The 72,089-nt window shown below is 37.9% G+C and overlaps 3 protein-coding genes across 3 annotated transcripts; 1 reads left to right on the top strand and 2 right to left on the bottom strand.

The window, feature by feature from the left end:
* Positions 1–6,100: 6,100 nt before the first annotated feature.
* On the bottom strand, positions 6,101–11,984 carry LOC139728042 (ras-related protein Rab-20-like). The gene is made up of 5 exons (XM_071639008.1): positions 11,841–11,984; positions 9,049–9,142; positions 8,264–8,323; positions 7,187–7,392; positions 6,101–6,380 (listed from the first exon to the last, which is right to left on the bottom strand). Exons 1-5 carry the CDS (start codon positions 11,867–11,869, stop codon positions 6,101–6,103), a joined length of 669 nt encoding a protein of 222 aa, XP_071495109.1. The 5' UTR covers positions 11,870–11,984.
* Positions 11,985–24,962: 12,978 nt separating this feature from the next.
* Positions 24,963–51,513, top strand: LOC139728054 (uncharacterized). The gene is made up of 4 exons (XM_071639017.1): positions 24,963–25,181; positions 45,200–46,874; positions 47,261–47,326; positions 49,925–51,513. Exons 1-4 carry the CDS (start codon positions 25,143–25,145, stop codon positions 50,047–50,049), a joined length of 1,905 nt encoding a protein of 634 aa, XP_071495118.1. The 5' UTR covers positions 24,963–25,142; the 3' UTR covers positions 50,050–51,513.
* Positions 32,832–42,933, bottom strand: LOC139728030 (uncharacterized). The gene is made up of 8 exons (XM_071638996.1): positions 42,920–42,933; positions 42,100–42,304; positions 39,314–39,503; positions 38,477–38,673; positions 37,537–37,699; positions 36,417–36,535; positions 34,349–34,621; positions 32,832–32,981 (listed from the first exon to the last, which is right to left on the bottom strand). Exons 1-8 carry the CDS (start codon positions 42,931–42,933, stop codon positions 32,832–32,834), a joined length of 1,311 nt encoding a protein of 436 aa, XP_071495097.1.
* Positions 51,514–72,089: the final 20,576 nt, after the last annotated feature.

The raw sequence follows: 72,089 nt of genomic DNA, 5'->3' as shown, positions 1-72,089 counted from the left end.
TCACGTATTTAGAACCAGCATCTGTAATATGTCCATATTTTGTGATTTCTCTTGGAGATTTCGATTTTTGAACTTGGGGAGAGAAACCAAGCAAACACACAAACTGGGTATAGTAATCAAATCGTATTTATGGTTCAAAGCATAGCAGATTGTAATTATTTTGAAGATAAATATTTCAAATGAAATAATGTGCTGTATAAAAAGCAAATGCACATTGCTACTATGAACCTTTTTTTTCCCCAGCTTTCTCCCCCATTCTTTCTCTCTCCATTCTTTCTTTCTCTTTTGATCTGTGTCATCATTTCACTCCCATTATTTCATTTTTATTTTTTGTCAAGATGGTAAGCAGAGTGGTACCTCAATTTGTCTGTTCTTGTTTGCACATTGAATGTCTACTCTTCAGGAGAAAGTGGCTACCAGTCTCTTTTCCTTTGTATCTCTCTGAACTCTCACAAGGGTTTGTGTGTAAATAAGATGTTGATTTGTTTTTCCTTCCCCCAATGTGATGTACAATATTCTATACATACACTCACCATCTATTGCTGATAATGTTCCATTAGTTGCAATGGAGAAAATGGTAACTAGAGAAATTATACATTTAAAACTTATCATGAATAATGAATAAAAAAAATATCAAAAGCTATGTGTGTTTGTATAAGTCCATTATTGAGTGCAACATTGCATGGCTATGTTTGATGTTGGATGAGAATAATGATTCAAATGTTTGCTGATTTATTTATTTATTCATTACCCAGCTCCGCCAAGGGAGGAGGTTATGTGTTCGTTACCATTGGTTTGTGTGTTCATTCGTTCGTTCATTCGTTAGTTAGTTAGTTTGTCCTTGTGCAAAATAACTCAAAAAGTAGTTAACAGATTGGGATGAAACTTGCAGGAAAGGTTGAGAATAACACAAGTAACAAACGATTAACTTTTGGTAATGATCCGAGAATTTTGGGGGAATTTATGAAGGATTTTTGATATTTTGGCAGGTAGGGTCAATGAACTTGGGAGTTCAGGCTGCGCGTATTTGAGGTTTGCATGCGCACACTAAAGTGCGTGTTCTAGTTTCTGCGCGCCGTGCAGCTGAGGGTTTATGACGTAACAAAGGCTTCTATATTGGGAAATCAGGCGGCTTTCAGCACACGTACGTATAGGTGGAAATCACTGATATCTCTATGGAAGAACAAGATCAGTGGTGGAAATGAGCTGCATGCTTGGCGGAGGTCTGCGCTCTCAGAGTGCTTCTCTAGTTCATTTATTTATTCATTTATGTATTTATTTGTTTGTTTGTTAAGTTATTTATTTGTTCATTCATTCATTCATTCATTCATTTATTCATTTATTTATGTATTTCTTTATTTATACTTTATGGTCCTGCTGCTGTAGTATGTCAGTACAGAATTAGTGTCTGAACAGTCTCTCTCATAGTATTAAAGTACAGTCTCAAGGGAGAAATTATTAACCTGTCATGGAGTGGGCACTTAGTAAGATATTCTCAGCATAAATTACATTCATCTAAAATTCATTATACTGTATCTGTACTGACTCAGAAAAAAGGGCAAGAAATTTACCAAACTGAGAGAAACATACATATTTGTAAACTCTACTCGAGCCAATGTACGTAGGCGGCATATTGCACAGAAAGCTCATCAGCAGAGGAAGTGCATGCACATACAGAGCAACAATAAAAACAATCCTGTGAGAACGCACACTTTTCAATCTAGAGTCACTTTTAATATTTCGGCATTTCTCTGTCAGATGTATGTAGAATACAATGTACTTCATATCAAATCAGTACATGGTACAACATTTAGGCCCCTGTACGTCATTCATTTCTGCATCCATCAGTTGGTTAATAGCACTTGCTATTTTTTTTAGGTCACATCATAAAGAAGTACTAACACAATACTGGCCTAATGGCAAATGCAGAGACAGCAAAATCTTGCTGTACTGTAAGTACAATACCGTAATAATTCATCTAACACAAGATGACTGTTTAAAAGCTAAGGTGTAACTGGAATTTTGTGATAACCATGTTTGATATAATGGGAGTGCACTGTAACATTAGAGTTTGTGAGCCGAGCAGTGTACGCTCTAATCATGCCTTGCGCCCAATCAACGTTTCCATTGTTTTGTGGCACATGTAATTGGCCGTGTAAAGGGGATACATGTACCGCTTGACTGCTTTCAACCTGTCCATTCCCTGTCGACTTGCGAAAAGAATCTCGTTTGGGGGGCATTGATAGCTCTCGGAGAATTGAGGAACGGGATAATGCTCCTCGCTAGCGATGAATGGATGAAATGTTGCTTATGGACCATGATGATTCAGCATGCCACTTTGTTTTTGTTGTTTTTAATCCATGCTCAATCACAAATTTCCTCTCCCAGAGGAAAAACAACAACAACTACAACAAAAAAGACCAATGCTGGAAAGGTCTTAAAGCCCATCTGATCTTCATAGTAGATTTGTCATGAGGCAACAATTCCCTGCCCAGAATGTCGCGACAATTCATGGAGTGCTAGAAACACGATAACACCACCCTAATTATCACCCTCATCACAAGCATACAAATTGCTTTAGTTTACAGGCAGTGACACACTGTCAATTGATGCAATGTCCATACAGTGCTATTTGATGATGTCATCAACTAAATTAATATACAGTGTAGTGGGACCTTGCTATCAAAAAAAAGGTCAGATATCACAAAATCATTGTTTGAACAAATTTGTATGAACCTGCCTCTAAAATGAGATCCTGCCAAGTGAGGTTAAAAACTGGCCAATGGCATTATAATACATTTTGAGATGATGCACTATGGACAGGGGATGACTGAGATAATGTGATCACAAAACTTAATTACATGTATACTCCTGTTGAACTAGAATATGATAAACTTTGCCACTAATCATTAAAAAAATCTGAATGCAGAAACCTTGACATGCATAGAATCAATCAGTGATTTTGAGGAAACGTCTTCTACTACCGTAATGGTAAGTAATGCTACTAGCAAGATTTATGCATACATCCATTTACCTGAGTTGAACTTGCATATCAAACATGATTTGTTTTAAAAAGCATCATACTTCTTTATTCACTTTCAATATCAAATTATTGCAAGGACATGATCTGAACACAGACTACTTTCAAAGTGTTCACATACTTGTACATATTGTACTAGAGTAGGAGTGGTTCAATGACATACATAAAAAATTAATATCAGCTCTTGGAAAATTTCACTTACATGCTGAAGTGGAAAAAGCAATCTACAAATCATTTCATCATTGATATCCATAAACATACTTCACTCTATCCCACTTCATCTCAGTCATGTTGTGCCTAATCACAGATGTCTTGCATCCGTTCATAAAAGACTTGTGCATAGGTGCACAGTGCACTGGTGTCTATGTAAACAAGATGAAAGTAATATTATGCCTGTTGATAAACAAGGAAAAAGGAAACTTAAAATGTATCTATACAATTGCAGCTGCCGTCATACAGGCAAAAATTCTTGCAGTTCAACTTCTCAAAGTTTGGCCAGTCTGAACGGGAACTTCCCAAAAACTTCTCCGAAACTTTGTCTTGAGACTTCCCACTAAAACTAGAAAAATTTCCCAAGCACCTTTATCTTGCCCATGCGCACCACATACCTAACCTTAAATTCAGAAATGAGTAAAACCTTGGGAAGCTTGGCCACCAGTGTGAATGGATAAACGGACTTCGCAAAGTGTTCCTCAAAAGTTTAACCTCTTGAAGTTTTGGCCGTTAGACCATGGTTAGTATCTCTCACTGAGATCAATTTCTTTTGTCTCACATTTTGCATAATTTGACTTCATGCACTTCTATACAACTGCATCTTTTTGCTTCATTTGGTCCACAGGGAATACAACAACTTTATACAAATCTGTGGAAAAGACAGAATGCTGGCTTTAAAGAAAAAAAAAATGTTAAAGACACAAATCTAAAATCTTCACGATCAGGCTTTATCTTACTATTCAATTGGAAATGAAACTAAAATACTAACAAACAAGCAAAAATGTTGAGCAGTTCCAAAAGTATATCCCCTGTATGACAACTTCATTACCTTGGGTAGATTTCAAATTTCAGGCTTGCATGATTACACAATAAATCAAACTCATAATCAGCACATCAACAATGAGAACATGGGAATATGAGATGTATTAAACTGCTGTTTGGTACAGAAACTAGCACCATACATGGAACAGCTCCCACACACTAAGACCTGCACACAAAGTTCACTTAAGTGAACACTATGTCAGTTAAACAGCCATCCCTCCAGCACTCCCAACAACTGAAAACAACACCAAACGTGACAGTTTCCTTTGACATTTTACAATGTACACCTGTACATTGAAAACTACCAGGCATGAATAGTATCTTCAACATTAATCATAATACACATAAATGTATGTGTAACCCGTCACAACACAAGGATCCAAAAGTCGGGGAGGACGATCTTCTGAAAATGACATGACATTATTCCCTTCCTCTTCCGCTTCAATTTCACACATGACACGACTCATAGAACTACAAAACTGTACTCAGTTGCAGAGATATCAATGATTTTATGAGACCATATCGAGTGGTCTAGGAATTCCGCTTCTCAAGAAAACCGCCTTTTCTTTTCAATGCAATCATGATCAAGGGGAGGTATGACAGCTTTCATTTCTTGACAACAGAAGGTGTACTTATGGCAACCTCTGCGATGTTCATTCAAGCTTAGAGCCAGCAGTCTACACACGACCAATCAGTAACCAGGCTGCCACGCACTGACCAATAACATCACTCCCTCGTTGCTAGGGGTGGAGTCCATCTGCCATGCTAAATCCAAATCTTCAGACACAATTATGTTCCGTTGAAAGTCGGAAAATCACGGCCCAGAAAAAAACATTGATTTCTTGCCTTTCCTTTGCTCTTTCTGCTTTAAAATTTTGGCAAATGAGAGATGAAACATTAGACAACAACATTATGCAAAAAACAGAAATTCAATGTTTTTGACCGATTTTGATGATCTGACTTGACACTTGATTTTCTGAGCTCAGCCGTCAGCAACTTTCGGATCCTTTGTTGTGCCAGGTTACAAATATTTGGTCACATAATTGGTTACATAATTGGTCACACAGAACATCAACAGTCATGGATAAAAAATATGAAGACAGATGTCCAAAACAAGAGTCTAAATTACCCTCACGTCCCTAGCATTTAGACTGTTACCAACAGCTACATGTATTTAAAAGGTACAGCTGTACAATGTCACAGGAATGATTTTCATGATTAATATGAAAGACTTGTGTTACAAATGGACGTCAGACTTCTTGGCAAACTTCAATATAACAATCAGCATAAAATACCATTCGCTTCATTCGCTTATGATGACATATCAATTCAATTTTAGCAAGGGCGAGGGGGAAAAAAGTGTTTAATCTATACTCGAGACTCCTAGCTGCAGGAACATGTATAAATTCTTTATCCAACGCAAGATTTATAAACAAAAATATAGTGCAGCAATAACTATTAAGACGAAAAATTCAATGCGATATCACACTACCAACACTTACAAAACATTGACATTTCAACATACAATGTACAATATGTACTGCCTGAAGGTGACATTCGCATAGTGCTTTGATATCGCAGAGAAAAAAGAATATTCAAAAAATAGGAAATATCAACAGGAATTTCTTTCATGGTCAGATAGAAGGTCATACAGTATGTCACATTGACTGTTCCCGATGGGTTTGTGCTGGATCTGTTCATACACAAATCATAAAACATTTCAGCAATAGTTTTGTATCCTGCATGCATATACACAGGACTAATAATCCATTACATTCAAATGTGAGCACATGTATCATGAACAAGAAGATAAAATCATGGTACATGGGCATAAATATCAAATTTGTGTTGTAATCTGATTCTATACAAAAAAATATGAAAGCACTGTCTTCATTGTGACAGCGACATAAAGATAATTGGCGAAATATAGAAAATATTCTGTAATATTCTATATTATTTACATACATGACAGTCAGTAAAAGGCATGATTCAAGGGGCACAGTCTCTGCCCCGTCAGAGCTGGGGTCAGTTACAGCACCCTCTGCTCTTTGGCGTCTCTATCGACGGTTGTCTGTCTCGGTCCAACTGCAGAGTGTCTGGCCGCTTGGCCTCCAACGTCCCGTCGCTGGGCAGCAGGCTTGTGAAGATGTACTGGAAAACTTTGTCCACGTTCTCCCCGCTCTTGGAGCTGGTCTCGAAGAAGGGCTCCTTGATCTTCTTTTGGGGATCTCGTCGCTTGATGGCCTGGAAGCGGCTGGCGTTGAGTCGAAAGGCGAACTCCTTGGCCTCCTCTTGTGTCACCTCTCTGGAACAAAGTAAAGCGGAGACGGAGAGAGAAGAGTGCTAAGGCTTTACATAGCAATGAGAATGAAAGAGGTATCAGAAAAAAAAAATACCATCTCCTTTCTTTTACTGGAAGAACTCTTGAATGCAATCACTAGTTGATGACTACATCTATGAAACAAATAATTATAATCTTCTCATGTGGGAGTCAATGCTTCTGTATGCACAAATTTTACTGTTTGCAAATCCACATGCAGTCTGACCATGGCCTATTTTGAAAAAGGTGTTAGTATGAATGGTAATGGCAAACATAGGATGCCTCGGTTTATACTGTAATGTGGTAGACTCTTCCCATTCAATTTTTCCTTCTTCCTGTGAAAGCATGTAACCATATACATTGCCATACACAAACACACACACAAGAATTGTAATGTTTGCCATCATCATATGAAATTCATACTTTGCCCTCATGTGTGTACAATAATTAACTGTACAACAGAAAATTCTTACATGCATGAAACTTACACAAATTTTGTGAGGGGCCAAGATTCCTGACATTAAAATGTATGTGAAAGGCTTTTGTCTGCACAAGGCATTGAATGCCGATGGCAATTCGCAAATGTTTCATGTTGCCAAAAAAGGCTGTTGGCCCCAATTCGTGCAAATTTTATGGTCAAAATGTTTCTGGTTTTATAGTAGAGTATGCAGATGCCAACAAATCAAAATGAAAAATAAGATTTTACAAATATATTTGTATAACACTCTATGTCACGCAAACTACAAACATGCCATGAGAAGACAGTGCTGGATGCACAAGACAACCGGTACCTGGAACGTTCCGACAAGAGATCTTTCTTCATCCCCGTCATACACAGCAGGCAGTCTTCCTTGGCCGCCTCCAGGAGGGGGATGTAGCGCTCCTGCAGGAGCTCAAAGGAGTTCCTCGTCGTGATGTCGTATGCGATGATGGCGGCCGAAGCGTCGCGGCAGTAGAAGGAGCTCAGGCCGGAGAATCTCTCCTCTCCTGCCGTGTCCTGTGCGAGGGTTCGTAAACGGGCTGGTTAACTCTTTGTACTCAAATTTATGGACATTTTTCTGAGGAGGTCCTCGTTAATGAGCTATTTCGTTAACCTGTTCCTAATGTAACTTTGATAATGTGGATTCCAGTTTGCATGCACCAGTTGCTGCTATGGCAGGCAAATCCCAGCTATGCCTTTTTGTTCACCAGGAACAAAGCATGTTTAAACTGGTACGAATTTAGATTGTAACACATTTTCAAACCTGTCTGAACACATAAAAATTCACATCTTGGGCATGACCGCTTAAAATTGAGTCCCAGCCCCAACCTATAAAGGTACAGTATGTGCAAACATAAATAGTTGGCTGAAAGTACAACAGATGGCAATCATCAAAAAACAAAAAAAAACCTCTGAGAACAAGGCACGTGGGTTGTCGTTTGCAGAAATCCAAACGTCAATATTGTCCAGCAAAAAATTCTTTCCAAAATTAACACTCCCCATATTTCTTCTACATGTACTCACTGTTTCATATTTCTTCCTCTCTGTAGTTTCCTTTTCTAACTCAACTGTGGAAGTATCTGATAAAATTCTTAGAAGGTAGGTGATGATTTGTCCTTAAAATGCAATGAGTAGGTTTGAAAATTATCTAATTTTATCAAATTATCTAGAATCAATCTATTGTACATGTACATGAAATGAGTTGATATACTACTGTACATGCACTTTGGTTGTGATTTGTTGCAAAACTGTCCGCTAGCTTTATGAAAAGTAGAAGAATGAAAACTCAGCCTTGAAGCACAACTACACTGTACCTACACAATGGTGAAACAAGAAAACGATGAAATGTCTGTGAAAGTAAAACTTCTGATACGAAGATATGACTTACCCATAATGCAATGTTGTATTTTCCCCACTGTTTCAGAAAGAAGCATGCACCAACTGTTTGCTGTTGAAAGAAAAAACAAAGTGTAAATTGAATGCATGTATGTGAGCAGAGACTGCAAGGCAAAGAAAAAGGAGATGGATGCAGAAATGTTTGGACACTTGCTATAACATTTCTACTTAGCTTTCGTAGTGCTCACATTACTTGCAAGCATACCAGTAGTAGGTCATAAAATATCCTATTCTTACACCATTCCCCAAGCTTTTCCACACTGAATCAAAGACATTAAATTTGTCTGTCAATTGTCAAAAATGTAGGAATTTATTGGACTTGAACACATTAATCACATTTAAAGCTTTATCCTATTAACTAGTTCCACATTTAGCAACATGGTTAATATACAATAGCATATGTTGAGTAATGAACATGACAGCTTCTGTAATGTGAAGAAATGAAGATATACATGTCATTGTAATTATGTTACAATGTAGTTCTAATGTCCTCCTAACTATAAATATAACTATAAAGCATATATATGTGACAGTATTTTTCTCTGTCTGAAGGCATTTTTTTTACTTCAATTTCCAGTCAGTTCTACAATTCTCTATTGTAATTTAAACAGTCTTCGATGGTGCAGCCAGACGAAATGAGAATGACAGTAAATGTGCATTCTCACATACATGTACGATGTGATTTGAAAAATGCTCTAAATGCCCAGTTGTGGTCCACAGGGTTGTTATTCCATGCAGTGAGCCTGAACATGCAAATCTCTGAAGTATGTAACTTACGCCGGGATTTTCTGTAAATGTGCCGTCCATGTAGCGTCTGATGAAACTTGTCTTCCCAACGCAGGCATCTCCTACTATGACAATCTTTATGTCTCTGGAGGTGCAATATGGTGGAAGAAACAGAATTTGAGATCAGTTGGACAACTACTCCACTCAATGTCATATTCTGTACATGCAATCGAGGTCTTGAAAGGTACATGAATTCGGTGATTAAAAACTCTCTAGTACAATGTCAGGGCCTTACATGTAAAAACATTATGGTATTTCACCTGCCAGCCATACAGTCAGAAGTCAATGATGTGACAGAATGCATCAGTGTATTGAACAAACTTTAAAAATACTGTATTCAAATGCTTTAACCCTATCTAAACCAGGCTGGGCTTTTGGGTGTTCTGTGTGTGTGTGTGTGTGTGTGTAGGGGGGGGGGGAGGTGATTCAAACCCCCCCCCCCCCCCACCCCCCCCCCGAGATCTCGGCCGTCGATCGCGAAAAATATCAAGGGAGGGTGATTCAACTCCCCAGCCTTTTTAGGATTTTTTTTTAAAAATCTAATTTAAGATGGACGTCAGGTCCTTATATCATGAAGTTATAATGAAAATAAAGCTTATTTTTGTCTGTACAAACTGGCTACGGTAAATTGTGATACATGTACTGTATATGAAAAACTTAACATTTCAGTTGTTCTACTTTCTAGCTTTGAACATGTATAGAACCGAAACAAGCATACACTGTATCTATGTTGTATGAGCAAAGCAAACCCTATGAAGCATTGTGAAGAACAAGCCTTTTAAAACCTGTTGAAAAAAAAAAAGCTGCATTGTTTTATCTCTGTAAGTTTTAATGGCCCTGTATTTTTTCTTTTCTCAGAGAGAGATGCATTCTCTTCTCCATTTTTTTCTCTCCTTTTTTTTTTCTCTCTCTCTCTCTCTGTCTTTTGGGAGATACTACAATACTCTGTGCCATTGCAGATGTTTTTAAAATCTATGATCAAAGGGAATGGTATATATGGATGCAGATGGAAAGAAACTGAGATGGCATCACACAAAAGTGCCAAAAAATTATCCTATCATACAATCAACATAGTACAATGTAACATCAGATGAACAGCGACAAATCGTAATTCATTCATCAAATTGCAAAGAAAAAATACGTACAAAAAATGTTACAAACTGAAGATGATGATGGCTCTTCTGTGTCAAAAAAAAAAAAAAACAGTTATAGATCTAGTTTTCTGTGAAGAATGGGCTTCCCATGAAAACAAGAATTGCACATGCTCAGACAAACTAAAAGATTAAACTTCATGCTGCTATTTTTTTTTTACCATAACCAAGACTCAAGTTATACAGGGACTAACAGAGCAACATCGCGCACTCCCCCTTTCCTCCTCGTTTGGTTCCAGATGGAATGTTGAGGAGTATTTTGAAGAAGAAGGAGAAGAAGAAGAAGAAGAAGAAGAAGAAAGAGAAGAAGAAGACATACGAAGCATAAATGCTGACCTGATAACTTCTGATATTGGCTCATTGAGAGTTGACAAGTGCAGCAGAATTGTTCACGGAATAAGACATCTAGACCTAACCTTAGGAGGCTGAGGCTATAGGCCCTTAGGCCTTGATCTACAGTTGTAGGCTATTTATTACTACAGTACTATTATGCATTTCCACATGTTCCATGCCTTTTTTCTTTGTCAGGTTTCCTTTTTGTTGTTGTCGTTGTTATTGCACTACAGTCTACAAATCTCATTTGATTCAACATTTGACCAGCATATGACCAGGGACGTCTTTCGTATCACTCAGGCCTGAACATTTTAAAAAAACATTTTAAAAAAAGGAAAAAAAAAGTGAAGCCAAAGAGTTGGGGGGGGGGGGGGGAACTTAAGTTAGAATATAAATTTGCCACACGTTTTAGATGTAAACATTAAGTTTGCCAATCTTACAACATTTGAGTAATGTCATGACTAATGTTACACTCAGACTAAGAGGCTATCCTGGGTTTACTTTTAGGGGGCTAGAATTTGATATTTCATTTTCAGGCTTCTAACTTCAGCACAGCCCCTTCCCTAACCCTTTCGAACCCTATTACCTTTCGAACCCTATTAAACTCTAACCCTAACCCTAGATAAAACCTAGAAACCTCAACCATATCATAAAATGGTTCGCTAAAGGCGGGCCACCTAAATCTAATACACCTGTAATACTTTGACTCATTGCATTTAATTATATAACTTTTTTTTTCTTTTTTTTTAATATTCATTTAATTTCATTTATCTTTTTAGCGGAGGTAGACTCTAAATTTTATGGCTGTGCTGGATTTCAGATTGACCCAAAATTGGTCTGTATCTGGTAGTTGGTAATATTATCACTGATATCATTACTGAGTGATAATAGGCTCTGCATGCCACGGAGACTGCATCTACAGTAGCTTCACAGAATTCCCTTCAGGAGAGCTGATAAAGTTACATTAAAAACAAATAATATAATAATAAAACTCCTCCGGACAGATGGTTTTTTTTTTTTCTGTGTTCAACTCGCACAAGTTCAGAAGCCTGCAATAATTTAGCCCCTAACAAAGCCCTTTCGTAACTCGTTAGAAACTAACAGTTGCTATTAAACACTAGTATAGAAAACACTCACTCTCGTCTCTGGCTCTGCTGTCTGTGCGTGCTGTGCAAACTGAAGGTGCGATGTGAATCACTTACGCAGATCGAGAGATGTGGGACTAAGCAAATTTATGAAGTCACAGATTGTTTACATCGCCCACAGGCGAATAAAATCTACCCTGCGTCTCACACTTACGCTTTTTTCTTGTCAGTCGACGCTGCCATCTTGCTCCAGTGAATTAGAAAAATGCCAATTATCCGTAAGTCATGCTGAAGGAAACTGTTGGTGTCAAAATATCGCTTTTTGTAGCGGGTTGCCTGTAGCTGCGCCGTGCTACATGTTACGGTACGGACGTGGGTGATGATGCTCCCTGCAATAATACACTACATGTATCTTCATTTTGCAGTACAGCCACAGTAGTACCACAATGACCGTCACTCTGATCCGATTGGAGTGATCTGAACAGTGACTTCACTGCGCTCACGTGTAAACCGGTAGTTGATCGATTTGGAAGCCTGTGAATGATGTAGACGAAGATGGGTCTCGATCATGGTTTCGATATAGGCCTGACGTCACATCCGAAAATAGAGGAAATCACATTGTATCAAGCCTCCTTCCCAATCTTTCCGCACAAAGGAAGAAGAAGAAAAAAAAAAAATTCCCATTCGTGAAGTACGGCCTTGCATCTCCTTGCGCTAAGAGTTTGTCGAAAAAAGAAAAAAAAAATCGACACCATTGACAATTCAATCCCTTTTAGCAAATTTGAACATTGCGGGTGTTCATGGAACAGCTTCTTAAAAATTAGGCCTCCCTGGAAAATCAGTCGAAATTTGATGTGGTAATGAATGGTGGCAAATCAGAGTTTGATGAGTGTCAAATGTGGCGTTCCACAATTTCGGACCATTTGCCTCTTATTAGCTTAAGTCCATAGTTGTAGATAACAAAAACACAATCAACAATCGACATGATAATCTTTCGTAACAATGGTAATCATGGTAATAATGATAATCACCATTGATATTATAGTAATCATTAATTGATGGTTATAGTAATGACAATATCATTAAATGTGTATCATTAGAATTAACTTTGCTCATCCAAATTACTGTACTATATTTATGTTACTATAATAGTAACAATGATTTTATCCATAACGAATTCAGAGCAAGTTGTAACCCACCAGCTTAAAGTAGAATTAATCCCCCCGATGTGATGCCCTTCGGCCACTTAGAACTGGCAGAATAATGTACATCTTTTTGAGAAAGTCACAGTAAATTTTGATTTGTCGTCATCTAGGCACCTTATGGTAGGGATAGCAGTCTTGAATTGAGTTTGAATGAATTTGAATGAATGAATGAATTTATTATCCAATGCAATAATTACAATCATTGTACATGTTTATAGTCGTGTCAGTTACATAAAAAAGCGAGGATAATAGGAACCAGAAAATAGCATGAATGCTAGTCAAGTCTGGCCCCTTACAATTTATGCAGTTATAAAATATAATTATTACTTAGTTTATTACCGTTCAGTAATGTCTTGTACATATAGGCCTAATAATTATCCGGTAGTTTCATTTTTGTTGATAAAGTATTTTTTTCAACTTCCATATCGAGACTAAAGTAACAGACAAATAACATTTTAGCATTGTTTTGAAATCCTTATGAATAACATGCTATACAGCCCCGATGTACACGACATTTGCAGTGGCATGCAGTTATATAGAGACTTAACATGTATAATCTTATGATTATGTAATTCATTGCAATTATAATACCCCAATGCTCTGCATGCAGAAAGTAATTTTGATAACAACATATTGAATCATATTCCAATACCGGCAGCACAGCACCTCAAAAAGAAGAGAACTCACCAAAAATACAGGCAAACAGACAAATAAACAATTAATGCCACCTTTCCGGTTGCTTCTGCATTATATAGTTCCCGAAAATGGTGTATAATCCTGTAAATTCTTACGATATTAAGTTTTTGTCAATCTTATTCGTTCTATTGGAGTTGTCACCGTCCATACTGGGTCACGCTTGAGACAATAAACTGACTGATTTTTTTTTCTTCGAAATCAGTCAACTGATGACTGGTTTTTGTTATTTATAACTTCTGGGAACAGCTAAATGGCAATTTTGAGAAGCATGGGCGTGTATACTATATACAGCCCATTTGGATTATTACCAGTGACTGAATCTTACACACGAAGCAGTATATTAATTTCTTTTTAATGCTCTTCAAGGCCAGTCAATATGATATTAAAGCCAATGATTCTTCTCCTGATGCAAAATTCTAATGGTATACTATACGTCGTCGATCAAACCGATAGATAGGGGGTGTTTCAAAGATGATGATCAGTTCTTGAGAAGAATTATTGAAATTCTGATAAGACATAGCACATCAGAACGTGTTCAAGTGGTTCTTAAAGTCTTTCTTAGCCTAAGAACAGCTGTGAAAAACATCCCAGGGGTCATAATGATCTAAAATATAATTATGAGCCCGTCATATTTTTTATGTATGTGTGTATGATTATATATTTATTATATATGAGATTATATATATAATATATATATATCATATATAACACGAAGAATCAAGAAATAAACTAGTAATGCATTATTTTACCAATAGAGAATGAGTTTATTGTCCTCATATAATATATGGGGAGGGGTCGGCGGTGTAAAATTGTTAGAAACAAATTCTTTCCAAGAATCCGAAAGAAAAAAAAAACATAAGGAAAAACAGAGACAAAGAACGAGAGGAGTCGTACGACTTGAAATATTAATACAGAGCAAAACAAAAAACAAACAAACAAAACAATGAAAGTGTTCGTGCCTTGGGTTTTGGACAGTGTCATGATTGTGTACAACGATATAGGGTTTGTCTGTTCTATGGGCACTATTCTCACAACATATATTAATAGGCACACAATGGAATATTGCGATTATACTGGGGCTTGGGCGTTCCATCTACGTATAAGTGGTATACTATACAATATAAAACAAGTATTTGCCAATATGAAACGACCATGAGGTATATTACATTGCACTTGCATCATTCAAGATCAGTTATCGTTATTTATTTGGGATTTTTTTTTTTTTTTTTGTACACTGGATTTTTTTTTTCTTTTTTACGGTACGGGGTGGAATGAATACCCATTCGCCACAATGATATTTTTAGTTTGTATGTAAAATAATCCACCTGGTGTACACGCTTAATTCAAAATTGTACTGTTTCTTTTCTTTTATGTTCAAATACTCCCTGATGTGTTCCTTAAGTTGGTTGGAGAGGCCCAAGGATCACGGTGATTTTGATTGCTTTTATCCAACCTGGCTCCTTAGGGAAGCTCAACAGGGAAAGCCTGAAACTTTGTTTTCTTGTGTTTTGTTTGTTTATTTTCTTTCTCTGTTATCACTTGTATTGTTTTGCAAATGCCGAATAAACAATAATAATAATAATAATAATAATAATAATAATAATAATAATAATAATAATAATGATAATAACAATATACATGTTATAGGCATTTTGTTATCCTTATAGTGATGAGCACTTTTCGGTAGAATTTTTTTTCACTCTTTTCCGTCGCTTGGTTATACAGCTTATCCATCATAATTATTGGAAAGTAATATGCGCTGTTTCTCTTATTACTTACTATATTCATTCGTACATAATATTTTGTATTATACTTTGTGATTGCATATACTATGAATACACACAAGTTGTTATACGCTATAATCCTTCAATGAATGTATACTTTGCATTTTGTATGCTATGTATTACCTTTCGTTTGATTGAAATAAGTGATTGAATTAAAGTAAGATTGAATTGAATGGTGTTGCACAATGAATTTAATGAATTTAATGACTTGCCATGCTACCAGTGTTTCTCATAATTGTTGTGTTGGGTTAAAAAATGATGAAGCTATGTAGAGAATTGTGCTCGAAAAATTATTATATAGCACTGATTACATTTCAACAAAGTAAACATATATACGTGCACGAATGGCAGGATTTACCAGGATCTATTATTCAGACGCATGTATTAACATAGACGACAATACCTATAGTGCTAGTATACAATAAATGGGTTGTAACTACAATGTAATTCATTGTCATAGAGATATTTCCTATTATGCATAATTGTAATAGAGATGAATGATTTTTCAAATATTTGAGTGCTTCCTCATATTTTCAATGCTTTCAACATCGTTTTACAACTTAATGAGCAAAGTTTATTTATCTTTATTGAGACACCATGGTGTCGAGTAGTGCATGACGTCGATACGGGTGTAGTCCCCAGCAAGTATAAGTATGGTGGAGTTATTTGAACGTTTACGCTCCGTCGCACCTTTTCAGCGCTCGACTTTGTCCGCTGTTATAGAATATCGTGGGTGTGTTAACGAAAAAGTATTTTCTCAAGCGATAACCAGAGGCGTATTTCACAAAAGAAATATGGAAATGCATGTTCAAGCGCGTTATTCCACTTGTGGGTCTCAGTCAGGTCTGTGCAATAAGAATACGATCGGGTATACCGGTTCCTATGGTCTTGCAAAACTCTTGATTCTTACCCTTTCGTTCTGTGTTTTGTCCTCGCCTGGCACTCTTTGCTGTTGTCTGCGAATAAGATTGAAAGCAACCAGTTAAGTCGTGATATTAATCTTCTGTCATAGGATTGCTCAGTCTTGGCTACCGAACCCACTGAGTAAGAGATCCAGGATAGAAGTTCATTCCCGTCATCATGTAGAAACAAAGAGATTTTGTTTGTGTCGTTTGTGAACAAAAGACATGGGATTTATTGTCTGAATGGTGCACAGGTTGAGACCATTGTTATATTGGTCTGCATACTCTACCACCAAGAAGGTCCTTTTCACCGTTTGGAATATCGTTTAGTTGGGACAAACACTCGGGTATTTGCTGCTTCAAGATGAGTCGGAAATCTTTGACTTCTATTCAAGAGGTAAGTGATGCGTCTTTGAATGTGTATTTATAGGCCTACTGCAACACGAGGTATTATACTGATGATGATGATGATGATGATGATGATGATGATGATGGCAATGTCACTTTCCTATATGGGCTATATTGCATACACCAACAACCTTCAGTTTAAAATGTTGTATCCTCAAACATCACTGCTTCGTTCAACTGAGCCCGAAAAGCATGATCCTAATATATCTTTATGTAGAAATATGGTAGCGAAAGTCTCTACGTGATTTAAGCGTCCGTGTCCACAAGCTCGATAGATTCAGAAAGTTGATTTCTCCTCTGAATCATCGTTGACTTGAGCTTGCTAACTGATCATCATCTGTCTTCTAATGTTAAACGATCAGTCATGTTTGTTGGCAATCACACTTGTTGAAATTATCTATTCTTCCACACTACAGTATTGTTATATGTAGGCAGGTTTGACATGAGTTGACAAAATATATCATGGCGTCGATTAATATTGCGCTCCGTGAATGCATATTATGTCGCATACAGAAAAACAAAAGACTTGAGCACATGGGCCGTCACTATATAGATAATACACTTGAGAGGCATAATTGAGCTATAGGATCATACCAATAATGATCCCTTCTGCAAATCGTATCTTCCATTGTATATGAGTAGTTTGACAGAAAAATGGGCTAAGCGCCATCTTTTATAACATTATACACTTTAAGTAAATCCACGATCAGATAGAGCAAAGTAGGACCATTCCAATGAAGCCTCACCTGTAGAATAACAAGGAACATTCTTACAGTATGATTAGAAACTTCCCATGTCTTTTTTTTCTGTTGTTTTCTTTTTAGCAGCTGCAATCGCAAAATATCTCCATGTAAGAAGAATGGAGTTAAAGGAAACCAAAACCCAAAGAGCAATGTGGATTGGGTGAAAGCAGCAACATTAGCAGAACACATCAGTGAAAGTTTGAGGCAAATCGGACAATCAATGCAAAAGATATTTTTTACATTTTAGTGCTGTAATGGCTGGATAAGAAGACTACTAGAATTCATGACGTCATGTGTGGACAACAATAATAGAAATTACACGAAAAATCATTTTTCGTAAAAATTACACATTCCATCAACTTGATACTGACATAGTATCCATGTTAAGGGTAGTGATACCCCCTGCCTTCTGAAAGCGGTTAGTGAAATGCTCTTTCATTATGCGAGAAAAGTGAAAGCATGTTGAAATCTTTTTACGATTTTCTATTGTCCACACAATGATGTCATAAACTCAAGTAGTCTCCTTATCCAGTGGTTCCAACATCAAAACTTTTAAAATTCATAACATTTGCATCGATTGTCCGATATTCCTCAAACATCCACTGATGTGCTCTTCTAATGTTGCTGCTTTCACTCAATCCACATTTCTCTTTGGGTTTTGGATTCCTTCAGTCTCGTTTTGCGATCAAACTTTTCATATACTACCGCAGAGGGCCCGCTTCCTGTTTAAAAGCATTCTGCAACTGAATAACGACATCTACCGGTACATGATCATGTTCAATATTGTTACAATATATTGAACATGATAATCCATGTTCAATATTGTTACAATATTGAACATGATAATCATGTATCGGAAGATGTCGTTATTCGGTTGAAGAGAGATTCCTTATTAGTCTTTCCCAGTTTTCAAAGTAGCCAGCATTTTGACCAGAAGCATCCCGCAAGTGAATAATATAAAATAGGCGCATGATCAGGTATGATGCTAGACCTTTCATACTTTCCGGCCAGAAGTTTAACACATTTTTTCCTAATAATGTCACAAATGAACAACATAAAAGAGTACCATCGAATAACAGCTGATAGATTAGTTAATTCCGGAGGCATATGCCTACAAACACTTTGTTTGTTTAATGACTTGAAGCCCGCTTGTTACGTTGACCCTGGGTTATGAAGAACGTTGATATTCAACAAATTGTGATTCACGATGATGATTTTTATTTGCCTTGAAAAACACCGTGATACCTCGCCGTGTGGCCCGTACATACCACACCACACAAAAGAAGTCTCGTGGCCTTGACCAGACTCTGTCACAGCTTTCTTTGTATTCGTCTGAAACGGGGTTGAGTCGTGACTTTGGGTTTACACAGTTCAGTTAATAACACAAATACAAAAGATTGCCACACAAATTATAGCACACACACACACACACACACACACACGCACACACACAGATGCAATGCCTTAATATAACTGACGTTTTACAAAGTTATCGACAAAGATCAGCTGTAGTTCCAAGGGTATGAACTCGTCTCTGCCTGTTTGTCATTAGAAACGAAATACAGTATTATACAATGAGCTTGTTTACAACACCAGTCGAGCGAATGTGATATAATCAACCTTTTACACAGACAAACGATCCGAATTACTTACAAGCACTACAGCGGGAAGCATTATCTAAGAAAGTCATGTCAGTATTTCCTATAACATGTTTAATCAAACATGGCAGAAATTGATAATAGTCATTGGTCATCTTTCAATCATTTAGCGATATTCAACACAACTACAAGGCCTATTATAAGTTGCGTTTGTTTGTCTGATTAATTTCTTATTTGTTTATTGTTTTTTTGCTATGTAAGAGATATTTATGTTAGGATCATGTAAATTTCGAAGCTAATGAATTTATGTTTTCAAATCGGTATGACGTTTTTTGTCTGCTTGTTGTTTCATTTTAATTAATAGTGCATAGATGTTATGTCTGCATATTTCAAAAATGATAATAGCCTCACCTTGAAAAAAAAAAAAGAAATTCACACAATGTTCACTCCCGGATCCATCTCGCCATGTTTGTTTAGTTACCATTTTAACATTAGGTTTGCTTTCCTATAGAAAAGTGTTTGCCCTTATCACGCAGCTTGACTGCTTTATATGAAGATATATTCCACTGCAGTGATTTGCTATACAATCGGCTTTTATGTCTCTTTGTTGTTATTGTTGTTGTTGTTTGTTTCTTTTTGATTCCTTGGCACCAGTATTAGTGTTTCTTGAGTAGATAAACTTTTTTTTTCACATGTTTCACTAGCCATCTGTACAGGATTTAATTGATTGCCATTAGGAAATTAAAAGTCTCCGCATGCACGATTTTGATTAAGGCCAAACATTATAATGTTCCTCTCCCATATACATCTATACGTGCTTTGTTTACCCTTTCCTGATTCATGATGGTGCAGAAATGTCATGAACAGGCTATAGAATTACAAGGCTATTCCTCCTCACTCCTTGGTCATGGAATAATTGGATATGTGCCATGTTTATCTGCACCCAACTTTGCAGGGTGTCCAAACAGGGGTTGGAGCCTTGTCTGATTGATTAAAAGGGAAGTTTTCCCAATCTTGGCAGCGAGTGAGGAAAATAAGTGGAATAATGTGAGAGTTTGAAGAGAACAGAACAGTCAGATTAGTTCGAGAATTTGATTTTTTTTTTTGCTGATCATCTTTATGTTTATGAAAATGACGCATTCCCACTATAACCTGTTAATGAGCTGATGATATACAAGTCGCGCAACAGACATATTATCATTCTCAATGCCTTTAAGATCAAGTGTTCTTTCGATGAACTGACATTTTAGTGAGATTTCTGTCACATTATTGTGAAATACCACGGCAATTAGTTACTGGTGTTGTTTATGAGGAGACTGCAAAGTACAAGCCCTGCTTTTTAGCAGTCCCGTAGCTCCTTTTGAAGTGAAATATTTCAAAGAATACCACCTAGAGAGGGCGGCATACAAACTTGACCAATTGACAACTTCACTATGCACTGAACTGCTGCTCAAGTTTTTCCTCAAATGTTCCCTGCAACGTTTAACTGATATTACTGCATTTACTGAATTCGCCATAACAAATAAACAAACAACAAATATCTAAATATATGTTTGAGGACATCTTGCCTTTATTAAGTAAAATTGCCCAAAGTGATGTGTGTGTGTATGGGGGGGGGGGGGGGGGGGGCATGGTCTCTTGTGCTTCAGTCAAGAGTCTTTTGGCTAGACCAAAGATTGTTTCATGAAACAGCTCAATGCAAAATGGCAATTGAAATTAAGCCATGCATGTGACGTTTGGAGACATGGTTGTACAATTCTCTAACGTGACGTTGTTTCACACTTCAACGATTTTCTTCTGATGACATCACAAAAGGATTATTGCGTGCTTGTTCACGCGACAATACGACCCACGCTAATCGCACAATACCAGGAATGAAGAAAATTACATAACTAGTAGTTCTCGAGAACCTGAAATGCAGTGTGCTTGTACGATCTGTGTGCGTGTGTCATGTGTTTTTGTTTGTTTGTTTGTGTATATATGTGTGTGTGTGTGTGTGTGTGTGCCTGCATGACATTTGTTCGTGGTTTCATTGCTTAGCATGTTATTTCTATTTTGTACGCACCGTTAACCATTTGAGGACAAAGGGAGGGATGTGTTGGATTACTTTGCATATATGAAAAGACTTAATTTGTGTGCGTTTGTAGGTAAATTTCTCTTTTTGTGACTGATTGGCGTACAGGTTATATAAGTTTACTGCCATGACATGGAATCTCAGTAGTTCACAAGCACAAAGCAACTGGGCGCGGGTTACGTCAATAAATTCTCTTACTTTTAACGAGAACAGATCTTCGATTTACAGCTGAGTGATCAGAGAAACGAGTTTGTATAAACATGGTTTATACAATTACAAAATATTTTAAGATACAGTGAGATAATAAGGGGGCGTGGATTCATGAAAAATTATCCGTAGGAAGAAGTACCGACTATATCATCTCTTCTCCCCCCCCCCCCCACCATCACATAGTTTGACTAATCATACACTCATATTCATAAACGCTCCCCTTAACAAATCTTCTGCTAATGAACTTTTTATTTATAAAATTGAAATTTTACATTTATACATGCATAATATTTAAAGGAAAAGAACTGAGATTTGAAAATTCCACGTCAAAGGTGAAATTCAAACAAAGTTAGAAGATAAAATGGTCCCAAAGGAATTGAATGTTTATTTTAAGAAATGAACTATATTGCTGTGATTAAATCTTAAGACCCTAAGCGATTAGATGTGGTCCTGACTTTATTTTTTTATTGTTTTTTTTTAAAGAAAAGCTCTGTGTCTGTTAGGGTAATAACCTTGGAAGACATGTTTGTTGTTGTTGTTGTTGTTGTTGTGTGTGTGTGTGTGTGTGTGTGTGTGTGTGTGTGTGTGTGGTATATGTGTGTGAGTGGGTTAGCAATAGCGAGCATATTTTCTTATTTTTGTAGTAGCATTTATTATTCAGGTTGTTCTCAGCGCACATGGCTTCCTGTTAACTTTGTGTTATTTAGCTTTACAAGAAACAATGAAAACGGGGAGGGGGATCTTCTCTGGCATCTATAGTGCAGAGGACCCTTTGTAGACCCATGTGTGTGTACGCAATATCTCAAATTCCTGGTCTGAGCAATTTTCAACCATGAGGTCCTCTTATAATTACAGCTAAGGTCCAAGCTCAAAGCCCAATTTCATATACGCACATTGTATTTACTGCTCATCCGGGGAGGATCTAGGAATTCCGTACAGGGGAGGCGCCTTTTACAAAATTCAATGGGGAGCCCACTCCCCCCCCCCCCATTTTTTTTCTTTTATCTATTTTGTTTTAACAAAAAAAAAATAAAGACTGAGGGGGCGCGCGCCCGGTCCCTACCCCCCCCCCCCCCCCCCCGATCCGCCCCTGCATATGAAATTATTTTCCTAAAGTGTTGTTGTCGTTTGATTAGTACTTGTCTGTCTTTGTGTGTTGTACGTTTGAAGGAGAGAGATTGATTAAAAAGAGAGAGAGAGAGAGAGAGAGAGAGAGGCGGGGTATAACGTGTAAGGTCATTTGAATTCTAAAGATAGATTTATCCTTAAAAGGTAGATTCACTCATCCATGTAGCTAGAATTGACAATAGGCGACTGACTGCATTCAGATAAATAGGCTAATTGTCCCCGTATTCAGCCCATGCATTTGAAACGGACGGGTATAAAAGAATTGGTGAGAAGATGAACAAGGAATGTCAAGTTTTCAGAGTAATTGCAATTGTATTCTCGAGAGAAGTCATATCTCTTCTCCCTCTCTCTCTCTCTCTCTCTCTCTCTCTCTCTCTCTCTCTCTATCTCTCTCTATCTCTCTATCTCTATCTATCTATCTTTCTATCTATCTATCTATCTATTGTATCATGTCTAAAAATCCTAATTTTTTGTTCTTGCCCCTTCGTCAGGTATGAAAATGCAAGGGTGAGGCCCCGAAAATTTGGATTTTTGATAAATACCAATTTTCATTTTATACATTCCTCTGTCGTGACATTCCTGATACTATTACTGCTAATACGCGGATCAAATAAAATGTTGTTTGTATAAATAAACTTATTTGTTGATTATATCCTGTAAGTTGATACTTTTCCATGAAGACCTTATCATTGCTTATGCAACAAGCTCGATCTGAAATTCACGCAATTCCTTCGAACACCTTTGAACTCCTTTGAACGTTACTCATAACGCCAAGTGATGTTACGACAGTAATGTCTTACAATGTAGTGTTTTTTTAATCAAATATCACAAAACGTACGAATTTATTCAACAGATAGGTCAAAACAACACGGTGGTCTGTACGAGTTCATCCTTTGATATTGGTTTTAATGCTGGAAGAACTTTAGTTGGTCTCCGTTCTCCGTAATTTTCACACCTATAAAATAGGGAAACCAGATTTTACAAGCTAGCTTTTACGTAGGCCCCATCATATTTCTGTTACTTCTTTGGGACACTTTTATACCATGGTAATAATTATTATGACCATTAACATTTGCATTCAGCATGTTCTTTATCTGACGTAATCAAAATACATTGTTGTATTTATCATTTTGTATTCTTGTCTGTTGTAACAATGTCAGTGATTTTGTTATTTCTGTAAGGAAAAATAGAAATATGAAAATAAATTGAACTAACCTGAACTGAACTGAATATAATCATAATTATACTTGACATTCAGTTTGCAAACAAGACATGCTGCTGTATCTTAGGCAGTCTCCCTGGTATTCCAGAATAAACGCATATATATATATATATATATATATATATATATATATCTTTGTATTCTATTTCATTTTCAAATTAGCGTAATAAATATTTCATTTCGTTTAAAATGTCTAGAAAGAGATGGACCGTCGACTTCTAAATTCTCGACCAGACTTGCTCGTTGAAAATCAGTGTAGAAGCTCTCCCCCCCCCCTCTCTCTCTCTCCCTGTTTCTCTCTCTCTCTCTCTCCCTCTCTCATCTTCTTCTTCTCTTTCCTCTTCTCCTTCTTTTTTATTACAGGTTTATTGGATGATGGTCTACATTAACTAGGACTTTGCTTTGTCATATGACTAAACATTCTCATACTCTCCTCCCATATAAACCTTTCTCAGTTTTAGTTATACAGGTTTGCTTATATCTTTCCCTGATCTCGTCAAAGAGCTCTTTGTATTCCAGCTGTTCTGCCCGTTACTCAAGTCACATTTGAAATGAAAAGAAAAAAAGCCTTTTCCATTAAAACAGAAATGTAGATATTCAGGTCTTGCCCGTCTCTCTTGTTTATCATTCCTATGTCGCTTTTTCCTTACCCAACTCTTTTTAATCTTCATTAGGGCCTATATTAATTTTGAGTATAATAAGTGTACCGAAATATACATTCACAACACGCACACACACACACACACACACACACACACACACACACACACACACACACACACACACACACACACACACACACACATACACAGCGCACACATTGCATCCTCCGTCGCTTAATTTTTTTCTCCGTATCGTTATTGGTCATACAGACTTATATAGACATGAATCATAATATTGCTCGTATTTGATATAAATAAACGATACATTAAGCTATGAGAACAAGCATTTGCATTCGTATTCCACCCAACTATCATGTTAATTTAAAAATATCTTTCACCTAAATATAACTAAAAGAAGAACCAAATAACAGAAGCATACGCAGAGACAGAAAAATAGACAAATTTACATTTTTCAGTCCCCCTTTACTGTAATGTAACAATGCTCATGCCTTTGGCATTTCCAGTTTGCGAAGGGAGGAATGACGCACCCAAATCCTTTCCAGAAAACAAAAAGAAAAGATCCAACTTCAGTCTTTTGTCGAGTGCTACCCAACAAGAGGTTATAATAGTGCTTTTGTGTACCGAACCAGTGGACCGTTTCGAGATCGGGAGGGGAAGACTTCTTCCATATCACACCGTTCACTCGGTGTGTGTGCATTTGTGTTGCCTCGCACACTGTTTGGGGGAACACGCAAGGGGAAAGTAGGTACTCACTTCGAGTGATTTTAATGGCATAGCAATCTTGGCCAACTTCGCCCCGTCGGAATCATGGCAACTACGAAGACGGCGCCATAAGTATGCATGTGTGTGTGGTTTTTCTGGTCGTCAGGGGTCCGTTATCTTAACAAGACGGTGGATCTGTGTAGTAGGGCCGACTCTCAACGATGGAACTGTTTGAGGACTACCCAGTCCCAGACTATCAGGTATATCTCGTGAGCATTGGCACACATAGATAGTGGGTCCAGTCTATTTTCGAGTCCTGGATTGTATGTGGTAATCGATGACATTCCAATAGCCCGCCTCATGTTAAGATATTGATTTTCTTTGTGTCTTAACCGAAATCCCGAGCGTTTGAAACACGTTATGTGTCTCATTTATGCAATCAGCAAGAGCTATATTGGTTTCGGTCTGTAACAATCTGTGTATTTCATGAATAGCTATTTCTATACCAAAATGACATGTGGGCGTGGTTATACGCTATGTTGGACGACGTACACTCGGTTCATGCAATGGACGTAGATCGTAGATGCTATACTGACGAATTTTCGTATAGAAAATGACAACCGAAGTTCTCATTGACTTTATTACCTTAAGATCTGACCCCAACTTTAGGACTGTGATTCTTTTAGTCTGCCACGTGTACGTTACAGTGCTTATAGCTCAGTTAGGTTTATGCAGTGAGATAAATAGCAACGGGAACAATAGTGTACACTTGTACTTACACGTCGAAGCGTAATGATCCTGGTTAGGCCTATAGGACAAAACACGTACTCCTGCTCGGTCGGTCGGTTTGTTATCATGAGTCATGATATTGTAGTCATACCTAGCTCATGACGAATGCTTCATCATAAGAAAACTTCAATATCCACTAATTGCGTGTATACTCACAATAGTTTCACTGAGTGTGCTGGTGTACTATAATGTATTTGAGCTCTCAGCGACCACAATAAAATATGTGCTGCCCTTGTTAATGGTAGCTTAATATCCATAGTAAATGGTACCTTAACTTCCAAGCGCAAAACTAGATCAACCCTTATACCATTAATCTTCAAAAGTTTATAGTAGATAGTTTGCTGGCTCTTTCGATATCAGTGAAAGGATATTGGCTCGTCTGACGGTAAGATCATAAATGACCACATTATTATACAATGTACGCGCTCTATATCGACTGGATCGTGATACGTATTATTATCTGCAATTTATTTGTGCATTTACATAATTGTTTGATATAATCATCTCATGTCTACGTCAGTGAGCAAGTACGTGAACCTGCAACATACAAATTGTACCTCATATGCGCCTCTCGTATCTTGCAATGATGTGCTACATCATACAAGTTTAATATATATCTATACTTTTGACAAGTACTATATTCTCTTCTACTACTCTTGCTGGTACAACTACTACTATTACTACTACTATACTACTGCTGTTGTTGCTGCTGCTGCTGCTGTTACCGCTACTATATTACTGTTACAACTTCTACTTCTACTTCTACTACTACTACTTCTACATGACTACTTGTACAAATACAGTGTACTTCTACTATTTCCTCTGTTGCTACTATTATATGTACTGCTACAAACTATGCATTTACTACTACTACTGTACTACTACTACCACCACTACTACTACTACTACTACTACTACTACTACTACCACTACTACTACTACTACTACTACTACTACTACTACTACTACTACTACTACTACACTGCTCCTACAAGTGTACTAGACTTACAAAAAGTGTACATAGGCCAACTACTTCTACAACTATACATTGTATACTACTAACTGCTAATACTGCTTTTTGATACCACTGTTTGATACCACTGTTTGATACCACCGTTTGTTTGATTTCTTTTTTGCCACTTACACTGCACTACTAGTTTTAGCTGTCAAGTAATACGATTTTTACCATTACAGTTTTAGTAAATGACACTATGTGTGTTCTTATTGGTCATCACAGACGTCATTATTAATGACCAGTGCGAGGTATTTGATTTGAAGTAGGCATGTACCTAGGAATGACATTGTTTCGCGACAATCGCTCAACTGTATTGTTATAACAGGCTTTACATTCCTAGTGTAAAGATTAATATGCGCCTTATAGGATGTTATTATGATTTCATACGAATATTAAGATTTTAATCATATTTTTAAACCCAAACTACAATCCTAACCCACCCAATCCTAGAACTCGTAAATCACCTAAAAATCTAATATTAGAGGTTGAGGCGAGGCGCTCAATAAATGATTCAAGTATATTTGATGCTGCTTAAATTCTCTTACATTCACTCTAGAGAAAGTTCTTAAATGTATATAGAGGACTATTCTAAACCTGCATGCATGTGTCTTCTGTATATTATTATTATTATCATTATTATTATTATTATTATTATTATCATTATTATTATTATTATTGTTATCATTATTTTGTTTTGGCTGGCTTTCGCAGAAGGATGAGTTGCCAGCACTTATATGGCTCACACCTGTAAATATAATGGAATGTCCCTGACCGCTTCACAAAATCGTACCAAAGATACTAAAATAAATGAAGAAAAAAAAAAACGTTAAAAATCAGAAATGCAGTTCGGCAGAAAACTGAATAACTGCAGACATTGGGTATGAATTCCTCTACAAACTGCATTTTGGTTGGAAGATGAAAGCTTTTCTCATGGAGTTTGAGGGGTTCATATTAAATTGGGTGCATGTACAGAAAATACGTGTAGGTGATTTGTTTTAGTAAAAAGAACTCGTAGTCTGGCTTTGCGAACCCTTGGACAGAGTTTGGGCTGAAGAACCCCCTTGGAAATTTGTTGGATGAAAGGGTACATGACTGTATATCTCACTTTTTCTGGTTAGTGAAGATGAAACACATCATTTCTCCCTGCTATTTTACTTTTTTTTTTTTGGTATTTTAACACACGTCTCTATAGGGAAATATTTACCCGTGTCAGCCCTATACCCTAATTTCTCTCCCCCCTTCCCTCTCCCTTGCTAACATAGACATTCCTGAACTATATTCCCTTAAAAAAGTATTTCCTCGGGAAGAGAACACTCCATTTCCGTGGCAAATATTTGCCGTGCCCCTCGCCCCATAGCCTATGTGCGAAATACAATGGGCTATTTTAAACCCCTCCGCCCTTTCCACACACACACAGACACACATCGAGATGTAAATTTCTTTTTCTGTTGACATACTGACGACAGAACATACTGTGAACTCGACTCGTTGAAAAGGACAATTCCCGACCAGTTGTACATGTTAGTCTGAAAAAAAGAGAGTAAAGCTTTGTAAGCACATCAGTGAAAGAAGAAAATTGATCAAAATCGGTAAAAAATATAAGGAAAGTCATAAAATTACGAAATTTTGCTAATTTTTACAAAAACAGTCCTGAACGGTCAATATGAATATGCAAATAGGCCTAAGTGATTTGTGATGTCATCAACCGCAACTTGCAGTGATATAGTTGCACACAAACTTTTGCAATTTTCCAGGGTTTTTTGTTTTGTTTTGTTTTGTTTTGTTTTGTTTTCAACGCAGTTACTTGCCAGTCTCAAATCCTAATCTGACTGATCATTATCTTAAAGTTCAGGCATAACGCTTTCTGTTTGAAGAAGATTATATGTGAATCCGTTTTAAAAGACAATAAATGAAAAATTGTGAGGTGATGACATCACAGGCACATTGATTTGCGTATTTGTATTCACTGTTCAAAAATGTTAAAGAACTGTTAACTTCAACATAATGTTACACTATTTTGTAAATCTGATTTTGATAGAATTCTCGTTGTTATGCTTGTAAGATATTCATCTTTGTTTGACTCAAGTTATCAATTTCTGGTCCAGACTCGTCCTTTAAGACTCTTAATGCCTTCTAATAGACCGGTTTTTTATTTTTGTTTTTTGTTCTTTTGTTGTTGTTTTTTTCTTCATTTCTTTGTTGTTGTTATTACTGTTATTGTCATCACTTTTCTTGCATGAATTGCTGTGCCTTGTAATGGAATGCATGAATGCTGTAGCTGAACGCATTAATCCAATGTGATTATGGTACTGAAGGACAGACAAACACACAAGCCTTTTAATTCCTATTATCGTCATGCCGGATTTACACATAATGTTCATCCATTCTGACTTTTGTTAATGTCGTTGCCTCAATATCTTCCTTACGCAATTGAGTTTACTGCATGTCATGCAATATCTGCAAGATATATTACAGCTCAGGCTGTTCTAAATATTGCTCAAAAGACGCAACATCACGCAGTCGACTTATTTGTTTGATTTAGAAATGTGTAAAGTGCATTTCGTTTGACTTTATAGCTCATCAGTTAAGTCTATCGTCTTGCAAAGCTGATTACTAATAGCACAAGGCTGGATGATAAGATACGTTCATATATCGATGTGTCAACGTACATATCCTCTTGTATGTAGATTCATATAGCAGATGCCTTAATTGATCGTAAGTGACTATATGCAAGGCCTTTAGAAAGGGTTCCATAAGGCCTATATTGAAATGAAATGTGGGGCATTTTGCACTGGTAATACTGTCCGTCCTTAAAAAAAAAGTCAGGCGGTGATCAGAGAAGTCAAATTTGTACTTGTACGATCATCTCCCCCCCCCCCCCTCTCTCTCTCTCTCTCTCTCTCTCTCTCTCTCTCTCTTTCTACTTTTTTTCCCACTGTGAAGTAATGTGCTTGAAACACCCCTTCAACATGTTCATTATTGTATTTCTTATAACAACAACAACAGCAGCAGCAACAACAAAATTACTCTAGTTTCAAAGAATACGAATAAGATGGAATTCATGAAGGTGCATTTGAAATCATACGTACACTCTAATATAGTGTATACCCCATCGAAAGACATACAAATCGTGCACATCACGAAAACGCGTCTCTGGTTCAATAAAACTTCAAACGTTGTATCCACCTCATTCGCAACGTCAGTGTTTCCGCTTGAATGAAATTCATGCTAACTAAAGAGAATGTGATCTAAGCATATACGAAAGACATCAATCAATCTTAAGGTCCATATCTACAGCATGTTGGCTTCGAAGAGAAAAGAGGAAGCAAAATGTCATAGGTTTCATCTATAATGGGCCTAGAGTAAGACAGTTGAAGAATTTCAGTATAAGTAACCACGCAACATGTGCAAATTTGATATTATGATGCCATTCCATACAGTCATTTCATTGATATTTACCCAATCGCTCAGTAAATTACAGTTTTCTATTATCGAAGACTCAGGAAAAGTTGATTCAACAGAAAGAAAACAAAAGCTGACAGTTTATTGTCGTCCTGTACTAGCACAGCAGCGATGGCTTTGAGAAAAAAAAGGCAACTATTTTATATACTAAATTACCGACAAAAATAGATTTTAGAATACTTTAGTGTTCATGTCAATAAGACAGTTTAGAGCTACACTGTATCCGAGGTGGTGACATTTGATTTGCGTGTGAGGTTACGGGATACCACTTTTTTTTTGTATTAGAACTGCGTGTCACATTCATTCTTGACTTCCCCTTTTCTTTTCTTGTCTTTTCATTGAAGTCGACTTCTACACGCTGTTGAATTGCACCTTGATTGTTGGTTATTGGACCAGCACCTGGGGCGCCTTGCGATGTGAATGCTCTTTTTTTTTTTAAATAAAACGACACGTCGGAATTTCTCACAAAATCAAACATAACCTCTATACGCCGAAACTGTTTGCAAACGTATCTACACTCTAAGAAAAATTTCACTAAAAATTGAGTAAAACGGCCACATGGTCAGAATTGAGTAAAGTTTTAACCACTCCTAGTTGAGTAAAAGTTTGATCATATTTGAGCTCCTCTTTTACCCAATGAAGAGTAAAATTTGTTTTGCTTTATTATTGAGTAATTTTATTTTTACTCATTTTTGACCATGTGTCCATTTTGATCGGGGTTATGTGTAAATTTGATTTTAATCCCAGATGACTATTCTGATTTTTAACCATCTTTGGCCATGTGTCCATTTTGATCGGGGTTATGTGTAAGTTCAATTTTACTCCCAATTGACCATTCTGGAGAACACGAGGAAAGTGTAAATTCGTTTTTACTTTTGTGGCAAAACAATTTTGGTCGGCCTGCTTACGTATTTGCAATGTACAATTCATTTTAAAAGTACAGTATGATATACATGACATAACAAACACGTGAAATGTGACTTGCACATTCTCATGGTACATTTGAAGTTGACAAGGCAAGCTAGCAAGTGCATGCTACAGACCAAAATAGTTTGCGACATAAAACCCAAATAAGTAACACATGACAAAAAATATATATCGTTATTACCTTTATTGTGAAGGTAAACAATTTTTTTTTTTGGAGCTGAACTATTCATCTTCTCAGAAATAAAACATAACAAACATACACGAAAAGCTGGTAGTATGTTATACTTTAAACTACATGAAATAAGGAAAACAACGTGGAATTGAGTTGTTACTTACAACTTCTTTTTCTCTGTAACATTGGAATAAACTTGCAACTTCTCTTTTTCTGGAACATTGGATTAGACTGTGCTTACATGCAGAGCATGTAACACGCATGCAGAACTTTACATGGTCATTGATGGTAGAAAAAATAAAGCTTGCGATCAACTTGTCACAACCTTTCTTTTCCATGTAAAACTAAAATAAACTGTGATTTATGTAAAGCATCTTGTGCTATACATCACTTCCTTTCCAGTCTCTGGTATAGGATTAAAGTTTGGAACCAAATGGAACGACACTCTGATTCTAGGTCTTCTCAAAGCTTCAGTCACAACATTTAAAACTCATTTCTCGATGTTGGTCCAATCTAAACATTTCTAAACACAAAAATCAAAACAAGGATACCGCACAAAGTACAAGTGTTTCTTTCCTAACATATGGTCAATATCCTTCCCATGTGAAGGCACAAGTATTTTAACAAGATTATAGCAAGGTCAATATTTTGGTTGCTCTACATTTATATTCCAGCAAAGTCTTACATCACATAAATTGTAAACCTTGGTTTTATAGAACACCCTTTGCAAAATATATGGCCATATGAAATAAACCACATGAAATTGAGTTGCTACTTCAAACTTCCTTTATACACTGAAATAGACTGTCTTTATGCATGCAGAGCTTGTACACATGTAAAACTTTACATGATAGGAAAATAAAGCATGCAGTGGAATGATGACACTTCAAGTCAAAATTTTCTTAACCAGTAATGTAAACTAGCTGTAGACCTTCTCAAAGGACAAAATAATCAATAAGTTGGTACATGATGATTAATTCTTTACATAAAGGAACCAGAAACATGTCTTCAATGGGCACAGGCATAACAAGTATAAAGGTGCATTTATATCGTATCTGGCACGGTATCATGGCGCAGCATTAACACGATATCTAAACCGTGATTGATTAACACTCTGCGCGCACTGACCAATCACAGACTAGATATCTTGTAAATGCTGTGCCGTGATGCCATGTAAACGAGCCTTAACACTGAAAATTAACGAAAATTATAATGTGGAATAAGCACCTCCAGCAGAGGGCCTCAAAGATATATTTTTGTCTGTTTCAGATTTGAAGTAAATTTGCCATTTGGGGAAATACATCACCAGAGTATATTACACTTAGATATAGCATTCAGCTCATCCTAGCTCGAACTTGAACTTGAACTTGAACTCAACTTTAAAAACACAACATTCACATGTAAATACAGAGGTATAATGCTGACATACTATATAAGAACCTGAAATGGACTCCACGAATACACGATTATGATTTCTTTTACAACATACTGAGGTGTCTGCCCCTAACCATGAAGTTAATACCAGTCTTCAGCTGAACATTTTGTCTACTTCTTATCAAAATGGTAGTAGGCTCTGAAGGCCTTTACTGCCCCTGTTTCTTGGGCACCTGCTTCAACCCCGTAAACCACAGTGTCCAAGATCACCCACATGGCTCGAGCCTGTGCTGGATACTCCAGATCAAAGATCTGAAATTTCTTATAGCACAAGTCAACATCAGATACATGTATGAGACTAAGAGCTTCCGCTCAAACACTTTAATTTACAAGAATAATGAAACACTGGGCTACAAGCCAAATAATTCGGTGCCTTTTCTGCAGTTGGAAAAAAAAATCCTCTAGCAAAAGAAAACCAGAAAGACATAGGTGCTACATATTTTGCATTTCACTACTGTTTCAGATTTGATGTATCATAAACTTTCCCTTAAAAAATAAAGCTTACCACCTTGAAGGATTATTGATATGTATTCATTATTTCTGAGAAGATATATGTGTTTCACTGTTACTATTAAAGACAGGTCAATTTTTACTCTGCTAAAATTTGTATGCAAAAACAATGCTACTCAAAGAGATCATGTATGTGCTTGTAATTCAGAGTTTACGGTATTTGCCATATTGGAGAAATCTTTCACAAGAACGAGAACAAACTCATAAATGTAATGCAGCTCACCCTATTAAGCAAACTCCAAATAAAACAATATGAACATGTAAAATAAATTGGTATAAAAATGATGTAGCATATATGATCCTGAAATGGAACCCACTTAAAACATAATAATAATAATAATAATAATTTTTTTAAAACAACATACAGCTATTTGTCTTCCCCTTATCATTAAGTTAATTTTTACCTTTAAGTGAACGTTCTACCTCTTATTAAACTGGTAGAAGGCTCTAAAGGCTTTTACTGCCCCTTTTTCATTGTACTTGCTTCCAAAAGATTTAAAATGACCCACAGGGCTCATGCCTGTGTGGGATACTATGAATTGAAAATCTAAAAGAGATTTTATATCACAGGTGAACAGCAGATACAAAACTCTTCTGCTAAAACGCTTGCTTCACAAAAATGACGAAACAGTAATTGTTTCAAAATTGATGTACCGTAAATTCTTGATTAGCAGCACATACTGACTTTAAGAATTGCATCTTTTATATTTCTTGGATTATGGATATGTATTCATACTAAGAAGATATATTTCTTTTTTGTTATCACAACAGTTCAATCAATCTTTACTCTGCTTAAATATTTTATGTAAGAGCATGCTCTCCAAAGACACCACAGTAGTACATGTATGTGCTTGTAATCGAGTGTTTACCATTTTGCCATTCTGGGGGAATCTATCACAAGAGAATTACAAGCAGAAAGACCATCCAGCTCACGCTAACTGAACTCCAGATGATACAGTGGGTAGGAAAGGTATGGGAATCCACTAACACATGATTAATATAATATTTTTTTCAACTTACAGATATGTCTTCCCCTAACCAAGAAGTTAATACCAGTCTTCAGCTGAACATTTTCTCTACTTCTTATTAAAATGGTAGTAGGCTCTGAAGGCCTTTACTGCCCCCGTTTCTTGGGCACCTGCTTCCACCCCATACACCACAGTGTCCAAGATCACCCACATGGCTCGAGCCTGTGCTGGATACTCCAGATCAAAGATCTGAAATATCTTATAGCACAGGTCAACAGCAGATACGAGGCTCTTTCTCTCAAACACTTGGCTCTCCAGAATGACGAAGCACTGGATTGGCTGGCAGACATTGTTCCCTACAGCCAGGACGAAAGGCTGGTTCCTCCCATGGTCTTTTCGGTAGGCCTCGAGACTGGTTCCTTCCTGCAAATGATAAATATTAAACTACAAAGGTCGCTATGGCGACTAGTATACCTCCGCCATAATGCATGATTCTCCTAATAGGTCTATAGTACATGTGGACAATGTGTGATTACATTTTCACAAAATTGGCAAAAATTAAAATGACGTTTGTCACAAATGTGTTGAATGTTCACCTTCGATCCTTTAACCTAGGTTTGATTGGATGAATAGGAGAGCATGTATTTGGGGATTTAAGGACTTTAACTTGACTTTGACCCATTCATAAGTTTATGCATTAAGTAATTTTCAAGGTAGGGAGAAAAAGTGCAATTTCTGTATTGAACAGTAAATTGTTACCATTTTCATCTGGCCTTTGACCCTAAGATTCATACGATAATCACTGTCAGGCAGGACATGCATAAATATGTAGTAAGTTTCAAGATAACTCGAGCCACTTCCGAGATATGGAGGAAAAAGCTAATTCAGCACTTTCACTTGATCTTTGACCTTTGAGGCAAAAAAAAAAAAGCAAAAAAAAAAAGAAACTTTCCAGAGAATCTCTATTGGGTTATATTTGCATATACCAAGTGTTTAAAAAAAAAATAATCCTGCTGGCATTGCATAAATATGAGGGAAATAGTAAAATTTTGAAGTGTTGCCTTTGACCTTTGACCCGTGACCTTTGACCCCATGAACCCTAAATTCTCTAGATAATCACTGCCAGTCAGTACATGTAAATATACTATGTTCCATGAAGATACCTTGAACAATTTCCAAGGTACGGAGAAAAAAGTGAAGTTTTAATATTTTTACTTGACCTTTTGACCTTTGACCTCATGACCCCAAACTTTCACTAGAGAATCTAAATTGGGTAATACATGTATACACTAAGTTTCAAGAAAATATCTTCAGGCATTGCATAGATATGGTGGAAATAGAGAAATTTTACATATTTGACCTTGACCTTTTGACCTTTGACCTGGAGCATGTGCACCTTAAAGTTGATAGGCACAACTTCACCCCCTAATACACATACATGCCAAGTTTGATTAGGATACCTCAAGAGGTTTTTAAGTTACGCTGTCTACAAAATTCATTACGGACGGACGGAAGGACGGACGGACGGACAACCCGAAAACATAATGCCTCCAGCACCACTTCGTGGCAGAGGCATAAAAAGTACATCTTATCTTATGGCTCACAAAGTCTGAAAACGAAGTTTGCTGTTTCCTCCACTATACTGGAAAGAAATAGTTTCAATCAAAGAATAAAAATCTGCAAGAAACGACTACCATCAATAGTGATATGAAACATTTCATTCCCGTGGTGATATTTTTAAATGACTGATTTCAGTCAATATTGCTTTAGGTTAAAACTCTGCAACACATCACACAAATCTTTGTGATTAATACTCTATGCATTTTCCTTCCCCTGTTAATCCTATATATAGTTTAAAATTAGGGCCAGCGAGTTCTGGTACGTGTAAAATTCAAATGGTTACATTTCTTACCATCATAAGCGCGATTCAAGTTCACATGCCAGGACCCTATTACATAAAACTTGACATCAGTAATACGTGAAATATAACTTTGACAACTAAGCTCTCAGGCAAACAGATGTAAACATTTTAGTAGCACATAACAGTTACTGGAACTTTTTATTCAATACACATTCCTTTTTGATGAAGCATCAAAGTGTTCATGTCTTGACTTGATACGTGGAGTTGATCTTGCTGTATGGAGATGTGACCCATGCTAACACAAAATTTTTCAATTTTCTTCACTAATACTGCTTTTGCTACAAACATTTGACATACCTTTTGGCAGTCGATGAAACACTCCAATGACTCTTGGGAAGAGGCTCTTCCCCCTTTTGATGACTTCTTGCCCGGGAACAGATGTGACAGCATAAGAAAAGCCAGATTTGCCTTTTCCTCTGTTAGTGGAGTACACAAAAAGTCTTTATTAGAATATGAAAGATTTTACGCTACATATGTCTTCACACCATAAATCAATCCTGGCATATTTTCAATTCACATATCAGCTTTATATCTCTTCAAATTCAGGGCTTATTTTATAACCAGTGGGCGATTGGGGGCGAATAAGCCACTGCCACCCCTTATTTGGTTGATAACACATTTTTAGTCATCACACGCAAAAAAAAAAAAAATTCAACCACAGCCCCTCCCCCCTTTTTATGCTGCTATTTTTTGTAGTAATCACAAGAAAATGCGGCAAAATTTTTGCCCGCCTCCCCCCCCCCCCCCCCCATCCCCTTTTAAGAATCCTGGATCGGCCAGTGATGACTTAAGATTATTATGCAGATTTGAAGACATGCACACTGCTCTTTTATGGAAGAATTGGTGGTGTGCTGTGTGCTGTGTATTTGGGGAAGGTGCCCAAATGTAGGTGGGGGCTACAACAAAGATTACAAAAAGGTTAATGTGATGAGCAACAATAGAAGCCACGAGCAGCAGTAGCTGGAAGTAGCTTGATTCCAGCACTTGCCTCGGTGTCAGATGAATTGGAAAGGGCACAAACAACCCTTGGTGCTGTTTTTACTAAATACACCATTTGGAAGAATGCAATGGAGTAAAACACTTCTATAAATCCTATTACATCTACATTATGAGGGATGATGAAGTGTATATCACATCATTTTAAAATCAAATATAATGTGTTACCATGAACTAGGGGACGGGACAGTTGGGTGACTTTGGACAGGAATTGTATTACTTACATTTTTTTTTTGCTGTTGGTTTTTCTGCAAATATTTTTGTAGGTTATGAAAGGGGGATATGTGAATATTTGAATTACTGCACTTCTCTTGTATATTGCAAGCAGCAAAATAATGTAAGTGAAATTGTCTAAACTGTCCAAAGTCACCCGCCTGTCAAATGTCCCCTAAGTCTACAGTATCTATCAATAATTACACACCTTGAGTGAAGTCCTCATCACATCTTTCTTGTACTCCGAATTTCACCTTCCACCCTGGAGAAATTCTATTCCCATAGTCCAGAATGCAAGATGATACTACTGGCCACTTTGTGAAGAGAAGGTCCCCCTTTCCATCAAATAGCTTGTTGTAATCCTGCTCAATCTGCAAAGAAACAAGAAACAACAACAACAAAACATGTTTTTGCAGTTATTTTGTTTTTTGTCTGTTAATTTGCCTGTTAGATCTTGAATTCTCACCATCTTAGTCCATTGTGTATGTTCCCAACACACACTGTGCCTTAACCCTATGTATTCCAGAGGGGAGGGGGAGCTTAATTAGCCCCCCCCCCCCCCCCCCCTCCTAACATGGGGGAAAAAATTTATCTACAGCATGCAGTCAAATTGTCTCCTTACTCACACATCAGCAAGAGACCTTTAACCCCCATCAAATCTTACCGTAAGAAGCTACATGCATAATAAAGATGATGCACAAGAAACCTCATCTATACCCCATCCCCCCCCCAAAAAAAAAATAAATAAATAAATTGCTTTTGAAGAGAAACAGAAATGGATATTCAGACAAGCATTGATGATATCAATATACATGTATATTTCATATTAGATGATTTCTTACATTAAAATATATATATATATATATTTCATACTATTCTATGGGTAGGAAGGCAAAACATACTTCATACAATGTTATCTATAGAATATGTACAGATTTATTTATTTTTTTTAATTTTGCACGCTGTGATTTAACAACAAAAATCAGGCATTTGTGTGTACATGCAAATATGGCAAACACTGACTGCAATAATTTTGTTCATCTAGATTTTGGTAGATATTGGACATGATAATAAAACCCCTGTGACAGCTTACAATGAGGATATAACATGCACCTGCCATTCACAATGGGGACGTAACATGCACCTACCATTCCAGGAGAAAGAAGGTGTGGAAACTCAGCCAGCACTTCAGTCACACACGGCTTGTTCTTTGAACTTCTCGGCAGGTTGGAATGTACAAAGTCCCTTCTATAAGCTGCTGTCTGCTCCATCTTGGCCACAACGTCTTTGTGAGGGGTGTCATGACTCTTCAACCATTCGGTCGTAGCTTTCATGTCTGCCAAATCTGATACAAATTATGGAAACTCATAATAACAATCATTATTGAATCAAGCCTGAGAACAAATGCATAGCCTTAATGTTCATCCTAGCATTTTCTAGCTTTAACCCTGAAAAGGGGGGGATATAGCCATCCCACCCATCTCTGACCTATAAACCTCTGAAATAGCCCAATATTTTTGTGTTAGGCTGTATGCATTATCAGACATCATTAACAATATTGCTTGGGCTGCTAATTCTCCTAAAAGTAAACAAAGTATAAGAACAAGGCATATCATAATTATAGTGCATATAGAAATATTGCCACATTTTACCCAAGTCACGCTGATTTTTCTATAACTTGCACTTCCCCTTAGACCCAGTCAAAAATTACTCTTTAAATGGGTTTAAAAAGTTAGTACTAACATTCAATCAATACAAATTTATATTTAACCCCAAAATGCAATGAAGTCACTTTTTTCAAGCCTTGCTAACAGACCCAAGGTGGAAAAATTATGCAAATGAATAGATTGTTGTAGGTAAATCTACATTTAACTCAATTGTTTACTGCTTGATGCACAGAAACAAATTTTTTATACAGGGCAAGTATTTCTCAAGCCTGCTTCACTTTACTTTGGAGATAATTGGCTACATTTGTAAGCACATACCATAATTCATCTGCAATGATGAGGTTGAATCCTCATTGGAAGAACTTGAAGTGGTATCCTTAGGACTGCCAACCTTGGCTTTGTCTTGCTTCCTGTCTTGCTCTGCTGTTTTCCTTCTCAGGTACTTCAGCCGGTTTTCCAGCCTACCACCTGCTGGAAGTTTGGTACTCCCTTTCAAGTACCACTCCTCCTTTAAAAAAGAAATGAAATAATATTAATGAGCAAGAAGAATGTCACAATTATAAGAGTTTATATGGTTATTTTCACAGTAAAGGGAGTAATTTTTTGTTCTGACAGGGTCAAAATTTCTGAATGTGTTTTGATATATATTTAGACTGAATTATAACTAAAAATGTCAAAGTTATGGATTTTTTGTTCCAGAGCTTGAACTACAAGCAAAACCTTGAAAAATAGGAGTATGCAAAGTATGAAGAAGTACACTTGTAACTCATGTATCATAAAATTTATCTGAAATACCATGATACATGTGCATGATATATTGTTCAGCATGCATTACAGAGCTGTTTGAGAATGCACATGGGTTTCAAATTTACAGCTGTTTGAGTGTAATGATACTCAGATTGGTAAATACATTTGTAAATATTTGCAAGAATTCAATCTCCAAGGCAATCATTGTTGTAATACACATATTAACATTGTAAGATGAAATGGTCACGAACTTGACATAGGAAATTGGTTAGTAGTGTTTCAGAGACTTCAAACATGCTAACACAATACTGTATGTATTATCAACTAAAAAGACACAACACCAGGTTTAAAAGTACTGGGTAAGCATGGTAAGAGTGTACAAAGCTAAAAATGCAACAGTGCTATGTTGTGAGGTTAAAAGGTCATTGACACAGAATTCTCATGGTAAAGCATGGTAACAAGAATAGCATCATCAAAACCCAAATGCTGACAAAGCTTTTTCAGAATCAGTGACAGAAGGAAGCTAACTATTTATGGTAATGGTGCGAGATCGTTAATCATAACATCTCTAAATTCAGAATTCTTTTGACATTCTTTGTTTCTATTTTTGTTTATATCTCAACTAAGTCCATTTGGGTTATTTTCACTAATTGCTCTTCATAGAGAAACAAGTAAACTGATGTACAATTGATTCTTTCTCCTTGTAGTATAGTGCAAGGGAACACCTGTACCCAGTATCTTTTAATAACTAAACCCTGTTTTAGATGAAACATGAACCTTGAACCAATAAGCCACTTAATACTTTGCCCACAAACATGGTAAATTTTAGCAATTTATCATAATCCACAGGCAAGAGTGGTGCCTTGACTCTGTAATTTTTATACAGGTCTGGCCAAATTTGCATAAATTTCTGAATATGCAATAATTTCAACTCCAATGAATAAAGTTCTCATGATTTATTTCAGGATAGATATGAATATTTGGTTGAAGAAAACACACTTTTTAAACTTTAAAACATAAAAAAATTAATTGGTACCAGATTTTTTTTTTTTTAACCCTGTCTCCTAATAGCACATAACATCCTTTGAAAAGCTCCCTCTATCACGATTCTCAAAACTTAAAGATCTCAACAACAAAAAAGAGAGAAAGCAAACATGTGTATCAAAGGGGTAATACATAATAACAATATTTGACAATATACCCTTTACTTTTATGGATGGATTCAAGTTACATGTTGGTAAACCCCTACAGCTATCAACTGCTCATTAACTCACTGATCGTAATACATGTATGTAAGAGGATGTCAATCATGTAAGTCACGAAACTGCATAGTTGATGTCAAGTTCAACCTTGCTGTGTTCATATCTATTTCAGATCATGTATTAACATATTATTTGAGGAAAGTGAAGAACGATAAGGGTTTATGACCATAGTGTAACTCCAGTAACTTCTTCCAAAAAGAGTGGTAAATGAATGTATACATGTTGAACAGCCACCCATTTTTTTGTTGTTGTTGTTGTTGTAAAGGCTGATTAGGTAATTATCTTTGAAAATTATAAGCTGGATAAGACTTAAGTTGTTGCACAATAGTCTACTGAGTCTGAAGGAAAAGATAGCAGACAGCTAGACAATAGGGTCTACAGGATGTAACTTACTAGTACAATTGTAACTCTAAGTTAGAGTTATATTCTTGGTCTACATCATTACATGTATTTAGTTGGAAGGTTTCAAACTGTGTCTGTTCGGCAGATTTTTGACATTTTGGAAATGTGTCTTGAGGTAAATCTAGACAGATTCCCAAAATGTCAAATTCCACAGAACAGACACAGTTTGAAGCCTTTGAACTAATATGAAAATGATGTAGGCCTAGACTCTACTGCATTATTTCACCTCTTTGACATTGTTACAAAATGTTGTAATCTGACGTGCACCAGACCTCACACAAATCAAAGGCAAGCCAAGGCTTCAAGCAAACCAGAAGACAGTAGAAATACCATACTGTCAGTAGACAGTAGTATCTAGACTAGGCCTATAGCATAGACTACAGATTTCTATCAACTTGTCCTACTCTATACTTGACTATAGCCTATGAAGGCTTAGTCTGACAAAAGTAGATCTAACACAGGGCTGCACACTAACCCATTTTTTCTACTGGTCCGGCCTGTCCATCGGACCAGTAAGTACCCAGTCTTTCCATTTTTTACTGGTCCATTCCTGAAAAAGTTACTGGTCAGGGACCGTCGGACCAGTGCCAGTGTGCAGCCTTGTCTAACATTTAACAAGTAAACGTTAGGCCTATCAAAAACCCTAATCTAAAGTACGGTACTGTACCAAGTTCTTGCACACATGCTTATCACGATTATGCCGAGTATTGGACCTGTGTCAGTGACTAGGTCGAACATGGGCCAAGCGGCCGGCCTTTGAAGAGCCAGCCGCCGAGGGCCGGCGCCGGCCGCCGAGTACATACGCTTGAAGTGCAAAGCCAGCTGCTGTGCGGCGCAGGCAAGGTCAACTAGTCGTAGGTACCACTTCCGAACGGTACCATCAACTAACTTGAAGCATCTACATTATTGGAAACAAATATACTGGTAATTTATACTTACTTTTAAAGTTGGGGATTTGGTCAACAAGACCCCATTGACGCAGCAAAAAAGCAACTTCGCTGTCCGCCATGCTTCGTGCTCTGTCGATGTCGCGTCGTTAAGTACAGTACAGACTACTACTTTATATGTAGTTGGTATGCATGCACGCACGTGCGCGCGCAAGTGTAAAAATGACCCACCAGTCATCCGCGTGTGTCCTTTTTACACCTAACATAGCAATATCGCGACTGGGCTCGCCTGGTACAGTGTAAACAGCGAGAGTGTAAAATGCAGTTTACTCCGAGTTGAGTAAGATAATGGAGCAAACCTTACTCACGAAGAAGAGCAAAATGAAAGTATGTAAATATTGAGTAAAGAGGGGTAAAAAGAACGAGTTTGCTCAATAAAGGCGAATTTACCGCTGTTAAATGTTCAATCTTGCTCAATATTGAGCACTCTTGAGTTTACTTTAGCAAAATTTTACTCCATGGATTTAGAGTGTACAAGCATGCACGACCAATCTATCATAACCGTGTAAACGCATTCATTTATGGAGAATGCATAACCAAAACATAGAGCGTACACAAATTCATACCTGCTCCAAAACATCTCTACCCTTTATAGAGTCCCCCACCCGCAAAAAAAAAATGGGGAAAATAGATGAAAGAATTCGCAAACTTGCATAATTTCAGTTTTTCAAAAGAACATACAGGCTTTACTTCTGCCGGGATATCTTTTTTAACGTCTCACTTGTCCACCATAAGATGTACTTTACACGTACATGATTACACACTTACAGTTGTACATGTACTTGATTTACATGGGACTGTCCAATATTTTCCGGGGTCTAACTGGTAAACACAACACTGTTTAAAAGTTCTTTTACTTCTTTTTTTTTTGTGGCATGCAGCGGCGCGTTCCTTGCAGAAACGTGAAGCCCCTTTCATGGATTAATGTATGTACGTCCAACGAGGTCATTTCAGGTTGAATGAGTCTTGAAAGGCAATTGAAAAACACCGCAGATTTTAGTTCATACAAAAACAACAAAATGCCTTCCTGTCATCATGGTTTCCATTTGCAGGTTTGTTTGTTTATTTCGTGTTTTATTTTCATGTTTCGTTGTTGTTATTTTCTAGAGGAGAAAAAGCGTTGAAACCGAAAATAGATACGCGTGATACTCCCTCGCAAAATGCGTCGAAACAATGATCCCTTTTGTCCTGGTATAGACATTTGCCAGTTATACCTCAGATATTCTTTGAAACAATATTCAGCACGTAAACCGAGGAAGAGAATAACGCATGCAGAAAGAGAAATACAAAAGCAGAGACAGTGATTGACAGGTGGCAGACAAAGGAACCGACGAATAAAATCGATAAACATGACAGGTTCAAGAGAGTTCTCAGTAGCTTCGAGAAACTGAAACTTATTGAAGCGAGAAGAATCGGTATTGCGTACGCGAACCATTGGCATTGAAAGAAATGTCCATAGAAAAGAATGAAACCCAATCTGTGAAATGGCATAATATCAGTAGAACACATCGATGAAAGTTTGGGGAAAATCCGACAATCCCTTCAAAAGTTAATAGGTGGATGAGAAGACTACAATAATTGTGACGTTTTGTATGGAAGATGATATATAGAAATATCAAGAAAATGTCATATTTTCATTTTTAGCATAATGAATGTGCTGTTGACATACCTCTTTCAGAAGGCATGGTAGTAATATTACCCTTAATATATTGTGTCTGTTACAAGTTGAGAGAATGTGTAATTTCCATTAAAAATGAAATTTTGTTGAATTTTCTTTATATTTTCGTTATATCGTTGTGCATATGTGACGTTACCCATTACAGGAGTATTTTCATCTTGTCCAATTTTCCTCAAATTTCGTTAATGTGTTCAACTAATATTGCTGCATTCACTCAGTTCCAATGCATGATAATGTTATCTATGGCCCTGTATCACACAACCAAAAATTAAAGTCTCCGGACATGGATTTTAAGCTAAGGAGAGATTCTGAAAAGGCAGACTCTAAGCTTTAAATGGACTTTCCTCACCCATCTTAAAAATAGAAAGAATGTACGTAGTACGCAGGAGACGAGTTTACTGAGAAAAGAGGCTGTTAAGTTTAAGATCTATACAAGTGCTTAATCTGCCACCACGCTGTGCAGTGTGCAGTGTATGGGACTAAAAAACAGGAAGTATAACTTCATTACAACGACAATGAAGGGATTGTCAGACTAAGGTGAAATTGTGCTCACTCTATGAGCACATGCTGTTCATGGCTAATGCCAACTTTTAACGCAGTAGCAACAGCCTTTCAAAAGTTACTAGAGTTGAAATTGAAAGCTGTTGAAAGGGTTTTCAAGAAATCAAAAAGGGGACTGTACGACTTACCTAATGATATTCTGCTAAAGGCAGAGTTCTGGAAAACCTGCAAACAACCCCACAATTTCCCATTCGTGTTATGATCCCAAATTTCAATATCATATTATGTAGAATTGGTCTTTCAGGGCCCCGTTTCATAAAACTTGTCATCAGTCACTGTCAGTGACAGGTTGTTATAGTTGTGACAAGCTACTGAAATCCTTACGTCTGATTGGACAAGAGCAAATTTGTCACAGAAATGTGGCAGTTGTCACTGATAACATGTTTTATGAAACGGACCCCAGAAAACATTAAAACTCAAGATTGACTATCCTGACCTATTTCAACTATTTTGAGCCCTCATATAAAAGCAGGCTGTACGACTTTTTGTTGGTTTTGTAATGAACGGTCACATTTTATGAAACATGAGTTCATCCTTGCGACTATGATTATTTTGATACCATTTCTTCGATTTTTCACATTTCCATGTCGTGTTGATTTTCCTTCAGGAGGAAGAGGACCGGATGACCGGATACGAGACGATAGTGATCCCGTATCCGAGGAGGGATGAACCGTTCGCCTATGACCAGCAGTATGGCGTCTCGAAGAATCGCGGAAGTAGCGTCATCATTAACGGAGCTTACGGTCATCAGGCCATGCCCTTGAGAGCCAACACGTGGAACGCAAAACCTAGCGGTGGCGTCATCATCAGAGAAATTGACAACAACGACGACTCACCGCGTATTGTTGACGTGACGGACGCAGATGACCAAGACATCGATAACCCAGATTATCCGCGATCCGAAACGGGCGAAAACGGGACGTCTCAGTATCCAACATTGCCGGCCACTGCGCAAGTCCATCCGAGTAGGGACTATTCTCGTCATGTCAGCATTGACGACGGTAGGCCGGATATCCAGAGGGTGGATCTCGGTGGGCCTATCGGTGACGACGAACCGTCAAGGATAGAAATACCAGCACCACCACCGCCACCACATGTACAACCGATTACATCCCAGTCGGATGGTGTTCAATCGCAATCACCAACAAATGCCGACCCACCACCGACGCAAGTAGAAACAGCTATAGATGGTGCCGGGAATCCACAACCAGTTCATTCAGCTCTAAGGAGAGTCCTCCAAGCTATCACGGATACACCTCACAATGATCAAGCAACTCCAGACCAGACGGATAATGATACAAGCCCGAACAGACAAGAATCGCGAGAGACTTATACGCAGACTCGGCAGCAAAAATCCGCCGAGTCGCAGACGACTCTGGACCGCGGCAGTCGGCCTCGATCGGGTGCACCGGATGACAGTCGCGGGATTGGCGATAATCATCGGCACTCACGGCCCCAAGGTCCGTCAGACGAGCGTGATGGTTATCGAAGAGGGATGGAATACGAAGGGAATGCCTTTGGTCCGAGATTCTCCAATGCATATCCGAATGAAGATGGGCGCAGGCATGCCGACAGGGCGTATCCCGAGAGGGATGATCCACTGAGATCTCAGCCAACAGTCATCGAAAGGATTGTCATTACAAGAGAAATCGACCCAAGTACCAATCGCCCTGTGGACTCCTTTCCCATGCACCACATGAACAGCCGCTCGAACATCGTCTACAACAACTCTGTGCGTACGAGTGGGCGCAGATCTCGGGGTTGGGCAAACTGGCAAGGGAACTGGTCGCCGCGAGAAGCGGCTGACAACAGCGACCTAGTGGGCATCGTCGCCGGCATGCAGGGTGAAATGTACGATGAACAGGTGCCCTTTGATTACATGCCCGGAGAGAGACCCGTCAGGATGGGTAGAACTAATCAGGCTTATGATATCAGTCCCGAACAACTGCGAAGACATCCCGATGTCGCAAGAAACTCGAGAGCACAAGCAGCGCCGACATCGGATCCGTTTGTATCCACCACTGTGCCGCCCCCGCCGCCCTACACAGAGCGGGATGCTGGCCCCACTCGGAGCCGACTTCCGTCGTCCCCCATGAGCGATCCGGAACCCCTTCCCCTGCGTCGCAGTGAAAGGTTACGTTCCACGAACGCCGACAGCGACCGATCGTCCACGATGGTGGCCGGGTGGACGCGGCGAACCCGGGTCGTCTTCGCCGTCATGCTCCTCCTCTGTGTCTTTCTCCTACTCGCTCTTGTAGTGGTGGTTGTCGTCTATTTCACAGGTGAGACCAATCTTGAGAATTCCTCACGCTCAGACCGAAAGGACAAAGTTATCAAATTCACACCCTGTTGCAAAATACGGAATATCGTGAAAATCACCAGGGTTAATTGCCTAATTATTCTCACTAGACCTATCGTCCAGCAGCTAAACGTTTATCCCATCAATACATCTCCTAAACTGATTCTACAAAACCAAAGAAACCAAATTTAAACGTAAGAGTACCGATGTGATGATGTCATAGTCTTTTATTCTCGCTTGGGATGGAACCAGGTGCAAACATAAACACTCGGGTTAGGTGAGGCTGTTTTGAATCAGTTTCCATGGCGATGAACAACACGACAGAAAAAAGCAAACAAATCGACATATCTCCTTTGTTCCGTTCCATAGCGGGCCCAGGTGCAAGATGCATTAATGACGTCATGTGCGATTCACCTCCTCTCGGATACATCATAGGTAAGAACGCTATAATTGTGTCACTCATTTGAATTTCGACTCTTTCATTAAAGAAGTTCTTCGTAGATGTATTCATTTTCGACGATAATTGACTCGTTCTTAATCTATCTGCGAGAAGAATAGGAAATCCTTCCCTGCACTTCCTTCAAAGTTACTTACAACAATCACTGCGATGAATGAGTGATACAATTAGTACAAATATACTAGTGTAAACGGGCTAATCCAAACGCTGGAATAAGCATGGTAGGTAGAGGAGGTCTATTTTGTTGACTGTTCGAAGTGTATTGTCTCCCATCCTCCTCCCCCACCCTCCACCCCCCCCCCCCCCCCACACACACACCCCATGCAGCTGCGTTACACTGATTTGTTTCTCGTAAATCCAGTCTCATTCATTTTTCGCGGGCAGTCTGTCTCGTCCAAATTCACAAACTCTGGTCAAAACACTAATCTCATAATGAGGACAGTGTGTTACTGTCCACCATCGTTACATCGATGTTCAACTCATTCAACCATAATTATTCATCTCTGCCATGTATTGTGGTTCCACGCCCGTCAGGCTTTATACTGAGAAGAGGGGAGCCGTGACGTCCGAGTATAACCCACAGCGACCAACTGCAATGACCTCCCGAGATACTTATTACTAAAGGAGATTAATCATGAGCCAGATTTGACTCCTATTCTTCCTATGAGTAGATTAGACGGAGAACAAACCTTTTGATGCCCTTGGATTATCATTCCTGTCAGTTTAGACCCTATCATCCTCAAATAAAGGGGAAAAATAGGCAAAGTTAACAGGGAATGAAGGTAGGAGAGCAAACTTAGAGAAGAGATGTGGAGAAAAAAAATTGTATATAACGTCTCGACGCATTTGGTATACGCCTAGGCGTATACCACTATCCCTGTGATCCTCTACCGAAGAACAGAAAGTGCGAATTTTCGGAACTCTGTCTCCCCCTGGCTCCACTAAACCAGACACTTAATCCTCATTCCTACTTTACAAAAGTGGCAGACATTTCATTACATCTGTGTGCATCATTTCGTATTTTGTGTTTATTTGTAATAACCTCACATTTATAATTGATGCATTTAGCCATTCTGCATCTTTATAAGTAATTGAGCATTGTTTTACTTTACTCCTCCTCCTTCATCCTCATTTGTCCCCTTCAAACCGATGGCAAAAGAAAACAAAAACAAAAACAAACTATAAGGCCTCTAGACAGGACTTCAGAATATCTCTGTGACATATATCATTAGTTCCCCTCTGTGACTGCTAGTCGCTGTCGGTTTAGTGCGTTAACCTTTTTATCTAACAACGGACTGGGTACATCTTAATTGGTTTGAATGTTTTCGATTGAGCCGAGCTCAGCTCTGCTTGGTTTTGAAAATTATATTGGTCTTTCAAGATCGTCGATAAAGGTCTACACAGAAGTGGTTGGTTGTAGCTGTATCTTGTATCACGAGCATTGAAAGTTATACTTGGTCCCGAGGCAAATTCCTGATTAACATACCAAGGCTATCACTTAAAGGGAACCCAAACCCAAAGAGCAATGTGGATTGAGGGAAAGCAGCAACATTAGTAGAGCACATCAGTGAAAGTTTGAGGAAAATCGGACAATCGATGCAAAAGTTATGAATTTTTAAAGTTTTGGTGTTGGAACCGCTGGATGAGGAGACTACTAGAGGTTATGACGTATGAGTGGACAGCAATATAAAGAAAATATAGAGGGAATTCCACAAAAATTCATTTTTCATGAAAATTACACATTACATCAACTTGATACTGACATATGTTAAGGGTAGCAATTGTTCCCCCTGCTTTCTGAAAGCGGTTAGTCAAGTGCTCTTTCATTATGCTAGAAAAGTGAATTTTTGTGGAATTCCCTCTATATTTTCTTTATATTGTTGTCCACTCATACGTCATAACCTCTAGTAGTCTCCTCATCCAGCGGTTCCAGCACCAAAACTTTAAAAATTCATAACTTTTGCATCGATTGTCCCATTTTCCTCAAACTTTCACTGATGTGCTCTACTAATGTTGCTACTCTCACTCAATCCACATTGCTCTTCGGGTTTGGGTTTCATTTTTAAGCCAAGGAGCTACTGTCAAGGTATACAAGCCAAGCTAGTGGAGGTAGTACCGATCCGGTCTAAACAGAGAGCTATGACACATTAAATTATGTGGGGCCTACCTCCTCTTGTTAAATGTCTCGTTTGATTGTCTTCACACTGCAAACATAGACCGATTCATCAACTGATTCAGGTCACATCCTTTAATTTGATAGGAAGATTTCTGTCCGTTGATAAGTAAATGTGGCAAAGAACACGTACTGGCAGTGGGCCCCTCTTCATTAGAAACAAAAATAAAACAGACAAAAGATATGCAATGATAACAAACTTTTGCTGGAATGGCAACTTTCCGTAGCAACAGCCAATCAGAAAGCTGGATTCTTGCCGTTACCATGACAATTGCCGTTCCAGCAAGAGTTGCTATCATGATTATCAACTTTTACTGACATGTGGACTGGTCTAATTATTCAGTAACCTGTTAGAATAATTATTTGCCAAAATTGGTATTTCTCTTGCTTTCTCCTCGTATAGCTTTCGCCATCATTGGTGTACTGGCGTTGATCTTCATGTTTATTGGCGTGGTGCTCTGCTGCCTGGCCTGCCGACTGTCGCGAGAGAAGAGGAGACAGCAGTACCACTTCACCACTGGCCGGTGACGACCTTCACTGCACAGGGCTGCACCGCTCGTCGAGCACTGCATCCAGCACCGCACGGTCACGCGTCGGATCACCTTCATTCACTAAATGAAGAGTTTTCTTGCAAAATGGGCTAAGCGCCATTTTTAAACATTTTAAAGTAAGTCCAGAATCAGATAGAGCAAAACTAAACATTTCCGGTATTACCTCACTTGTAACATAACAAGAATATTTTAGAAGATATGATTAAAAATACCCTGTATTTTCGTATTATTTTGTCTGTTTTTAGCAGCTTTAATCGCAAATATCTCAACTTAACAAGCATGGAGTTAGCTCGTTTTGCAATAAAACTCTTCAAATCTTCCTATCTGTATCGAGTATCGATCTGTTTGAATTGTCGACAATCAATGATATCGTCAATCGTTCGTTCTTATTTTGTGAAATTGAATAGGCCCACTCCAACATTGTTCCAGTTGACAGATTTGCGATTGCCCCAACCCAACAACTGACGTGCGACATATTGATCCCACCACTTCATATTTCTAAGCTCTTTTGCATTTTACTCACATTTACTAAAATCTGTCTGTCTGTCTGTCTGTCTGTCTGTCTGATGGCAAAGCCAGCGTCCAGTTGTTTGCATGTACTGTAGGGCCTTTTATAATGTACTGCATAACCGATTAGTAAACCACGCTGGCACAACAAAACAATATGACTTACATCTATCACCAACGTGCCTGTCTTAAAGTTAATGATATGCTCCACAAAATTATGTACTAGTTGCTGCGCTGTGTAGAAGTTACGATCATGAAATGTTTAAGAGTGATTTGAGCCTGAAATAATGGATATGTACTCTGAGCGTCGGATTTAAGGAGGATTTGATTTGAGCCATCAAAACGGTCAAAATTCAAGACTCTGCCTCCGTCACATTAATCACAGGATCACTGTGATATGGATTACACCTTGTCATCAAAAAATTTCAAGAGATTATCATACTTAACACCGTTAAGTGACTGTCATATTTACAAAATAACAAAGGTTCACAGAGCATTGTAATGGAATAGCAAATATATCCTCAGACGTACTTGTAGCTGGTTCTATTCAAGAGAATGTACCTGGAAACCTTTTCATATTACCATGGAAATGTAAAGAACAATAAAAGCATTTAATATATTTATGTAGGAGTATATCCATAGATATATCCATACGCGTAGAGAAGACAAGACTTATGTGTTATTATATGTGATATAGGCGATGAGTTGACCCTAAACTGACTGGTGTTGAGGTCATTGTCTCACGCCAAACTTCCAACCAATCAAAATGCACAAATAACAAAACCACCTTGAGATAGTCAAGCTGAACTTGTTCGAGTTGCTCGGCTACGTCAGTTGCTATTGTTATAAGCATTTATTTTCCCCGAAAGGCAGCCCCGGGCGTTTATCATTCATAATGGAAAGTAATCATAGATAAAAGCAATTATCATAAAAATCCTTGACGAAAATTGGCTTTTGTTGTGCATTGCAATAACGGTGATAAGGACAATGGTAATGGTAATGATCATTATAATGAATTTGTTAATGATATTAGATGACTTTTGTCGCTGTATTTTTTTTTAGTTCAATCAGTATGATCATTTTCAGTAAATATCTTTGAACATCTTTTTTTTTTTAATTTATAAGCCATGTACAAAAAAAAGCACAGCCCCCCCCCCCAAAAAAAAATAATAATAAATCGACTGCAACGTGCTTATGGTGCTGTAAGAGTGTGTCATGACGATTCACTATTCCACTAAACAACAATCATAAATCTAAAGAGACCTCCCCTGTAATACGAATCTCATATTTTTGGATGCAGTGCACTCATGCTTTACTAGAATTACGTCAATCGAAGTACCTTATCAGGCTGGAGTGCGTTCCCTGGACACCCTGGAGTCGTTTAATCCAAAGCAGGGATACATTGTCATTCAGTCTTTTGTAATGGCGGCTCGCAATGGACTCGCATAATATGTGTTAACGGCAGGCAGTGGACTCGCACGCACACAGCGATCGGATGGGAACTCTAAACTCTCGCAGCTCGTCAGTCGCGCGCTGTGTTGGCGAGTCCATTTGCAAAAGGCTGGGATACACGTGGTCCGGACGCCATTGTAATGCATCATGTCATTAATACATGCTGCGCCTCGTCACTATTTTAGCAGCTTTGATTCCAATCATCCGAACAGGTTCGTTGGCTTTTAACACCAACGACTGTATGAAACCTCTCCTATGGAAATAACATCAATTAAATACATTAATTGTACAAAGATGTGAGACTGAAACTGTCGACAATCACAGCGCTCCAAACTTGTTTAACAGAAAATCCGGTACTATCGCAATTTTGTCAATTATTATTAGGATGTGAACTTAATCTTTGAACGAAATTAGTAACTAATTATAGAAGACAATGTTCATATATCTGTAAAAACATAATTATCCTTATAAACGGTCTTTCAGTAGAGATGGAGCTTGTATACTTTTATATGCACATACTTTGTTTTTATCATCATGAAATGCCAAAGTTTGAAAGAGTTTATGCTTGCAATTATTCCGCAAAAAAAAAACTTTTATATGATTTAGGATGCTAGATAGGTAACTACTTTTAATATATTTCATCACTTCTGCTTGTATTTTACAAGCTCACTGAATACTGTAACTAGCATTTATTTTGAATACGCGTCATATTACAGCTATGAATGTATTATGTACTTCCCCCAATAAAATAAGTGATAAATGTTACGAACCGATGTGTCTATAGCTCTGTGTATTTGTGGTCTAAAGCCCGCTGCACCCTATAGACTCACGACCTTACGACTGACAGAATTTGGATTTGAAATAAATAAGCGGTGTTTATTCTGAGGATACTGTGATCTATTTCGGATCCAAAGTCTGTCAGGCGTAAGGTCGTGAGTCTTATAGTGTGCGGAGGGCTTAAGCATGAGATGAGTTTCTGGTGGCCGACGACGTCTTCATACCAAGTGGCCGGTCTTTGTAGGTTTCATCTCAGTTTTAGTCTAAGACAATCGGTACGTTGAACTCGTACGTTATAAAACAATACTATACTACTATACAGGTCCCGGAGGGGGTGCACAACTCCCCCCCCCCCCCCCCCCCCCGTCGCCAACGCGCGCGCGCGCGCACACACACACACACACACACATACACACACATTTATTATAAATATATATATATATATATATATATACAATATTGTATGTAACGATATATGATAACAACCTGAAATGTGATAAAAACCTAAAATGGCATTAAAACGCTTTATCCTGGCGAGGAAAGCGAATGTTTTTACAGATTAGTCATCGCATGCTTCATCAGCGACCAGGATGCAATGTGATATTAGATTAAAACCCGTTTCTGAAGCAGACATACACACAAGGGTATACGTTTGCTCCTGGTCGATATATATGTATATATGTATATATATATATATATATATATATATATATATATATGCATATATATATATATATGCGTATATATATATATGCATATATATACATATGCATATATATAATATGATAATACTCTCTAAAAATATCGAGTGAAAATATTCATTCTTTAAGGAGTGAATACAAAAAAAAGAAAGAAAATACTTTTATTTGCTTGACTGCTCTTGAGTGAAAATTCACGAAAATGTACAGCAAGTGCGTGTTAGAAGCTGGCTTTATCTCCACTGTCCGGAATATCGAAATAAATCGTCTCAGTTTTACCATTGCATTCGAAAACACTGAATTGCTATTATATGTATGAGGCATGTCTGAAGGATAAACAGCAACAATTGATTTGCATTTTTCAGTTAAAAAAAAACGGATGGCAATCTAATCATTGAAGTACGTGCAGCTTAGAAGTCGAAAGAACTGTCGCCATGCATAATGCACGAAGATCCGCTGTTGGCAGATACATGTATATACAAAATAATTCATGCACGTTATTATTTTAGGCCGTTCTGCTGAACAAGTCAAGGACGAATCGTTCGCAGCCAGTGTCATGCGATTGTGAAATAATGATGAGGTGCAAGAGATCACAAGCACGCAATTGTATTCGTTCAGATAGGAGCTGGAGCAGCCAATGATAATAACTTTAGTTGAGGGTGAACAATTAAAAGTTCTTGATGCCATTGACACTCCGGCGCGATAAGCATGAAATAATGATCTTAGCAAGACTGATAATTATACCAGTAAAGTCTACAAAGCGAATGTTCCTGCAGTCTATTGGCGCTCAAAAAATAATGAAAAGAAAAAGAAAATAAGATTTGGTAGGTACCGCTTAAGATTGAGTCGCCTTGCAAACAACAAAAGTTATAGATGTGTATCCATGCATCACGTCGTATAATTGGACATCGAGATGTGTAGACCAGAACGTGACGAAGATTAGCAGCACAACGTTTGATTTGGTGTATGCGATTTATGCCATGTAATAGCACGAAGCTGGCTTTTTGACGAAATAACAGAAAAGACCATTTCCATTCGAATTATATGTCACAATACCATAAACAAAAATGATGAACAAGTGTTTTACTCATCCATTTAGTCTAATGCACATATTTAGTGATCTTTTAAACAATAAATGATCAAAGAGCAAAGAGGCAACACGGGAAATCTTGTTAACATAACGTACACATAACTCCCAGATTCTTTCCACCTATGAAGTACAAACGGAACATTCAAACATCTAAATGTAGATTGGCGAAAAGGGAGAACATGAAAATGATCGGTTTCTACAGTTGTTGTTTTTTTCAGGATTTGCAAATTTTCAGTTTGAAAGACAAATATGGATGGCAATCCAATTAGTGTGCGTAGAGGTCGAAAGAACTGTCGCAGTGAATAATGCACCATGATCCGCTGTTGGCCGTTTTAGCGCATACTACTCGGAAATGCAGATTTACAAAATTATTGATGCACGCTATATTTTAGGCCGTCCTGCTAAACGAGTCGGGGACGAATCTTTCGCTGTCAATGTCACGTGGCTGTGAAATAATTATGAGATGCAAGAGATCACGAGCGTTTAATCGTCTGACGTTCAGATCGGGACTGAAACAGCCCATGATAGCAACTTCAGTTGAGTGTGGAGATTTAAAAGTTCTTGATACCATTAAACACTCGGGCACGATAAGTATATAATGGTCCTAAGAATGCTCATATGTTAACAATGGCACCAGTAACTTTACAAAGCGAATGCCCCTCCAGTCTCCTGCTTAAGATACCACTTAAGATTCAGTCTTTTTCTTCAAAACAGCAAAAGTTGTAGGTGTGTATCCATCCATCATTTTGTGTAGAGACCGGACATGGAGGTGAGAGGAGTTGTAGTGGAAGCAAGGGTATTTGTAATAAGAATTGAAAAGAACATTACGACGGTTGAAAGCACAGCAAGCAAATTCACATCATTTTTTTCTTTTTTGATTCTTTATTCGAATTTCGTTCAATTTCTTGTTAAAAAATGCACTTTTACAGAAACAAAAACAAAACATTATGCAAAAACAAACTCCATTATACACAACCTTGTACAAGTAAAGTCAATCTTACACTACGACTGTATATAAACACAAAATGCAGTGACACAAACATTATACAAAATGATGTCAAACTTACTCTGTATCTCTTTCAACCAAAGAAACGAAATCCGCTCTTTTTTTTAAACACACACATATATTCTCGCAAAATGCCCGCAAAACGGGGGAAAGATAGATCGATTGCTAAAAACAAACGGGGCATATTCCATTGCTTCTCAAAAGAAAAAAAAATCGAGGACATTTGCGAAAAACACACACACACACATGGAAACACACACACTCACTCACACACACACACGCACTACCCACAAACGCCAACATGCACCCCACCGTCTCCAATGCCTTCAGCCCTCAGGTTTCAGGTTTTATTCACACTTGAATAACCCTGACTGACTTGATAATGCCATGTTTTTCTCATGCCATAAAAGACATCCTAATCATAATGTGGAAGTGATGTGGAAATGATAGAAGCTATAGAGAGAAAAAAACGACAACGATGTGACTATAACTCGCAGATACGGCAAAATCAAGACAGAAACAAAAATAACATATCATCCTCGGCATTCATCATCACTCTCCCGACATGCATGGCCACCTCCTGCTACGTACCACCCCTTAGCCTAACCAAGTGTATCTTATATACCACACCATGCAAACACCATCTCTCAAAAATTATCTGATCAAGCTCTACGGGGAGCCTACTCAACACACCGCTTGACTTCTCCAAAGCAGACAATCCAAAGCCGCCAAGCTCACCAACCGCCTCGCCTTTCTCAAACGATGCCGCGACTCCAATATCGTCCCCCCAGGCCTTCAACTGAAGTCGTCCATTGACTCTCCCAAAGCTCATCGCATCCTACACCAAGCGGGAACAGCCCTTACCCGTGAACGCATCGCCCACACCAGAAGACAGCTACACGCCATCGACTCAATCGCATCCTCCTCTCAATCTCAGCTCACCCAACAACTTCAACCAGGCGACCTACAGAAAGTGACTACACTTAGCGCCGACTCTGCACGCAAGGTGTTCCTTTCCTCCCGGCTCAAGCAGATCAAGAAATTTGACAAACTACATGCCCAAGGCAGCCGATCTTCTCCCAACAACCGACCAGCACCCCCAGCTACTAAGGACACCGTCACAACCTAAGCCAGCACCATCTCTCCGATACAGAACGCAACGTCCTATCGCTGGGCCTGAACTTCGCCGTAGCTCCAAAGAAAGTCCCTTTCTCAGAGATCATCCAACAAGTTGAACCCAAACTCCGTTTCCTCACGAAGACAGCAGCTGACAACATCCGACTCAAAGTCGCCCAAGCTCTCTCCGACGCCAAACCCCCCAAGCCCAACATCACTAAAGAAGAACGCGCAGCCATCAAGGACCTCCGACACAACAAGACCATCCACATCTTACAAGCCGACAAAGGCAACGCCACCGTCGTCATGGACAAACAAGACTACGACAAGAAAATTCAAGACCTAGGCCTAATCGATGACCCCAAGACCTACTCCAAACTTAAGAGAGACCCCACCCCCGCCGCCGAGAGAAGAATCAACCAGAAACTCCTATCCCTTCACCGATATCCGACGTACTACCCAAACCTCTCTACTTCCAGCTTCGCTCTTCCTCCGCCTACTGCCCCATCCTCTTCGGCCAACCCAAGATTCACAAGCCACTCACTCCTCTCCGCCCTATCATAGCCACCCGAGGATCTCCATGCTACAATACAGCAAGACACCTAGCCACCCTACTGCAACCTCTAGTTGGACTCTCCTCCCACCACGTGACCAATTCACAACACTTCGTCGACATCATCTCCAAGACCCAAATTCAACCATCCGACATTCTCGTCAGCTTTGATGTTATCTCCCTCTTCACCAGTGTTCCTGTCAACGAAACCTGCGAGATCATATGAAAGCAACGACTCATCTCCGATCCAAACCTCCCAGCCAGAACCAAACTCACCCCAGACCAAATCCACGATCTCCTACTCACATGCCTCAATTCGAATTTCTTCAAATGGCGCACTGGCTTCTACAAACAACTACAAGGTGCTGCCATGGGATCCCCCTCTCTCCAATCATCGCAAACATCCGCATGGAACAATTCGAAACCTAAGTTCTCCGATCCTCTCCCACCCGCCCTTCCCTGTGGCTCCGCTACGTTGACGACACCTTCGTCATCTGGCCTCACAGCAGATCCGAACTCGACATCTTCATCCGCCATGTGAACGAACAACATCCCAACATCCAGTTCACCATGGAGATAGAAGAAGACCGCTCCATCCCCTTCCTAGATGTCCTCGTCAAGAAGACGCACTCCGGCTTCCCATCCCATCAAGTGTACCATCCTTCGGTTCAGCAATCATTACCCAACGCCCTCATCAGACGAGCCTACCAACTCAGCGACCAGGAACATCTACACAAGGAACTCAAACATGTCACGCACGCCCTCACCACCATCAACAAGTACCCCCGTCGAAAGATTCGCACTCAACCACCAACCACCAGAAAGAATGCTCTTACTCAATTTCTCACTTCTCATCCGACTTTTCTTTCTATCTTTCTCCTGTCATTCCAACAGTCCTTCTAAGGACTATACATGCTGAACCGCAAACCAAGTGTATCTTATTATTATTCCCATTTTAAGAAATGAAGAGTTTGTTTGCAAAAACCGATAATTCCATATTTATCAAATGGAGATATTTGCGATTGAATGTCAAAAAAATAAAGAGAATAGTAAGAAAATTTTTTCTTCATTTGACCATAACTTCAAAATTGTACCTTTATATGTAGTGACCAATATATTATTTAAAAGGTATTATTGTGTACTTTATGGCAGAGACCGTACTTCAAAATCATCAAAAATGGACTTATCGGTTTTTGCGAACAAACTCTTTAAATGCATTCCAAATGTTGCTCTTCTAATCGCTATATTATTTTCTTCTTTACATATCCTAAAATACTTCATAACATCGTAAAATGTAGGTAACTCCCCTTCTGATCTCGCTAAATATAACATATATTTAATCATCGGTAATTGTATTCCATCCTTTGATTTTTATGGAGTTTCCGGACATACCTTCTAAATTCAATTTCTGAATAATAATTTGCCAAAATTCCTGCACTTTAATACATTCCTAAAATAAATGTGAATATGCATGTCTCAGTGCTTTTACTGCAGAGAGAACAAAGATCATCCGAAACAAACCCAAATCTCAACAGACTAATTTGCACCATGAAGAAGTTTAAATAAACATTCCCTAAGCTTTGGGATAGGAGTTGTGACCCTGCGTTGGAGAAAAATATTTTGGGTTACTTTTGGTGAGAAGGCGAAATTACTCTGTCGATCTCGCTCTCTAAAAAAAATCGAGTGAAAATATTTACGCCTAAAAGAGTGAATACAAAAAAGAGTGAATTTAGAGTGAAATTGGAGTGACTTTTGAGTGAAAATGTTCATTTTCACTCGTTTTAGAGTGACCTCAGGGATCACTCCAATATCTTCGAGTGACCCCTGAGGTCACTCCAAAATGAGTGAAAATAAACATTTTCACTCAAAATTCACTCCAATTTCGCTCTAAATTCACTCTTTTTTGTATTCACTCTTTAAAGAGTGAATATTTTCACTCGATTTTTTTTTTAGAGAGTTCCAATGTATATAACTGCCGTAAATCAGTTAAAAATGTTTGTAAATCTTTCTCGAAGGTGTGTCACCAATCTTTTCCATATGATTTTAATCAAATATTGATAAATTGATTGATTTTATTTTCCGTATAAACAACAACGGCTGGATGGCCCATATGCAGCGATGCCAACATGGCCTCGCTAGTCTTCCATGGTGTCCAGAATATGAGAGTTACAGATGAAATACAAATGAAATATGAAATACATAACTTGTTTGTTTACATGGAGATATTTGGAATACATAAATTGAGAGAGAAAAAAACAACAGCAACATCGTATATTACAGCTGATACAAGCAAATAACTAAAGAGAAGAAGACAATGGAAAGAGAAGGGGAAAATAATAACTTACAGTAACCTGTACTTATTCAAATAATTCAACAATAACTCTTTTTCATCAAGAAAAAAATCAATGGGTCAGGGACCTTAAAACATACTTATTCTAGATTTTGAATAAAGGTACACTGGGAGAAATTTGTATATCCATGGGAAGGTCAATGTATTCATTTCATTTCATTTTATTCCTCAGCATATTTATCGTCAAATGATTTCCTCAAGTATTCAGTTCTATGTTTGGGAAGTCTTAAATAACATTAACCTGAAAAAGGCTTGGTACTAACCCACGACAAGCTATCGGGAAATGGTCCACTTTTCCAAATGGCATCACAAATCTTCCAAACATTTTCAATTTTCTCACTGCATAATCCCGGTTGTTGTTGTTGTTTTTTTTTTTGGGGGGGGGGGTAAAAAATAAGTAATCGGCCGTATACATTTTCCATCAAAATAATGACATGATCTATATTTTTTTTTCTAAAAAGATTTTCATCATATATCCTTTTACCGTTAAATAAATAAAAGAAATATATTATTAAATACTATTTGATTCATATTAACATCTTCTAAATTTCTTAAAGTTCCCAAATCTTGCCACGCTTGTAAAATCTCTTTATAAAATTTGGAACTTTCCAAAAAAAAAAAGTTTGTTTCAAAATTACACTGAAAAAAATTAAATACCACCAACTGACCTAAAACCATAAAAATTAATAAACATTTTTTAACCTCTGCAAGTACTCACAGAGGAACAACAATTGACAATATATACTGTAATTCAATCTAGATAATGCGTACGTTTTAAGTAAATGAATTTTATCCATCAAAGATAAATCTCTTTGCTTCCACCAACTTAATGATCTTTTAATTTTACTAAGTATCTCTTTATAATTAATTTCTTCTCTCAATTTCAGATCCGTCGAAAAATAAGCCCCTGATATCTTCACCTCTCTCACAGAATTAAGAAACGAAAGATCACCTACCCTGACCCTAACTTTTCCTATCCACATTTTTTTTTTCGTATTAACTTTTAAACCGGTCATTTCATAAATACAACACTAAATTTTATACACTCTTTTAACCGAACTCTTAACTCTGAAAAAAAAGGCATATCATCAAGCAAATTCACATGCACACAAACACACACACAAACACAAACACACACACACACGCACACACACACCTTCATATGGTCACAGATGATCGCCTTTTCCCGTTTTACCTATTGTATTCCCGAAATCACTTTCTTTTAATTGTCGCAGCTGATGGAGCATGACCAGGCACTCCATTACGGCAATGAGCTCATCCACAGTGCCAAACGGTATCTGACATCCGTCAGATCATAACAACTCGTTACCATGGACGCGTACTAACACTCTTCTTCACCCCGTACAGTCACTGACAGTCAAGATCTTGAAGTATAAAATTATACCAGTTCATACCCGTCTCCCTGCACAGCTAGCATCATCAATTGCTGCTTCCCCGGAGCGTACCGGCCTACCTGCCATCAGAGGGATGCGCTCTCATGTAGTTTCCAGACTACTTTGAACTTTAAGCCCTGGATTTCACTTACACATTACTACTGTACTGCATACTTCATGCGACTATTTAACTTTGATTTGCCAGAGTACTCGGCTGTTTCATCCCCATCCCACTTTGGCTTCACGGTCAAGCTGCTTTCTGGAATATATCTTAAAGGTTTAAGGTTCAAGACCTTCCAGCTTCTTGTTTTGCTTCACTTTATCTGTTAAGAAATCAAGGAAGGACTCTTGCACATTCTTGTTAATTTGTTTTTCGACAAAAGCAACAATGGTAAGTAATATTTATATCATGTTTTCTTTCAAGGCATTATGAATATAAGACCTCTTTTATTTATGATATGATATTTCGGGATGAAATAGGCCTATTTTGCATTGGGGTTTTGTTCGGGGTTCGAATCCGCCTTGGCCGTTACGAACATCAATGAACAAACTTAATGAGCGGGATTTTAAAGAAAAGAAAAAATGTTAAGTACTTTTTTATAATATCATGGTGTGATTTTCATAAATGCCGTTGTATATTTTAGATCGGATTTAACTTTCAACTATCACACATCTGCATGCTCCAAAGTGGGAAATTTGAAGTGTCAAGTGTCATTATGAAAATGATTCTTCAATACGTTCTGGCAAAGTGCGTCAAAGTAAAAAGAAAGTAAGCGGTAAACGACATGCAGAACATGTGTTCGTCTTAAGTACTGTTAGAATTGTTTCTGTGTGTGTGTGTGTGTGTGTGTGTGTGTGTGTTTGTGTGTGTGTGTGTCTGTCTGTCCGTGTTAATAGATGTGTTTGTTTCGCTTATTTCACAATTAAATTTAGTTTCAAAATACATGTATATGAGAACATGGTTCCTACGATAATGCATAATTGTATATTATGAACATGGAAAAAAAACAGACTTTCAAGCTGACTTTTTAGTCTTGACATTGTAAATTATCGGTCATTTATTGTTTTGGACATTATTCTGTCATATTTGTTTCTTTCATTTTTTTTCTAGCGGACCATCCTTTTATTTGGTCTGTTCTTTGCCAACGCCATGATAGGTAATTATCGCTATTGATTATAAATATTTCCTCTTCGCGAACTGAAATGATATGAAATACTTAAAAAATTTAAAGGTGTAAAAATTGAAAACCAACGTACATTGTATTATCATTACTCACCATCTCTCTCCTCTCTTCTTCTCTCTCTCTCTCTCTCTCTCTCTCTCTCTATTTCTCCCCCTCACTCTCCCTCTCTCTAGCATTATGATATCTTTACATGGGACAAAAAAGATGTAGCTCAGAGCTCATTTTGTTATTTCCATAGTTTTGATAGCTATGCATAGACTAGTAAAGTTATATCGTATTAGAATTCAAATGCGCAACCCATTTCGCACGAATTAGATTTAGTTTGAAATTATTCTTTTGTTCTCGTAATAAAGTGATACTGTTCATTTAAGTAAACAAAAACAAACTCGATGGATACAAAATAAAAACCAGAAATAGCATGCAGGTCTGAAAACATGAAACAAACAAACAAACAAAATGACATAAATTATGATGGTGATTTCTATTACCTGAGAGGCATTAACTCTTTGGTTGGTTGCCACGTTTACAAACCAGACTATTGATGTCTTACAAACATTCTGTTTAATACATATTTTGACGCGACGCACAACCGCACACCAACCGATCAACTAGTCATTCTATGCCACAGATACAGTAGTGAAAGTCACCTGCTGTAAGTTGCTATGGCTGCGGTCACATCAGGGCGGCGTCCGACCGATTTGCAGGCGCCGAAATTTAGACATCTCCTAGCGATTTCGGAAGAGCCCCGAACGATGCCCGAGCCTTCTGCCATTTCGTCGTCCCGTCGTTTGCCATCCTCTACTTTTCAGAAAACGTCCGGCGGCTGAACCTTTTTTTTTTTTTTAATGAATCACAATTTTCCTATTTAAAATCAAGCAAATGCTCAGCGGCTCCTACCATCCAATAAATTTTGCCTTGTTTAGTCATCTTTCTTTGTATCTTCACACCACGTAGTCAGTTTACCTCTCTCTTTCTCTCTCTCTCTCTCTCTCTCTCTCTCTCTCATCTTTCCTGCATGACAGCAACTTAGTACAGGGACTTATTCAGGGTGTGAAATGAGAGTTAGTTGGATAATTCCGTTTTCATTCGTACGACTAAATAGTATATCAATCATATGATAATAATTATGTATTGTATTACGTGTGGGGATGAACCCTATAAACGCATTGCTTTTTATCTATCCTCCTTATTTTCAGCATTCTGTATTCTTTTAATATAAGTTTGTTTATACATTCCGTTTATCATAATCATATTGTAAAGTAATTTGTGCACACATTATATGCATAGGGCGGTGAGTTGGCTCAGTTGGTAGCGCGTCTGCCTCACGATCCTAAGGGCCTTCGAACCCGAGTCTGGACTGAGCAATGTTGTGTGTAAGCATACCGTCCCCAGCTATTAACAAGAGGCAAAACACTCTCTCTATCGGATAGGACATAAACTTGAGGTCCCGTGTATGAGAGAGTAACAACTCATGCACGTAAAAGATCCCGCTTCATTCATTCATCGCAAAGAGTAGGGTGTTTAACCCGGTGAAGTGGTAAAGGACCAGCCTAACTTAGCTGAGTATGGGCTATCCAGCCATCTTCTCAGATGGAAAATTAACAAACAAGCAAACATACACTCAGCAAAAAAAAAGAAAGAAGGTAAACAATATTTCAAGTTTATATTTCTCGCAGAATGTTTGTGTAAATGTTAATCTAATATATATATTACATTATTCCCTATGTTATTTGAGGTTTTAGTTGTCAGAAAACTCTTATTTTCCCTCCTTAACTCTCCCACTTTGATTTTGTTTGACGTTATAAAGAGATAAAGAGATCGAAAACCTATCTTTGCTCTTTCATTCGTGTCTCTCATATTAAAGTGTTTTTTGGTTATCGTTGTTATCTTAAAGGGCATTTGCAAATGAAGGACAATACATTGTATGTCAATATTTGCGTTTTTTGTGGCTTGGAGAACAAAAACGAATGTTTTCACTCATGCGTAAAGTTCCAATTTACTTTGACCTACTAGGTTGCCAAATACACCCATTTTCATAAAAATCTTCCATAAATATGTTGAACTCGAAAAAGTGTTTATTTGCTCTCTTTTTTACTGAGTGTATAATACATATACTAGGTGTTTCAAAAACATTTCCCACTTTTGATCATTAATAGTCCAAAAACTATTCATCCGATAGATTTGTCATTGATATGAGTAGTAGCTGAATAGTGTACAATTTTGTTGAAGGTGATTTGGATGTGAAAGTATGAATCAATTTCATTAAATCTAAGATTGATTTTGAAGTAAGGTTTCAGATTTTGGTCAAATTTTAACCCTCTGTACAAAAATGAACTTTGCACAGGAACCAATGATGTGTATGTGAGTGTGTGCTGACAATGGCCCTGAACAATGGACATGCCTGAACCACCTGTTGACTCGGCGTCAGTCTCACGCTCCCAGGCACATGAATGCTTAATCAATAATTCATGTTGATTGCCCTGGGCACTGCTAGTCTGAATTCAGGCACGATAAAGGGTAAAATGCATGCACCTGGAAAAAGTAAGCACATGCTTCCATGTGCTCGCAAACACCACATTTCATTCCAGCTGGCAATCATTTTCAAATTTTGCTTCACATCCTGGGATATAAATAAGCGTAAATGATCTAAAGTTTTTCATTTTAATACAACTGTTTACTAATATTCTGACAAATTTGTCGATTTTTCGATAAAAAGAGATCATTTTTGGTAAAGAGTTCAGCAGCATTTTTCATTTGGGCGATTTGTTTCACAGTTGTGAGTAGATTTATTTAAGGCTCCGTATACACAAGTGTATACTCTAGCTGATTTTCTTTGCTTCCTGTCATCTTGTTTACGACAGAACAGAAGGTATTCATTGGAATTTCGTTTTTCAGAAGTAGGGAGAGCACTGTCGCCACTCAACGACAGTATCGGCAGGCGTTTCACTTTACACAAATACTGCCAGAGGCTGAATAAAGACTAGTTGTGATAGTGGAATTTCTCATGAATAAATAATAAAGCATTGAAACCCTGGCCATTGTTCAGGACCATTGTCAGGGTGTTAACCACACACTCCCATACACACCCATTGACCTCTGTGCAAAGTGAAGTTTTGTACAGAGGGTTGAAAATAGAGCAAAATCTGGAACCTAACTGTGAAATTAATCATGGATTTCATGAAACTGATTTATGCTTTCATAAACCACCTTCAACAAAATTGTACACTATTCAGCTATCACTAATATCAATGACAGTGTTATCTGATGTATAGTTTATGAATTATTAAGAATCAAAAGTGGAAAATGTTTTTTGAAACACCTAGTACATGTATAGAATATTTCTATAGAAATATATAGAATACTTCTGTATGGGTGATATAATATACATATACATATATATATATATATAATTGGTCATCGGGATGTATAACTTTGCAATGTATGCTAAAAACTCTTCCCACATTTCAGAACATCATGTATAAAATAGTAATCATTATTACGTGTAATTACATATAGCTTCATTATAACCTGGGAGCCTGGAGATCTCTTATCAATCATGAGTGTGTCATTTTCCAATTCTTTACAACTTCAATACCATGAAATAAACACTTTGTCGTTGTGTTTTACAGCCCATGGTGTATGCAGGAACAAGTACAATGTGACCTACACTTTCCCCATACACATGCACCAACAATGCAAGATAAAGACGGTAAACGACACAGAAGTTCAACTCATTCCAAAGTTCATAAAGCCGGCTTACTCTCCAAAGAGTTGCACCAAGGGCGGAATTTGGATTTGTCGCCTTCCGGGTAAGAGGGTCGTTGATAAGTGCAATTTAATTCGCTTCCACATCTTGTTTCGTTATAATATTTCTCTTTTTTAATCATTTACTTTTTTTCAAAGTATGGTAACAAATTGATGCAAATTATACAAGGAAAGACGGTAAACATCAGTATAGTAAATGGAGGTTTAGTCACAACACTGTCAATCGTAGAATAACTATAAGAAATTGACGGTATTGCATACTGTCATCCTATACGTAAAACGATTAACTACGGTAAACAATACAGAATACTACTCTTCATACAAAGGCTATGATTGGATTGATTCCACAAGTAAATAGATCTTAGTGTTACTGACTTCATGAAATCGCATTCCAGCCTTTACAATCATTGAAAATGTGTCCAATCAAAATAATTCTCAATGTGCTCAGTGACCGGGGTAATGATTGTCCGTACAGCGCACGTATGAAATACACTATATAAAACCAATTATTATTATCATTATTATTACCATCATCATCATCATCATCATCATCATCATTATCACTATCATTATCTTCATTTAAACAATTCATTTACGGATGGTGTTCGTCAATATATTTGTGGATGCATGCTTGAAAAAAAAATCTATTTAATCGAACAGACTGCTGGAAAGAGCCGTGCCAGAATGGCGTATGTGAGGAAACCAAGACTAATTTCGAGTGCCACTGTACTGAGGGGTTTACCGGTGACTTCTGTGAATTTAGTAAGAATAACGAAACTCTTTCCTCACATCTTGAAAAAGGTGGTAGATGTTGTTTTATCTGAATTTATCACTACTTTTACCAACCAAATCTCTTCATATGACCAGAGGCCCAAGGGGAAAATAACCACCTTCGACAAAATTTAATTTTGTTACAAATAGAGAAGAATTGCAATCTGCAGGCATTTATCGCTGTATTCTACTTTAGACATTTGTTAGAGACATGTACATACCTTCTGCTATTAGAAATGTCACATTTCCCCTTCCGATTGTATAATGGGCTAGGCATTTTCAGCAATTAATTAACCTGTTTAACTGTAATAATAGGAAAGGGTAAAACATGATGTACGTGTTTTTGTATATCATAACAGTTTTGAGGAGACTGGTGCAATGTATGCCAGACATGTCTTTCTTTTCTTTTTCTGTTTTATTGGTTTGTCCTGTTTTTTGCCGGTAGAGATGTATAAGTGATTTATTTTCCTTTAAAAGCTCTCGATTAATCAAATTGGTCGGGAGATATTTTGAGACGCACATACCCATATGAGTAGTCGACGTTCCGGTTCTTTCTTTTCTTTCTATTTCAATAAAACTATATTTCACTATGTTTTTAAAATATTTGATGTACATTCCTTCATTAAGAAACATGAAAATAAATTGAATTGAATTGAAAATTGAATAAAACATGTCACATCGATACGAGGAATCAGCAGTTTAAGGTACATAATCATGATAATGATATACATTGATGCGTATTTACATCAGAACTCACTGTTTCCACATTGTGTGTCCTGAAACATGCATCAAGGCAATAATATCGCGAAGACATAACGCCCTACAAAATTCTATCCCAGAACAACAACACAGATGAGTGTAATGTTCATGATATTGAATGGGTGGAACCCCGGGATTGAAGCCGGTAGTTATAATGTGATGAACAACTTCCTAACATGTTTTTTATACGCAGTCACACCGACAGTCAAGGGGACAGAACCTATCAACGTTGGGGCACCTGAGATCGCGGGTGAAATAAACACCTCGTCTCCAACACTGACCTCTGCAACTCAGACAGAGGCTCCTGAAGTATCATCTCCTCCGAGAGATGTTCATGAAACCACAGCCGACGGGATCAGCCCGAGCACTCATTCCGGGTCGACGATGTCGACTGGTCAGACAACCACTCATGAGAGAGGTATTTCTGGTAAAGAAATCACTGATGCAGATGCTGCTAATTTGTCTGATGTTTCATCTCTGCCTGGTTAACGTGTTCCAACCCCATATGCAAATAGCTTGATTGATGCATCTGATTTCTACTTTATCTTTTCCTATAAGAATATAAGATAGAGAAGCCAACTGAACAGGGCAATTGACAAATATATGAATAACAAAATACATTGGAACATGATAATGTTGACTTAAAGGTAAAATTATTTAGACACAGAAAATTGTAATATATATATATATATATATATATATATATATATATATTGTGATACAGTTAATTGTTGATTTCCACGTGGCAAAATGCTGCTTGAAGAAGCTATTATTGTGGACTGTGAATTCTTTTCATTCTTTTTCACAGCTAGATTGAAACGGCAGATAATGATATGGTATATTAATGAGTATCCGTTGCACAATATTTTGCTCACTATTTGAAGAATCTGCCCGCAGACATACATGACGGCACTTAACCTTCAAAAGACAAACCTATACTCGATGATGGGTGACTTCGTAAAATATTATTTCCCTCCCAGATACACCGACAAACGCCTTGCAAGAGTCTACAAGTGATGGGTCACCTCGGGTCACTGATGAGAGGAGCACCTCGTCTCCAACACAGACTTCTGCAACTCAGACAGAGGCTCCTCAAGTATCGTCCACTACGAGAGATGTTCCTGAAACCACAGCCGACGGGATCAGCCCGAGCACTCACTCCTGGTCGACGAGGGAGTGGATGTCGACTGGCCAGACAACCAGTCAGGAGACAACTACCTCTGGTGTAGAGTGCCCTGATACATCTGTGACAAAACCGACATCCCCTATCTCAGCAGGTTTGAATGATCAACACTCTGTTTGCTTGTTTGTTTGTTCGTTTGTTTGTTTGTTTTTTTCGTTCAATTTTATATTCTCCTCCCATTCATAACCATGCAAACAGTATCATGTCTATTTCAAAGTCGAAAAATCGGTTTCATATTATTTCACCATTTTCAGTCAATGAGAGCATTTCTTACATGTATGCGAAAATGATTTGTTTTTTCTCTATGGTAATCCATACAAACACTTTTGACTGGATATCGATACGAAGAGAGCGTTCAAAATACATGTGATTTATTATGTTTATGTTCAACATAATCATTACGTGACCCTGCATCACACAACTAACAAAAAGTTGTATGGATTTTTAGTTAAGGGCAGATTCTGGAAGAGCAGACTGCGGACTTTCAAAGAATATAATAATTGCTGAATACAAGTGACATTTCCTACCTTATCAAAATAATGAAAGTAACAACACCCTCTTTAAAAAAAACTGTCACATAGAAAGGAGGTTGTTTGTTTTGAGTGTGTTTGTTTTTGACTTTTTTAATACAATGCATGTGTAGTACGTGATAACTGACATAGAAAGAGAAGGTGAATCAAAGCTCGGGTATGTTAACGGACTTCAAATTCTTTGATCGTGCCCAGTGTGATGAAAAGCCTACATTTTCCAGCACCAACGGTACCAGTGCCCATTATCATGATACGAACAATATTTTAAAAGTTTACAATACATATTCACTTTATGTAAATTGTTTGGCCCGTTCCATACTGAATTCTGACATCCCCATAGACTTAATACACAGGCCACCAGGTTCCTATAGACCGATTCTGTGACGCGCTATGTGTATTTTTGGCATGGGCAGCGCCATTAACGAGGTGTCTTAGCCCACCCCCCTCCTCTCTCCCCCACCCCCTTCCGCGCGCGGAATGAAGAACTGATGCATGGTCGTTTTAGCCAATAGGCGTCTCGTACTGAGTGCGCGAAAAGTTACAAGTGCGTGATAAACATGTTGCCCGGAGTGGGGGAGAGCAGGGGGGGGGGGGGGGGGGGGGGTCGGCTAAGGGTGGGATTTCACGGAGCACGCGAACGATTTGCGAAGGACGCGAATGGCAAAATCCCGCATTCGTATTTTAGTCTGCAAAAGATCGCCAAACATACGTGAGGGTTCGGAAGCGTCGTCAATTGTTCGCAAATGTCGTTTTTACTTCGGCGAGAATTTCAAAAAAGTTTGAATTTTTTTGCGAACCTTTTCCGCACACTTGGTCGTGATTTGCTCGTGAATTGTTCCCGAAAGTGTCTCTAAAGCCTCGTCATATGCGCAAGACCTTCGCAAGACACGCGCGATGTTTGCAAAAAGTTCGTGAAACCCCAAACAGACTCCGACACTTTGGAGAATGTCTCGCGTATGTTACGCGAAATCTGCGAAGTTTTTCCGATCATTTTACGACGTAATCGCAAACTGTTCGCGTACCTTTTGAGACATTCTCGCGAACGTTTAGCGCACGTTTGGGTGATGTATGACCTATATGCTTTCTACAAATAAAAATCGTAGCATACATCTAAATATCAAACAATTATTAACAACTGTAGTAACAAAAGAAATTAAAGACTATAGCAAAGAGAAAGAAATGTTAGATATACATGTACAAAAGAAATCGCAGAATACACTTAAAATTAATCTAAAGTATGTAAAATTTCATTTGAACTTTAGAGATTATTGTTGGAGGAACTGCAAAAAACAACAACAACAAATGCTTTACTGGTGGAGATAGGTCCTTGGAAAAAAATGTAGAAATAGAGAAATGAGAGAAAAAGAAAGGAGAAATAGAGGAAAGAAAAAAATTCAACTCAAGACAGCTTCCATCTCTCCTTGGGTACATTTTCTCCCATGACTATTGAAAATTTTTCGTTGTTCGCATTTCCGTCGCGTGTTCTTCGTGTACGTAACATGCTGTACTTTAGCAATGATACACACGACATTCGCACGTACGTCGTGGAAACTTCTCACAAATTGCGCAAGAATAGTTTTCGGCTTCATTGTCGGAACACATTCGGAGAAAAACTTTTCCGAATGTTGGATTTTGTCATTCGCGTCCTTCGCAAATCGTTCGCGTGCTCCGTGAAATCCCACCCTAAGACACCCACTATGGCTGCGCCCAGTGCCATGAAATGTCTGCTGCCCTCAACGAACCCGAATCGGTCGATAAGAAACGGGTTAACTTTGTGGAACTGTACCGTCAGCTACTCTCTATAAAAAGAAGCGTGAAAATCTTCACTCTTGACGGAGTGGATAACAGGAAAAGAGTAAGTATCGAGTGAAATTGGAATGAATTTTCAGTGAAAATGTTCATCTTCACTAATTTTGGAGTGACCTGAGGGGATAGCCCTTGAGGCCTCTGAGGTGAGAATGAACATTTCCACTCAAAATTCACTCCAATTTCACTCGAAATTTACTCTTTTCTGTTATCCACTCTTCAAGGTTGAAGGTTTTCACTCTTCTTTTTAGTGTTTACCCTTTGTGTTCTAAAACTGAATTAAAACTATAATATTGAGCGGGAATTAAATTGAAATGAAGATGTATGAGGATATTAATTCGCTTGGTTTATAACTAAGGCGTTAAAAGCTTATATATCACATCCGTTGAATTCTTATATACATTCAACTGGTACTATTTTCTTCTTTCCTTTGTTTTCTTGCGGTACTAATCTTACAAGTTTGATAAGTTTGATGGATTAGTATTTTTGTCGCAATTCTTACTGTACAACGTTTGATGTGTGTATCTTTGAATTCTGTCTGCGTATAAAAGAACAACATAAGGCACAAAACTAATCAAACCAAAGAAACAAACAATTCGCGCATGTTTCCTTATCTGGCTGTACACAATAACAACCTTGTCATATCTTCTTTTTGTAGTTTATGTCAATCATACACAATGTGCTATACGCATTGCTTTGTGTCTTTCGCGGCTGCATAATGGGGGATAGAGGTCTACAGATAAAACGGGCAGAGTCTATCAAGAACAAAAACAAAACGAATGTATTGATATTTCTGGAACAGTGACAATACCCATCACACTGTCAGTGATACCTTAAAAAAAAGAATTACTAAAATGCATAATGCGCGGGTGACGAGTTCCTTTTGTGTTGTTTGTTGGTTGTTGGTTTCTTTTTTTTTTCAGGCACAAGCATGTTAATATGCCTTACCATAATGTATAATCATAATGCGCTGTCAATATTCACTCCCAACCGTACGATTACTATGTGAAAAAAGTTTTTCGAGAAAAGTCTTAATGTATGAGTGGTTAATGTTTTCTATCATTGTTTATTTTTAT

This window comes from Diadema antillarum, unplaced genomic scaffold (assembly GCF_040938485.1).
Source record: "Diadema antillarum isolate AM-2024a unplaced genomic scaffold, OU_Dant_1.0 seq00000162_RagTag, whole genome shotgun sequence".
Lineage (NCBI taxonomy): Eukaryota > Metazoa > Echinodermata > Echinoidea > Diadematoida > Diadematidae > Diadema > Diadema antillarum.
The sequence above is the reverse complement of the archived record's forward strand: the minus strand, read 5'-3'. Positions and strand labels throughout refer to the sequence as shown.

What these genes read in the sequence shown, in the direction of transcription:
- LOC139728042 (XM_071639008.1), bottom strand. Translation starts at nt 11,869, where the DNA reads ATGGCAGCGTCGACTGACAAGAAAAAAGC. An exon ending in CATTTACAGAAAATCCCGGC is followed by an intron (nt 8,324 to 9,048) that starts GTAAGTTACATA and finishes TTCTTTCAACAG; the next exon opens with CAAACAGTTGGTGCATGCTT. An exon ending in CTCTTGTCGGAACGTTCCAG is followed by an intron (nt 6,381 to 7,186) that starts GTACCGGTTGTC and finishes ACTTTGTTCCAG; the next exon opens with AGAGGTGACACAAGAGGAGG.
- LOC139728030 (XM_071638996.1), bottom strand. An exon ending in GTCCAATACTCGGCATAATC is followed by an intron (nt 39,504 to 42,099) that starts GTGATAAGCATG and finishes TCTTTTTTAAAG; the next exon opens with GAGGAGTGGTACTTGAAAGG. An exon ending in ACCTTCTTTCTCCTGGAATG is followed by an intron (nt 37,700 to 38,476) that starts GTAGGTGCATGT and finishes GTTTCTTTGCAG; the next exon opens with ATTGAGCAGGATTACAACAA.
- LOC139728054 (XM_071639017.1), top strand. Translation starts at nt 25,143, where the DNA reads ATGGAACTGTTTGAGGACTACCCAGTCCCAGACTATCAG. An exon ending in GGTTGTCGTCTATTTCACAG is followed by an intron (nt 46,875 to 47,260) that starts GTGAGACCAATC and finishes TCCGTTCCATAG; the next exon opens with CGGGCCCAGGTGCAAGATGC. An exon ending in TCCTCTCGGATACATCATAG is followed by an intron (nt 47,327 to 49,924) that starts GTAAGAACGCTA and finishes CTCCTCGTATAG; the next exon opens with CTTTCGCCATCATTGGTGTA.